This window comes from Camellia sinensis, chromosome 3, assembly GCF_055761805.1.
Source record: "Camellia sinensis isolate YWXY chromosome 3, ASM5576180v1, whole genome shotgun sequence".
In the NCBI taxonomy this organism is placed as follows: domain Eukaryota; kingdom Viridiplantae; phylum Streptophyta; class Magnoliopsida; order Ericales; family Theaceae; genus Camellia; species Camellia sinensis.
The window spans coordinates 171,228,145-171,300,233 of record NC_138963.1 but is presented as its reverse complement, the minus strand read 5'-3'; the positions used below and the strand labels follow the sequence as shown (position 1 = coordinate 171,300,233).

The window sequence follows — 72,089 nt, the reverse complement described above, 5'->3', positions numbered from 1 at the left end:
CCCACCACCACCATCCGCCACCTACTCGTCACCCACCACCACCCGCCATCGGGCACTCACCACCCACCACCCACCACCCGCCACCACCACCACCACCACCACCCACCACCCGCCACCGTCACCCACCCGCCACCACCCACTACCACCAGCTACCCACCACCCACCGTCACCACTTTCCACCACCGTCTTCCGCCGCCACTTGCCAACACTTGCCATTTCTCGCTATTTTTTATATTTTTAAATTTTTTAAACATTTTGTCAATTACCAAACGCGTTTGTAGTTTGTGTTTTTCTAAAAATAAACAAAAAATAAACAAAAACCAGTTTATAAAATTTTTATAAATATAAACTGAAAACGTAAACGTTACCAAACACACCGAACAACCAAAAAAAAGGTGTTCTTGCCCGTTTCACGGCTTACCACCCTTTCTGCACGCTAAATGTGAAAGATTGGCCCCGTCTGATTTAATTTTTGAATCATGATTTGAGTTTTGAGTTATATTTTAAATTTTAAATTTTTAAAATAAATTTTGAAAAGAAAAAATTTGTTTGAAAAGAGCTTTGAGTTTTGAACTATATTTTAGGTTTATTTTTTAAAAATATTTAAAAATGTTCTTATTGTTATTTTTTTAGGGTAAATATTTTTTATTGTAAATTTTTATTTATTTTTTTAATATGCGCTGTATTTATTACATTTGTGTGTTGTTTTTTTTAAATATTTTAAATATTTTAAATTTTAAATTTTTTATTTTAAATATATATTTTTTAATTTTTTTTAAATAAAATGTTTAGTTTAAATATTTTATTTTTTTAAAAATATTTTTTATTTTCTTTAATTATTTAATGTTTTCCATATATCTAAATCATAACAAATTATTTGATCAATACTTAAAAAAATAACAAAATATTTTTTTTAAAAAAATATAAAAATAAAAAATATTTTTATTCAAAAATAAAAAATATATATTTTTTGAAAAAAATAATTTGTCAAAAAAATTAAAAAAATAATTTTAAAAAACAAAACAAAAAACATATATTTTTAGAATTTTTTTTTAAAATAAAGTTTTCAATAGAGTTTGGTTGTGAGTTTTGAAAAGAGTTATGAAATTGAATTTTGAAATTTTTATTTGATTATAAGTTTTAAAAAGAATTTAATTTTTTTATATATTCAAATCATGATTCTAATTTTTAACCAAACACTACCTTACTAGAAAGAATATCAAACAACGATTGATGTGTGTGTGACCTAAGCAGTTCATGAAGGACGTTAGAAACTTGCAATTTTAGATTTGTAAATTTATGTACAATAATATAGTAGGTGAATTTGGTCCTATATAGTTAATGTGTGACAAATTGATAGTTAACATTAATATTATTGTGTATTAAATTAAAAATAATAATAATAATAATTTAGGGATCTCAAATTGGGGCCTATCACGGATTTCACTTTGATGATTTAAACTATTCAATTTTTATATCACATCGTGTTGATTATTTATGAAAAAAATCCGATCAATCCGATAACTATAACGATATTTGTTTATGACATTTATTTGAATAAAAATGAACAATAAATATTATCTAAAAATTAAATCATCCATTTTTTGATAAACAAATACAACAATTTAGATCGACTTTATTGTTTTTAGTGATAACAGTTTCAACAATACTACATCACCTAATTTATTACCCCTAAATAAACCCTAATGATGTGGCATTGAGGTTAGAACATACATTATGAAAAGTTTGACAAATCAAAATTTAACACATGTCAGACACATTATTACAGGTATTTTTAGGGGTGATAAATAAGATGTCTCAAGTATTTTTCTAATAGTTTTCAACAATCACCTAAAAAAAAAATGCTTGAGACACTTAATTTATAACCCTTAAAAATCACTCCTAATAATGTGTCTGATAGGTGTCAAATTTTGATTTGTTAAACATTTCATCACATGGGGTCTAACCGCAATGCCACATCATTAAAGGTTATTTAGGAGTGATAAATTAGAAGGATGTACCATTGTTGCTCCTAAAATTGTTGGAACAAATATCTTTAGGAATATGTTTGGTTTTAATTTCAGAATTTGTTTTATGAAAATACAAAAATTAGTTTGATAAAAATAAACAATAAAATGATACCTTTAAATTTTTAAAATTATTTTCATTCCAAAATAAAAGTAAACAATACATGAGAATGAGTGTTTTTGATTTATTGCTTTTTTCATCCAATTAATTAATTAATTAATTTTTTTTTTTATTTTTATTTTAAGGAGGGAGTTATTTATAAATCCTCTTTAGAGTAGTTCTAACCCAATAAGTCCACAAAGTATTCTTGTAGCCTAATTAATCCTATTTATTTAGAATTTTATTCCAAAAATCAAATTATGAAAATAAAACAATATATATATATATTTGACATTGTTTTTTTTACTTTTTTCATAACTCAATATCTAACCTAGTGAACCGACTAATTTGAGGACCAATCCTACCGTCCGCTAATTGGGAGTTTAATTGAAGACAGATAAAATTTCATATAGACTGGTCTAAAAAATTATTCACACATAAAAGATTTTGAACCGAAAACCAAACTTTAGACCTAAGTCTTGACAACCAAACTAAACCCTTCGATTTCATTCAACGTTGTTTGGGACCACCCAAACTTTAGACCTAAGTCTTGACAACCAAACTAATCCCTTCGATTTCATTCAACGTTGTTTGGGACCACCGAGCCATTTAAATCACTTCTCAACATTAATCTGCCCCGCACTAGGGGCAAGAAACTTGTAATTAGATGCTGACTTGATTTTTTTGGGTTTGGGGATCACTCTTTTGAAAAATATTAAAATATACCAAAAAAAATAATTATATAGGTAACATTTTTGTAATTTTAAAATATAGTTCTTTTCTTGTGCCAAAAGAAAAAAAAGAAAAAAATAAAAGAAAAGTGTTATGCTTTCTTGAAAAAAATTAAATGAAATGAAAAGTAATTGGATTACAAAAAGATTAGAAAATTAGTTATTTGGTAAAAAACTTAATTTTTTTCTTTGGTTATACATTGAAAAATATGTATATGTAATTTTAAAAATTTGTTTTACTTTTTGGGCCGGGATTGGCCATGATACATGATTAGGACATTCTAATTTGTTAGGTAGAGTTAGGGGTGTAAAAATGGCCCGGTAGCCTGAACCCCGCCAGAGGCTCGGCCCAATCCGAATACCTCGAGCTAAAATGTAGGACATGCTTTTTGTAGCCTGCAGCCTAGCCCGCCTAATGGCCAACGTCATTTTCATGTTATTTTAGTGAAAAAATTAAAAATAAAAAAATGTGAGGCCTGGCCCTCCGTCCCAAAGCCCGATTATCCCCTAAGCCTGGGCTTGGGCCTAGGTTTGATTTTTTGAAAACTTTGCAGGTTAGCTTGGTTCAATTTTTGGCGGGAGCTCGATAGGCCCGAGGGTGGGCTGACCCGAGCCCAAGCCTATATGGTTGGGACCGAGCTGAATTTACACCCCTAGCTAGAGTGTGTATTGAGACTTCTCATAGCTAAGAATACCATGTGACAATATTATATGATATCCCCAACATATCAATTTGCATGAAAAGTTTGTAATTTCAATTTGTATCAATTTGTAATATATGACAATATTATTTTTCTAAATCCAAAAAGAAGAAGAAGAGTTTAACTTCCAGTTCATTTTCTTTTCATGTAATTTTCTTTTTTGTTTTTTTTGTTCAGAAATCTCATATCCCAAACACAACCTAATGAAGTGTTTGGTTTTTATTAATTTTCTAAAAATTGAGCTTTTTATTTTTTATTTTTTTATTTTTTAGTTAATTTTTTTCATATTTTAAATAATTTATTTTTTTTTTACTTTCTAGTTGTACATAAATTAGATGCACCTAAAAAGTAAAATATTTGTGAAAAAATATTTTAAAAATTCAATACATATATACAAGAATACGAAAATGTACTGAATTTTTATATTTCTTTTGTATTTTTTGTATTTGAGAGTTTTTTTAAAGATTTTTTTATAAATATTATACTTTTTAAGTATATCTAGGTTAGGTGCATTTAAAAAATATTAAAAATTTTGCCTAAAAACAAAAAAAAAAATACAAAAATCACAAAACTCAATTTTTTTGAAAAGTGGATTCAGTTGTCTGAAACAAAACAAAAAATCTCACAAGTTCAATTCCTACTTCTATAAGGCACTTAGCCACTTGACTGTAACACTCCCAAAATAATACAAATAATCCAACTCATAAGAGAAGTGAGTATAATAGAATCGGAATACTTTCATTCATTAGAGTTCATATTACAAAAGATAATACATGCAACATACATTCATAAATGTTCATCCTGAATCTATAACATACAACACCAGTTAATAATAGCAAAATAAATGCCCTAAGGGTTTACATCTTTCCAAGATATTGCTTGGTTATAACAAAAGAGAGTCATAAGCTCTGTACATATAAAGCCCTTGGCTTAAATAAACATTTAAACACTTAAACAACAAAATAGAGCCATCCAGCTCCTATGTCCTCCCAAGCTACGTCCTTGGAGGAAACATGTCATCGGTACCTAAAAATGGTTTCCCAAGTAGGGTGAGCCAAAGCCCAGTAGAAACAGTCTATCACAATATATGAGATTTAACTAAGATATAAGTGTCAGAGATATATTCAATATTTATGATAAACGCACATTTTTCACATGACCACACGATATCGATATTTACATCTCAACTCATTCCCCTTTATTTATTTCAAGCTATTTCATTTTATTTCAATTCATAGGCCAAGTTTATAATTCTTCGAATAACCCAACTGAGACAACAACTCAGTGGTTCTCAATTAACATAACTATCATACAAGCACTTCACTTGCCATTTTACAGAAATTTCGTCCGCGGGGATCGGCACCCATGTATACACATGATTTCGGGACTTTCACCCTGGGCACTCCGGCCAACTTAATTTCAATGGAGTCCATCCCCTATCTCCTCCCAAAATATGGAGTACATCCCCCTTTTCCCCCCAAAACATTATACATATAAAATGTATTTAAAGGTACAGTCATATTCAATGACTATCAATTATACATATTCAATGCCTCAACATACCATCATATTCAATGACACAATTAAATGATTAGTTTCAATTCACCTAATCCTCATGCAATTTCTACAACAATCATAGCTATCCTCCACCGGTAACCCAATACAGATATTTCTAAACAGATATTCAATCTTTATAACAGATAATTCATCACATTTTCATAGATGAGTGATTAAACAAATCCAACTACACCACTCATTCATACATCCTCTAAATTTCACATTTCTCATACCAATTCCATTATGTATACAAAATAATTATTCCAAACATTTTAGGGCAAAACTCCGCATTTTCCAAAAATTGATCCAAAAGTCAAAATCAACTATTTTAACACAAGATAACCTCATAGCCAAACCCCATGATCAATTATATAACACCACATAGAAACCCCTCTTTTTAAACTTGAATCCAAACCCTAGGTTTACTCAAATACTCCCAAAATTTCACCATTTATACATAACAACAAATAATTAGGTTAAAGATCATACCAAGGTATAGAATATCCCTACCTTAGGTGTAGAAGCCCAAAGAAGTGGAGGAACTTTAAAAATGTCGGAACCAAACTCTATTCGAATGTAATAGTAGCCCTTGAGGTGCTCCACCTTTTTATCAAAGGGAGTAGGGTAGAAAGATCCTTAGATCCTAGGGGATTTGTAGAGAGAAGTCGAATTTTAGAGAGAGAATGAGCTGATTTAGGGTTTTTGAGTGAAAAGATACCAAAAAAATGAGCTGCTGCGAACTGATATACGTGAGACTCGCTCAAGCGAAAGAGTTGTCGCTCGAGCGACCAGATACAACAATTGTCCTCACTCGAGCGCAGAATACAAATTTCCATAAGTTCTGCAGACAGAAGACCGTCGCTCGAGCACAAGAGTTCTCGCTTGAGTGAACAACAGCACCCTTCCAGAATCTTTGCAGGCCTGAGAAAATACTGGAAGATCACAAAGCTCACTCGAGTGCAAGAATCTTCGCTAGCGCGAAGAAGCCAAAATCTGGGCAACATCAATCTAAACCCACTAGCAACCAACCTATCCCAAACATGCCCAAAACTTCCCAATACTCAAACTCAAAGAGTGGAAGGAAGAAAAGACATGGATAATAATATTAAATCATGAAACCCGAGTCCGAGATGCAACAATAGTCAGGTCAAAATCGAGATCGCTATAACCTTCCCCCCTTAAAGAATTGCGTCCTCGTAATTATAAATCATGTTTCGAAGTCATGTTTAGCTAATTTCTAAAATGATTACAAATCAATTCTCAACACCATGACCCACCTACCGGTCATTCAATCCCTCCACATGATAAACAAATTCACAATAAACATCTCAACATATTTTTACCAATATGCATCTCCTGTAGTTTTAACCAATTTCAATACGTATATCTCATATTTCCAAAACATATTCAATGTTTATGATAAATTCTCATTTCCAAAACTTAGACAATATATACAATGTTCATATTAAGCTTGCGTTTCTGTAACATATTCAACATCTACAATGTTCTCATAATTCAAAACATATACAATGTCTTTACAGTTCATGAACAAAACTAAAATCTCAACGTATGCTCAAACATCAAGAAATAAGTCTGGATATTTCTCACGGACTTCCAATTCACGCTCCCAAGTTGCTTTCTCAACCCCGTGATGTTTTCACAATACTTTGACCAAGGGAATTATCTTGCCTCACAAGACTTGGTCCCATCTATCCAAGACTCTCACTGGTCTCTCCTCATACGAGGCATCCTCATCTACCTCTAAGTCGGTCCAACCCAACACGTGCAATGGATCCGGCTCATACTTTCGAAGCATACTAATATGAAACACGTCATGCACTCCAAAAATTTGTGGCGGCAACACCAAACGGTAGGTAACCTCCCCAATCTGCTCAAGGATCTCAAAATGGCCAATAAATCGAGAGGATAACTTACAACTCTTCCCAAATCTCATAAGACCCCGCCTAGATGATATCTTCAAAAAGACATGATCTCCCACCTCAAAAGACAAAGGTCTCCTCCTACGGTTGACATAGCTTTTCTGACGACTCTGAGCCGTAACTAACCTCTTATGAATAAGTGCCACTTTCTCCGTTGTTTCCCGAACCAACTCTGGGCCCAACAAAGGTGCATCACCCTACTCGGCCTAACACACTGGAGATTTATATAGTTAGCCATACAAGGCCTCAAATGATGCCATGCCAATACTCCACTGGAAACTACTGTTATAGACAAACTCCACTAAGGGTAAGTGTCTCTCCCACGACCCCTTAAAATCAAGGACATAGCCTCAAAGCATATCCTCAAGGATTTGGATGGTACATTCAGACTGCCCGTCAGTCTAAGGGTGATATGCGGTGCAAAAGGTCAATCTAGTGCCCAAGGCACTCTGTAAACTCTGCCACAACCGAGCTGTGAAGTGCGGATCTCTATCCAAAACAATCGTCAACCTCACTATGTCCCTAATATAAAGATCAGCAACATAGTCTACTGAATCGTTTACCTGCATAGCTATAAAGTGCACCGACTTGGTCAACCAGTCAACTACCACCCAAATGGCACCACTATCCCGTTGAGTCCTCGAAAGGCCCACAACAAAATCCATCGTGACATGCTCTCACTTCTACTCAGCTATAGGCAAGGGTTGTAACAAACCCGCTGGCCTCTGATGCTCGGCCTTCACTTGCTGACAAGTAAGGCACTTCGATATAGACACGGTTATATCCTTCTTCATACCCCTTCACCAAAACTGATGACTCAGGTCATAATACATCTTTGTACCTCCTGGATGCACCGCAAGGCATGAATGGTGAAACTCTCGGAGTACTTCCTCTTGACAAGACTTCGACACGAACAAGCTGTCACGGTATCTCACACTTTGGTCGGGATACACAATCAAGCCCTTTTCTACCTCCCCACTAGAGATCTTCTCTCGGAGGGATTCTACCTCAAAGTCACCCTTTTGCGTTTCTAACACTCGATTCACAAGTGTAGGCTGTGCAACCATTGAAAATAAGGCTGCAAACTCAACAGACTCGCCCAGACGCAAGTCAAACTCACCAAGAGTACCCAACATTTCTCATTCCTAGATGGCGACACATGCTACACTACTAATTGACTTCCTACTCAACTCATTGGCTACAACATTGGCCTTCCCGGGATGATAATGCAACTCAAAATCATAATCCTCTATGAACTTCATCCACCTTCTCTGCCTCAAGTTCAAGTCCTTCTGTGTAAACAGATATTTCAGACTCTTGTGATCAGAAAACACCTCAAATCTCTCTCCATATAGATAATACCTCAAAATCTTTAAGGAAAAAATCATCGTTGCTAACTCTAAATCGTGCGTAGGGTAATTCCTCTCATGAGTTTTCAACTACTACGAACCATAAGCTACTACATTCCCATCTTGCATCAAGACACAACCAAAACCTTCTCGTGAAGCATCACAGTATACCGAATAGCCCAAACTCCTCTCTGGAATAATCAAGATTGGAGCAGTGGTAAGTCTAACCTTAAGTTCTTGGAATGACTTCTCACAAGTCTCACTCCACACAAATTTGATCCATTTCCTCGTCAATCTAGTCAAATGTGAGGCTAGCCTAGAGAAATCCTTCACAAATCGACGGTAACACCCGGCTAACCTCAAGAAACTATGGATCTCAAAAGCATTCTTAGGTTGTGCCCAATCTTGCACTGTCTCTATCTTGGATGAATCTACAATCACCCCTTCTCCGGATACCACATGCCCTAAGAACTTAACCTCTTTTAGCCAGAATTCATACTTCCCAAACTTAGCATATAGCTTATGGGCTCTAAGCAACTCAAGCACCACTCACAAATGTTCTTCGTGGTCCTCCTCAGAGGGTGAGTAAATCAAGATGTCGTCCACAAAGACGACCACAAAACAGTCTAAGAACTCTTGGAAGATTCAGTTCATCAAATCCATAAACACAGTCAGGGCATTGGTTAGCCCAAAAGGCACCATTAAAAACTCGTAATGGCCATACCGCGTACGGAATGCCGTCTTTGGGATATCCTCATTCCCCACTCTCAACTGGTGATAACCCTATCTTAGGTCTATTTTAGAGAAACACCAGACCCTTTCAACTGATCAAACAGGTCATCCATACGAGGAATTGGGTACTTGTTCTTACCAATTACCCGGTTCAACTTCCGGTAATCAATACAAAGTCGCAACGTTCCATCTTTCTTTTTAGCAAAGAGAGCCGGTGCTCTCCAAGGCGAAGTACTAGGGCGAATAAAACTCTTATCTCATAATTCCTGGAGTTGAATCTTCAACTCACTCAACTCAGCTGGTGCAAACCGATATGTGTAGACGTCCCCGAACGCCCCGGGAGGGTGAGTCCCGTTCTGTTCGATATTGGGGTCACTACAGCTCGGACTCTCAAATCGTCACGGTTCTAAATCTGAACCAAAGAGTCCAAATCCGGCAAATCGTTTTGAGAAAACAGATTTTGAAAGAAGTGCCAAACATGGACTGCTTTGCCAGATACAGAGTCGCCACCTAAATATTTTATTTTGGGAAAATTTAGGAAACCCTGACTCGTTGCCTAAGGCCACGTGTCCGTCATCACCAAAGTTGCCTCGGCTCGGGAACTTGGGTACGATTGGGGAAGGTCACTTCTTGAGCACCCCTGCTCACCTGATCAAATATCGGCCTCTACTAACCATGATATCAAGTTTTGAAAAAATTGTGTTCTTATTCCGATTTTTTAGCCTAGGTTTACTATGTGATGCGCACAACATACAAGTATAGACTGGATCGCCTGAATTGGAACAAAACATTTCATGTTTGTTTGTTTGAAAATGGTTTGATGGTGCTACCCGCAAGTAGGCTAAGACGTGGATTTGCCACCCTCAGGTGGGCTTAGAAAAGATGGTTTTGCCACTATCTAGTGGACTTAAAACTCACAGTTGATGATTTGTTCCAATCCAAATAACCCAACCTTCACTCACAGGCATTCAAGCAGTTATATCACATAAGCACATAGCCTCATGGTAAGCATGCTATTTATGGCAGTCACTCACACGCATGCAAGGATGCTAAAGCATAAAAACTCACCGAGTACTCCAAGCCAAAATAGAAACTAATTAGAAATCCATGCATGATCCTAATTATACAGAAATGCCCAATGCAACACATGCAAAATGCAACTATAGCAGGCTCGACTATTCTAAACATGGCATATGAGATGCAACAGCTAGCAAGTATTCAACTTTGAAATTGAAATACAAATGCAGTTAGTATGATGCGCCGAGCCCGGTGCATGCAAAACAGATGAATAAATGCAAACATGCTATCATACTGTATGCTAATTGAAACATGCCCTAATCTAACCATCATAAGTTGGTAAATAAAAGGGAGAAAGACGTGGGGTTGGAAGACATACATCACACACACGCACACTTATTACAGTTGTACCCTCGCGCAGAGGGTCCGAAAGAATAATACAGTCCAAATAATACAGTCCAAATAAAACAGTCCAAATAATACAGATTCTTAATTAATTTACAAATTAACTAAGAAAAATAAAAACTGGCATGCAAGCCAGGGACTGCCTTGACTCTTCTTCAGATGATGTATGTTTGAGCTGCCTTGCGCGGAAATCTACTAGAATGCCCCAATTAGCCTCTGTTTTGCAATTATTCTTGGGAAGCGCGCCAATCCCCGGAAGACTGCTGATTCTTGATTTGCTGCAACAGAGAGCAGGAGAGGGGCATAGCAATGTATTTTCACAGATGTATGCATGTCTCGATCCTCGTGCCACCAATCACGCATATCGATGCATGATGGCCGAGGAGTCGATTTGCATTACTCAATATAGAATGAATGCACATGAAAACTCAACTAAAACCTAACTCCATCATGGATGATCCGGAGTATCGGTGACTGGGAATTGAGACACGTTCCGTCACTCGAAGTACGAAACGTCCCTCGTTTCCCGTACTCGGGCTAACTCCTATCCCAAGCACGATGCAATATGCATGATATGCATGAAATGCAATTAATATACAACCTAGTATGCACAATGCTATGAAATGGCATACACGATGCACGAGATAACATGGCATACACAATGCGCTAACATACAACCTAGCATACGCAATGCTATGAAATGAAATGGCATACACAATGCACAATGGACTTACACCAACATGAGTGGACCTCAGCCACACTCACATAAGTAGTCATTAGATGAAAATGAGACACTCGAGATGCGTGCACACGTGCACGCAAACCGAGGACCGAACCTAAGGCACGAATGCCACTCTACCAAAGCATGGCAAGGCATGGAACATGGCATACAAGCATGCAAATTTCAGCACTAAAATATGCCCCAAAACAGTCCCGAATCATGGAAACATGGCTCCCGATGCATGAAATGAAACCGAAATACAAAACTAGGCCTATGCATTGGCCTATAGCTATACAAAAAATGCACTATTTGAACATGGAATGTAAAGACAGAGTCAAGACAGCAAAAAAATAAGCACATTTACAGTTCTAAGCAAGGTCAAACAATAAACACAAATAGGGCAAAACTAGCATGCAAAAATGGCCCTAAATGTGAGATAAAGAAGCAAGTCATGGCTGTTGGCATCAAACCCGAGAGGGCCCTTCAACAAAGTTGAAGAAGGGCCCAAAACATGATATTTTCCAGTTGGTGGCCAGACCCAAAACAGTGTACAAGAATGCTCAAAATGCCATGCAAAATAAGGCCAAAAATAGAGTTATAACACAAAGTATAAAAAGGATACCTCAAACAATGAAAGACCCTTAATGAAACATGAAGAGGGGGTCAAAATAAAGTCATTTTTAGTTTGGACCAGAACCCAAAAATAGAAGCATAAGAGGCTAACAAATCATGCAAAAATGGAGCCAAAAGAGAGATATAAAGGCAAGTGGTAAATAGAAGCCTCAAACAGTGATGATCCCTTCAACAATTTTGAAGAAGGGCTCAAAATAAGAAACTTTTCAGTTCATGACAGAGCTCAAAACAGTTTATACATAGGCCAAAAATACTACACAAGAAGATGACATACAAGGGAGATAATGAAGCAAGTGCAACAAGGAGACCTCAAACAGGTAAATACCCTTAAACAAACATGAAAAATAGCTCAAAATAAGCCTAGTTCCAGTTAGGGTCGCAGCCCAAAACAGCAAGCAAGTATGGCTAAGAAAGCATGCAAAATATGGACCAAAAAAGGAGAAATGGAGCTTACCCTTGTAGACCAATCTTTTGGAAACTCTTGGCTTGAGTTTGGTGGTTCTTTAGCTTTAGAGAACAACCTCAAGCTGCTGGAATGAAGGATGGAAGGTGGGGCTATGGGTTGGTGAAGAGAGGGGTGTAGGAACTTGAGAGGTTTAGTGCTTGGAAGTATAGAGAGAGAGAGACACAACAAGGGAGCTTGGGGGGAATTTTCGTAACCCTCAAACCAGTAGCTGGAGCTGCTGTTATATAGACAAAAGAAGGGGAAAAAAGGTGGGGGGGAAATGGAGGGAAATGAATCAAGTTTCCCCCCAAAAGGGCCAAACCCTCGGACATGGGCGAAGTGTAAAACAAAATACATGGCTAGAATGTACTTGGGACAAGGATCATGGCCGGCTAGTTTAAATGGGCAAAAAAAATCATCCACTAGAAAAATGTGGCCGACCGGCTACTTTTTCTGACTTTTCTGGCCGGCCTGCTACATTTTCTGGAATTTCTGGCCGGCCTACTACTTTTCAGGAAAAAAAATGGGCTGCTGGGAAGAAATGTGGCCTGTGGGTGATTGGGAAGTCCAATGGTGGCCATTCAAGTGTCCAAATTGAAGCCCCGGAAGTTATATTTCCAATGGCGCAAACCTTGCATTAAAATTCTTCCTGTGGAAAAAGTTATGCCCGTTTCCGTGAAGCCGCACAGATTTGGTCCCCGTCAGAATGATGCCCTACTTCAATCAACCATATCTCCCCTATCCGGAATTGGATTTAGGAGATTCTTGAGTGAAAAATGAGGCCCCGGGAGTAAGCGTTCCAACGTTGGTGGCCTCATAGCTTGATTCCAAGTATGTGAATGAATAGGCCCGATTCGGCGAGGGCTGTTCAATTCTCTCTTAACGATTCATGCCCATTTTCTCCCCCAACTGGATTTCTTCCCTCTTCTCCTCTTTTCTTCAACTTCAAACCCCTAAGCAAGGTGTTTTGAAAGATTTTTTCAAAGATTTCATCTCTCTTTCATTCTTTTCCACTTTGCCCTTGCTCGGTTTACTGAAAAGCGCAACATTTGACAAAATGCGAGCCTCGGAACATTGTAAAAACTTTATTTCAAAAACGTTTTGAAAGAGAGGGTTTTACGGCTAAAATCTTTTGATCAAGATTGTTTTGGTCCAAAAAAGGGGTATGAAGTTGAGCTTTGACTCTCTCCTTGCTGAAGAAATTGAACCTTTGCCCTGCACATCTTCCAAAACCATCAGTCGTGTCCGAGTCTTAAAGGCGGTCAAAAATGGGGTGTCTACAATATGGTACCATAGAAATCGGTGTCATGCCAGGCACTAAATCAAGAGAACTTGATCTCCCGATGAGGTGATAAACTAGTAAGGTCCTTGGGAAAGACATCGGGATATTCACAAACCACCATTGGTAACTAAACCTAAACTTCATCACACTCACTACTCAAAAAGCTAGCAAAAAGACAACCAAGTTCACTCTACCTACGTGGATCATATACCAGTGATAAGACTTTATTCACCCGATCCCCCAAGAAATAAAAGCTATCACCACTCAAGGTACATACAATCACCCTCTAACGATAGCAGTCTATAACAACCCGGTATGACGACAACCAGTCTATACCTAAATAACATCAAAACTAGACATGTCAAGTAATACAAATGCAAAAGGTAATCGACGACCGGCAACCTCAATGTCACAACCCCGACATCCGTGTTTCAAAATAACTTTACCACCAATAGGTGACTCTACACAAATAGGAGATACTAACTGTGCCAACTCCAACCCCAAAGCCGATACAAATGTAGATGAGATAAAAGAATAGGATACACCCGTATCAATCAACACATTAGCAATAGAATTGCAAAACAAAAAGGTACCTCTCACTACTAAGTGAGCAGGTACAAGATCCAGCACTGTAACAGCATACATAAGCCCCGTAGGTCTCTGCTCAACCTGCTCACCCCTCGGAGCATAAGTCTGATGCATTGATTGAGCCGAAGAGGCTCATTGATTGGCCCCGAGGGGTGTGCTGACTGTGCAAGCTGGTAGCTCTGTGTCTGTCTTGAACTAGACGTACCAGATGTGCCACCCAACTGTGGACAAAACCTCTTCAAGTGTCCTGCCTGCCCACACTGATAACAAGTGAGCGGTTGGCCTCTTCCTTAACTCTGGCCCTTAGAACGAGCCGAAGATAATGCTGCTCGCTGCACTCCTCCTCTCTGCGGGCAAGCTGGAGACCTGTGCCCCAACTGACCACATATGAAACAAGTCACATTATCCTGACCACCTCTCCTAGAACCTGAACTCGATACTGAAAAAGTGGACCTCAATTGAGCTCCCTAGGACAACTGTAGGTTAGAACCCCTTTGCCTCTTACTATCCCCCTAATTATCCTGACTCCTTCTAGAGCCCCTCATTCTCCACTCATCTACTTGCATGATAGTCTCAAGATGGGACGCCGCCTCCACAAGGCGCCCATAATCTCTAATCATGGATCCGGCCACTCTAAACATGAGCCCAGTCCTTAATCGCTTCTCAAACTCCAGACAACGGCATTCCTCAGTCGCCACTAACTCCGGTGCAAACCTTGACAAACTAGTGAATGTGGCCTTAAACTCAGCCACCAGTGTGTTCAATTACATCAACTTGGAGAATTGATCCCTCAACTTCTCCCTTACTGTAGCAGGTAAGTACTTGTCCTGGAAGTCGTCGACAAAAGCTTGCCAAGTCCCTCCAATGCGCCCTCGCGCATACTTCCACCACTAACCCACGTCTCCCTTCAACTAGAAGGATGCCAAGGTCACTCTCAAACCCCCGTCTTCGATGCTGAGCATCTCAAACGTCTTCACCATTTGTTCTAGCCACTCATCAGCCTTAAGTGGCTCCTTGGGATCACCCAAAAACTCGTTCGGATTTGACCAGAAGAACTCTCTCTTCAGAAAAGATGGCCCTGCTTCAGCCACTTGGGCCTGGACTTGATTCTCAACCCTGAGAATGTCAATGGACTCCCGGAATGCACTGGCCATTTCGCAGGCTAAGGCGCCTATGTTCTGTTGACCAACTGGTTTGGCCACATTGGCCTGACCAACTCCTTCTTCCTATGCCGGAATATCATCCGGTATCGGCATCTCTTGCCACCAAGACCTACCACGCTTACCACCACTACGTCCACGTCCTGACATCCTAATGAAAGTAACAAAAGAGATTAGCACATTCATAAATGTGCCGAAGCTAACTCATTCGCGTTCTAATGTAATAGACAACACTAATTCACTCCACAAAAGCACATAGTCACGTAAACACATATGAATTTCATTTCTAGATAATGACTGTCCCACGGCGTTGCTAGAGTTCCAGTCAGAAACAGTAGTGCTCAAATGTCTTTCCAATAGGACTTCCAGAAACCTGTGGACTCGATTAACATCTTAGAAATTAAATCTCATACCCATATAATCACATAAGCATGTTATCACATAAGCATACAATAAATACTAGCACCTCAGCTAAGTGAGACAAACCCATGTGGTAATAACCACTTCCCACATACCCAAAGTATTCAAACCCGGTACGCTTTGATACCAAGTTGTAACGCTCTCAAAATAATACAAATAATCCAACTCATAAGAGAAGTAAGCATAATAGAATCGGTATACTTTCATTCATCAGAGTTCATATTATAAAAGATAATACATGCAATATATATTCATAAATGTTCATCCTAAATCTATAGCACGTAACATCAGTTAATAACAGCAAAATAAATACCCTACGAGCTTACATCTTTCCAAGACATTGCTTGGTTACAACAAAAAAGAGTCATAAGCTCTGTACATATAAAGCCCTTGGCTTGAATAAACATTTAAACACTTAAACAACAAAATAGAGCCATCCAGCTCCTATGTCCTCCCAAGCTACGTCCTTGGAGGAAGAATGTCATCGGTACCTGAAAATGGTTTCCCAAGTAGGGTGAGCCAAAGCCCAGTAGAAACAGTCTATCACAATATATGAGGTTTAACTAAGATATAAGTGTCAGAGATATATTCAATATTTATGAAAAACGCACATTCTTCACATGACCATACAGTACCGATATTCACATCTCAATTCATACCCCTTTATTCATTTCAAGTTAATTCATTTCATTTCAATTCATAGGCCAAGTTTATAATTCTCCGAATAACCCAACTGAGACTACAACTCAGTAGTTCTCAATTAACATAACTATTATACAAGCACTTCACTTGCCATTTTACGAAAATTTCGTCCGTTGGATCGGTACCCATGTATACACATGATTTTAGGACTTTCACCCTGGACACTTCGACCAACTTAATTTCAATGGAGTACATCCCCTATCTCCTTCCGAAACATGGAGTACATCCCCTTTTTCCACCCAAAACATTATACATATACAATGTATTTAAAAATACCGTCATATTCAATGACTATCAATTATACATATTCAATGCCTTAACATACCGTCATATTCAATGACACAATTAAATGATTAGTTTCAATTCACCTAATCCTCATGCAATTTCTACAACAATCATAGTTATCCTCTACCGATAGCCCAATACAGATATTTTTAAACAGATATTCAATCTTTATAACAGATAATTCATCACATTTTCATAGGTGAATGATTAAACAAATCCAACTACACCATTCATTCATACATCCTCTGAATTTCACATTTCTCATACCAATTCCATTATTTATACAAAATAATTATTCCAGACATTTTAGGGCAAAACTCTGCATTTTCCAAAAATTGATCCAAAAGTCAAAATCAACTATTTTAACACAAGATAACCTCATAATCAAACCCCATGATCAAATATATAACACCACATAGAAACCCCTCTTTTTAAACTTGAATCCAAACCTTAGGTTTACTCAAATGCTCCCAAAATTTCACTATTTATACATAACAACAAATGACTAGGTTAAAGATTATATTAAGGTATAGAATATCCCTACCTCAAGTGTAGAAGCCCAAAGGAGAAGTGGAGGAACTTCAAAAATGTCGGAACCAAACTCTATTAAGATGTAATGGTAGCCCTTGAGGTGCTCTACCTTTTTATCAAAGGGAGTAGGGTAGAGAGACCCTTAGATCCTAGGGGATTTGTAGAGAGAAGTCAGATTTTAGAGAGAGAATGAGCTGATCTAGGGTTTTTAAGTGAAAAGATACCAAAAAAATGATGTAAAAATGAGCTGCTGCGAATTGATATATGCGAGGCTCGCTCGAGCGAAAGAGTTGTCACTCGAGTGACCAGACATAATAATTGTCCTCGCTTGAGCGCAAGAAGCGTCTCTCGAGTGCAGAATACAAATTTCTAGAAGTTTTGCAGACAGAAGGCCGTCGCTCGAGCGCAAGAGTTCTCGCTCGAGCGAACAACAACACCCTCCCAGAATCTCTGCAGGTCTGAGAAAATACTGAAAGATCACAAAGCTCGCTCCAGCGCAAGAATCTTCGCTCGAGCAAAGAAGTTAAAACCTGGGCAACATCAATCTAGACCAACTAACAATCAACCTATCCCAAACACACCTAAAACATCCTAATACTCAAACTCAAAGAGTGGAAGGAAGAAAAGACATGGATAACAATATTAAACCATGAAAACCGAGTCTGGGATGCAACAATAGTCGGGTCAAAATCGAGATTGCTATATTGACCATTTTACACCTTTTAGAAAACCGTCTTTCTGGATCCATCCCTCAAGAAGTTGGAATGCTAAAGTCTCTCATTGAACTTGATTTGTATGTAAACAATCTCACAGGTTCAATCCCTGCTTCTATACGGAACTTGACCAACTTGACCATTCTATACCTTTATAAAAACTAACTTTTTGGATACATCCCCCAAGATGATGGAATGCTAAGGTCCCCAGTTTAACTTAGTTTTTCAGAAAACAATCTCACAAGTTCAATCCCTACTTCTATAGGGAACTTGACTAACTTGATCACTTTATACCTTCATAAAAACCAACTTTCAAGATCTATCCAGTAAGATGTCGCCTATAAATGGTTGTCAACCTCTCCCTCCTCTTCCGTCTCTCTCTCTCTCTCTCTCCTAAACACCCACCGCACCATATCTCTATCTTCAGATCTAGACTCCGTCGCCTCAGATCTGGACTCCGTCACTACCTTATATCTGGTTGCTTTGCCTTATCACCGTGGTGGATTTGACGTTAGATTTTGAACCCAAGCCTACCGGTGATAGTGGTCGAAGGGCAAGTTGAGGTCGAGAGACAAGGTGGTAGATGGTGGCGAAAAGTTGGTCTTAGCTTTGGAACCTCTAAGAGAGCTAGCATCGTTGTTGTAGGCCAATACGGCTTCTTCAAGAGTGTCGCCTCTAGCTTCTTAGAGTCGTGGCTGTTCAGTTTAATTTAAATTAATTTGTTTTTTTTTTTTTTTTTTTCCAGATATGATGATTGATGAATGAAGAGCTAACGATTTTACAGCAGTGATTTATAAGGGAGGTTCGATATCGGGATGGTTCAACGGAGGATTTATCATCGCCATTGACGGTTATAGAGTTGGGGTCAAATCTGAGTGCGTTCGGTAGGACTCACAAAGCTCTGTAGATAGGATTTCGTATTTCTTGTAATTGGGAGAATATGTGCTATTTGCCATTTTCTTGATCTCTTTCTCTCTATCACTCTGTTTTGTGTCTGAGCTAGCTAACGTACATTTGCTTTGATCTCTATGTATGTTAAAAAGATAAGAAAGAGGTTTGTGCTTGATTTGTTTGATTCAGTCTAAAAACATGTCTTTATATCTATGTGCATGTTCAACAGATAAGAAAATTTCAATAGATAACAAAAATTAAGTTACAAAAATTCAATAAATAAGAGAATGTTCAATCTGTGCTTTTTGCTTTGATCTGTGCTTTGATCTGTTCGAACAAATAGAAAAAATAGTTTATAAAAATTCAATAGATAAAAAAAATATTTCAATAGTTAGTTAAAAAAATTGAATAGATTATCGCCTTGGTAAGGGGAAATTTCAATAGATAGCAAAAATTTCAACAGATAAGAGAAAACAATTGAACTGATAATCAAAAAAAGTCAACAAATAAAAGTTAACAGATAAATTACGAGGTAAAATTGAAAACAAAATGACCTCCAAAACCAATAAAATAACTTTATACTAAACTATTTTACAAAAGATGAACCTCTCACCAACAAAAAAATATCCACTGGACCTAATGCCTTATACACTCTTTAAATTGGATTTATCACCAATTTTCTCCTAAAAAATGAGAGAAAAACAATATATATATATATGTGTGTGTGTGTGTGTGTGTGTGTGTCTGCAATTTGGGTTTAACTCTCGGAATTGAGCAGACAATTTCGGGTTACAATTTGAGTCTGGGCAAGCTTGGGTGACTCTCAAAATAACTTGGGCTGCGTTTAGACAATCTCCCAATCCATCTGAACTCACCTGATTTGCACCCCTAACTAAAAGAAAAATTAGTATAATTATATTAAATTTGTGAGATTAATTGTATTTTTTAAAAATCTCATGAAAGGTGAGTGTAAATTACCTAAAAAACTATTCATAATTTCAGATTATTTTTAAAACAGTTTTAGGGTTCGAATTTCCTTGTCTGAATGTTTTTGTTTTTTTTTAACACGCAAATTTTCCGAGAACTTGGGGCAAAAAAATTGAAGTAATTACATGCTGAGGACTTGACATCATTGGGGAATCAGATCCTCTCCTTACTCTCTCTGATTGCCTTCTTATTTGTTGGGTTATTGGGCCTACTTTTGGGCTCAATTTCGATGATCCATATCGTTATATTTTAAGATTTGTTGAGTATATTATACTTATAAAAAATTAAGTTGATCGAATATCAAAAACTACGTGTTCGAATCATCGAATTAAAAATTATTTTTTTTTAAAATTTAACAAATAGTTTTCCGAACATATACTTTCTGATATCTGGTCAATTTAATTTTTTACAGGTATGATATACTTAACAAATCTTAAAATGTGAACAGTTTAAATTATCGAAATTAGACCCAAAAGTGGGCCCAATGGCCTAGTAAGTAAGAAGACAAGGAAAAAAAAGCAAAGAGATGATCCAGATTCATCATTGGGGGCTCGGGGTCATTTTTTCAAACTTTGATAAATTATGGAGCGTTCAGGGTGGAGGACCTTTTCCTTGAAATTGACAAGTTATTCACTATCCTTTTCGATATGGCGAATACTATTCGGACAGTTGGAGGGTAAATTTATAAATTAAATAGTGAATTGATAGATTGGTAAATTATGATTTGAACAATTTTAAATAAATTGATAGGTTAAAAAATATTCTAACTAATTATTAAATATTTACATAATATATAATATTAATTTGCATAATATATTTTTATATATATAACATAAACTAATTTTACATAATATATTTTATATATATAACTATTAATTTGTAAAAAATTTCACATCTTAAATTTCTCTCATACTTATTTTTATTTTCATATTTTATTAGAGGTTAAAAATATATATATATATATATATATATATATATATGTATTAATTATGGAGGAGCAGAGCGGAGCAGTTTCAAAGACGGATTATAAATTTTAAAATTTAATTCACGGTTAACGAATAGGATCGATACTCTTTTAGCGGATGGGACAGTATTTTACACAACCTTAATGGCGGGAGTGGCACTAAAATTGTAGAAGAGTGGTCAAAACTTGTCAATAGGTTTTTTTTTTTTTTTTTAAAATAATAAAAAAAAAACGCTCCGTGGGAATATTATAGCATCCGTGAGCCTTGGCCCCAAGATAATTGATTATCAGCCAAATTTAACCTAACTCAAAGAAAGGGATCCACTACTGGGGTAAGCGAAGAATGTATAAATCTCCAACACAGGAGGTAGAATCTCGAGCGGAGTACAATACGATCAGTTTAATGAAATAAATGGGACGCTAGTTGTGCCTCCCAAGAATTGAGCCCTACTCACCTATGTAGAAGGCTAGCGCATTTCCACGCCGCCGCCGCCTCCGATGGTATCAACAAGTTGTTGAATCACTTCAATGCGTCATTAGAGGTCAATTCACCAACAACCGGTAGCTAGAAAATTGTAGTGGTGGCGGCAACTAACAATGAGCGGTAACTAAACATGATTAAAGGAGAAAATAAATGACTTTTCTTTTCATTTTCAATTTTTTTTTTTTAGAAATAGAATCTAATTTTATGAAAATGAAAACATAAAAAAAAAATTATATCGAAACAATTTATTTTTAAATTGTAAAAAATAAAAACAAAAGACGAAAGTATAAGGAACGACCAAAAAAATGGTTTTCTTGCCCGTGTGTGACGATTTACTACCTGTTCTACACGCCAAATGAGAAAGACTTACTTAAATATCAAACAAATAACGATTGATGTGTGTGTGACCTAAGCAATTCATGAAAAACGTTAGAAAATTGCAATTTTAGATTTGTAAATTTATGTACGATAATATAGTAGGAGAATTTGGTCCTATATGGTTAATGTGTGAAAAATTAAATATTCATATTATTGTGTATTAAATTAATTTTTTTTTAGAGAGCTCAAATTGAGATCCATCACGAGTTTCACTTTGATGATTCTAACTATTCATTTTTTATACCGCATTGTGTTGATTATATATGAAAAAATCAAATCAATTCGATAACTATAGCAACGTTTGTTTATGGCATCTATTTGAATAAAAATAAACGATAAATATTATTTAAAAATTAAACCATCTATTTTTTGAAAAATAAATACAATAAAATAACATTACTAATTTATTACCCGTAAATGACCCATAATGATGTGGTACTGAAGTTAGACCCCATATGATGGAAAGTTTGATAAATCAAAATTTGACATTTGTGAGACACATCATTAGGGATATAGATCCGCGAGCCTATTGATTGACCATAGATGCAAACCGATCCACCGTTATCTAAGAGAAGTTAAGTAGTTCTTCTATCGTTCAAGGGGTGACAAATTAGATGTCTCAAATATTTTTCTAACACTTTTCAATAGCCTTTAAAGGGAAAATGCTTCAAACACCTAATTTATTACCCTAAAAATCACTTCTAATGATATATCTGACAAGTGTCAAATTTTGATTTTTCAAATATTTCATCACGTGAGTTCTAACCTCAATACCACATAATTAAAGGTTATTTAAGGGTGATAAATTAGAGGAATGTAATATTGTTACTCCTAAAATTGTTGGAACAATATTTATAGGAATATGTTTGGTTTTAATTTCAAAATTAGTTTTATGAAAAAATAATAATTAGGCCAAGTTTGGGAAGACTAAAAAAGTGCACTTTTTGTCTTTTTGGACTAAAAAATTGAGGTTGAAAATATGGATGTTTGGGTTAACTTTTTGACTTTTTATTGAAAAATGTGTAATAAAAAATTGTAAAAATTGATTTGTAGGGAAAAATTTGAATTGGGAGTTGTGCAGCCGTAATTGTTGACTTTTGGTGAATAATGTTAACTTTTTAGCTTTTTGAGTAACTTTTTAGCTTTTTGGCTTTTTTGGATCTTCCCAAACTTGCCCTTAGTTTGATAAAAGTAAACAATAAAATGATAACTTTAAATTTTTAAAATTATTTTCATTCCAAAATAAAGGCAACACGACATGAAAATGAGTGTTTTTTATTTTTATTTTTTCAGTAAATTAATTTTTCTTTTTCTTTTTTTTTTTAAATAAAGAGGGATGCATTTATAAATCTTGTTTAGAGTAGTTCTAACCCAATAAGTTTACAAAGTATTCTTATAGCCTAGTTAATCCTATTTATTTGGACTTTTATTCCAAAAAATAGATTATGAAAATAAAACAAAAAAAAAATATTGGACATTGTTGTGTGTGCGTGTTTTTTTTTTTTTTTTTTAACTCAATATTCGACCTAATAGACTAACTAATTTGAGAAACCAATCCTACCATCCGTTAATTGGGAGTTCAGTTAAAAACATGTAAAACTTTATATAAATTAATCTCAAAAAATTATTTGCAAATAAAGATTTTGAACCTGAAATCAACTCTAAATCTAAGTCTTAATCACCAAGTCAACCCATTCAGTTTCATTCAACGTTGTGGGGGACCACTGAACCATTTCAATCACTTTTCAACATTAATCTGCCCCGAACTTGCGGCAAGAAACTTGTAATTAGATGTTGACTGATTTTTTTGGGTCTGGGGAACCATTTCAATCACTTTTCAATAGGGGTGTTCGCGGATCGGTTTTGTGCGGTTTGCGGTTCGGTTTTGACCCGCCCGCATCTATGCGGTTTGGGAAAAAGTCAACCCGCAACCGTCCGCAGTGCGGTTTGCGGTTTGTGCGGATAGGGTTTGCAAATGTGCGGGCGGTTGCGGGCGGTTTGCGGTTTACACTTTTTTCTTTAAAAATTAATTTTTGAGTTTTTTTTCCCAGCGAATTTAGGCATCAGATTCATTTTATATATTTGTGATAACAATTTTTTGACGAGTTTACAAATAAAAATTGAATATCAATGCATTAAATGAAAGTACCCGAAACAAAGAGACCCTACACTAGTATTTTTGCCATGAAAAAAATGTATATCAATGCATTAAAGGTTGTACTCAATTAGAATTGCCAGTTCAGTAATCAATAATCAAACTATAAGTTCCATCGACCATTAGAAGGAAAATTTTATTAAGAAAAAGTGAATGGATCACCAATGAAAATCATATAAGAAACCAAGTTTAGGACTTTATAATTCTACGGCATTAAGAAAGTTGAGAAATACTTAAAAATAAGGATCCTAGTGTCATAGAGAATATAATAGTGCTCCTGTAAAAGTTACAAAGTTGGTATATAAAAAATAACAATAATAATAATAATTAAAGTGCGGGCGGTTTTTGCGGGTTGCGGGTTTAAACCGCGACCCACCCGCAACCCGCAAATTTGTCATATTTCAAACCGCATCCGCCCGCATTATGTTTGCGAAACCGCCCATTCATATACGGGTTGGGCGGATTGGGCGGTTTGAGCGGTTCGGATAAACCGTTGCCCACCCCTACTTTTCAACATTAATCTGCCCCGCACTTGGGGCAAGAAACTTGCAATTAGATGCTGACGTTATTTTTTGGGCAAAGTACATATATCCCTCGAGATTTAACAAAATTACAGATGCCTTTTTAAAATTTGAGAAATTACAGATATCCCTAAAGGTACTATTTCCATAACAAATTATGGGACAAATTGTTATGAAAATATAAATCTCAGGGGGCAATTTGTTATGAAAATATACACCTCAGGAGGTATCTATAATTTCCGAAATCTCAGGAGGATATCTGTAATTTAGTTAAATCTCGAGGGAGGTATATGTAATTTGCCCTTATTTTTTTGGGTCTGGGTATTACTATTCTTGAAAAATATTAAAATATACAAAAATAAAATAAAATTTACTTATAAATCTCATCGAAGAAATGATGATATGTTTAGTTCAATAATTTTTCTTATAGACCAATTACTTCCATTGATTTTGAAAAAGTAAAATTAATATGTTATTTGAAAATTAAATTTACGATTATATCCGTATTTATATATATTTTTTCTACCAGAAAGGTATGATACACAACCTATGAGAATCAAATTTGGAATGAATTTTTACATAAATTTTTTTTTATTTATTTGGAATGACTTGAAATGTGAGATTTTTTAAATATTTCAAAATGAGTACAAAAATGGCTTGAAATATAAGATTATTTAAAAATTTCAAAAGGAGTACAAGAACTCCTTCGTAAGATTTGGGCAAATGTATAGTTAAAAAAAAAAAAAGGATTTGGGCAAATATATAATTCAAACTGTAACACTCCAATATAATACTTAAACATAACACTCCAATATAATGCTCAAAAAAAAAAAAAAACTTCTTAATGTACTTTTTTTAAACATAACAATTCAATATAACATACAAAAAAACTCCTTAGTGTACTTGTTGCCAAACGTAACACTCTAAAAAAAAGATGTGGGATTCTTCAAACCATTCCAAAAGTAATACAAAAATTCCTTAATAAGTTTTAGGCAAATGTATAATTTCCAATTATGAGTGTTACGTTTGAAAAAGTATACTACGAAATTTTTTAGTGTTTTTTTGTGTGCATTACATTTGAGTATTACGTTTGGGATTACATTGATTAGAGTATTACTTTTGGAATTACATTAATTGGAGTGTAACGTTTGGAAAAAGTACACTAAGGAGTTTTTTTGTGTGTTACATTAAGTTTTTTTTGGATTGTTACGTTGTTATATTTAGAAAAAATATACTAAGGAATTTTTTTAGTGTGTTACATTAGAGTGTTACGTCATTAGAATGTTACATTAGAATATTACGTTCTTATCCATAATGTAGGATTTGTTCAAGGAGGGAAAATTCAAAACCTTTATAATACGGATTACCTAAATATGTAATTTTATATTTGGAGAAACTCACTTTTATCCCTAAAAAATTAAACTCAAACATATAAGTTATTACCATTTTGTGTAATTTCTACTTTAATGGGACTTTTAGGTTCATAACAAAAAAGAGAGGACTAAACAATTCACAAGATCACATTTTAGAATTTATTAGTGTTTCACCCAAAATTCTATTGGTAACATTATTGTAATTTTAAAATATAGTGATGTTCTTTTTTGTGCCAAAAGAAAAGTAATAGGCTTTCTTGAAAAAAAATGAAATGAAAGAATTTCATTTTTTGGTCAGATTACAAAAAGATAAGAAAATTAGTTGTTTGCTAAAAAATTAAATTTTTTTTTTCTTTGGTTATTCATTGAAAACTATGTATATGCAATTTTAAAATTTTGTTTTTCTTTTTGGGATGGGATTGGCCACGATACATGGTTAGGACATTCTAATTTGTTAGGTAGAGTCAGGGGGGTGTAAAAATGGTTCGCGGGCTTGAACTTCATCCAAGGCTTAGCCCAACCCAAACCCCTCGAGCTAAACCTTGGCCATGCTTTTTTTGGCCACGACTTGGCCCATCTGATGCCCAACATCATTTTTAAATTGTTTTGTTGAATTTTTTTTAAAAGAAAATGTCAGGCCCGGCCCTCCAACTCGAAGCATTGGAGATTGGGCCTGGGTCTGATTTTTTGAAAACTGGGCAAGTCAGCTCTGTCTGATTTTTGGCGAGGATTCAATAGGCCTATGGGCGGGCCGGCCCGACCCTGACCCTATATGGTCTAAGTTGGGCCGAATTTAAACCCCTAGGTGGAATGCCTATTGAGGCTTCTCATTAGTTAAAAATACCATGTGACAATGTTATATGCTATTACCAAAATATCAATTGGGAGCTTTTTTGATAAATTCATTTTCTAAGAGCTTTATTCCATCAAACCCATATTTTTTTTGACTATTCCATTAGGTCCAATTTGAGATAAGAAGACCAAAATACCATTTTCATCTACTTATGTTCCATTTAGTTCACATTATTTTCTTATATTTCAATAAGTCCTATGGGTGACATAATTACCAAAATATCCTTAATGTGAATGTTCACACCGTCAACGTAAATGTTCATATCGTCAATGTGTAGGGGCCTGGCCCATGTCGATCCTCGTGGGTGCCCGGAAAAATTCGAGTCGGGCCAGGCCGGGTCGGCCCACAGGCCAAAAAAAAGGCCCGGCTCGGCCTGTTGATAATATAAATATTCACATTGACAAGTTAACATTCACATTGATAGGAGTGTAAAATTGGCCTGCGGCCCGTGGGCGGCCCGAAACCAGCCCGCCGCCCGGGACGGGCCCGGACCGATCCGTTCACAATGTGAATATTCACATTGACATATTAACATTAACAATAACATTGACAAGAGTGTAAAATTGGCCCATGACCCGTGGGCAGCCCGAAGCCCAGGCCCGGGCCGGGCCCGGCCTGTTGACAATGTGAATATTCACATTGATATGTTAACATTCACATTGGTAGGAGCGTAAAATTAACCCGCGGCCTGTGGCCGGCCTGAAACTTGCCCGCGACTCGTGGGCTGCCCTAGGCGGGCCCGACCCGACCCGTTGATAATGTGAATATTTACATTGACATGTTAACATTCACATTGATAAGAGTATAAAATTAGCCCGCGCCAGGTGGCTGCCCGAAACTAGCCCACGGCCCGTGGGCGGCCCGGGGTGGGCCCGGCCCAGCCTGTTGACAATGTGAATATTCACATTGACATGTTAACATTCACATTGATAAGAGTGTAAAATTGACTCGCGTCCCATGGGCGGCACGAAGCCCATGGGCGGCGCGGGGCGAGCCCGGTCCGACCCGTTGACAATGTGAATATTCACATTGACATATTAACATTCACATTGATAGGAGTGTAAAATTGGCCCGTGGCCCGTGGGCGGCCCGAAACCCGCCCGCTGCCCAGGGTGGGCCTAGCCCGGCTCGTTGACAATGTGAATATTCACATTGACATATTAACATTAACATTGATAAGAGTGTAAAATTGGCCCGTGACCCGTGAGCAGCCCGAAGCCCGGCCCCGGGCCGGGGCGGGCCCGGTCCGTTGACAACATGAATATTCACATTGACATATTAACATTTACATTGATAAGAGTGTAACATTAGCCCGTGCCCCGTGGCTGCCCGAAATACGCCCACGGCCCGTGGGCGGCCCGAGGCCGGCCCGGCCCGGCCTGTTGACAATGTGAATATTCACATTGACATATTAACATTCACATTGATAAGAGTGTAAAATTGACTCGCGTCCCACGGGCGGCCCCGGTTTGGGTCCGGGCCTACCCCGGGCTGCGGGCGAGCTTCGAGCAGCGGACAAATTTTACACTCCTATCAATGTTAATGTTAACATGTCAATGTGAATATTCACATTGTCACGGGTCGGGCCAAGCCCGCCTCGGGCTGCAATCAGGCTTCGAGCCGCCCACGGGCTGCGGGCCAATTTTATACTCCTATCAATGTGAATGTTAACATGTCAATGTGAATATTCACATTGCCAACGAGCCGGGCCCGCCCCGGCCTGAGGTCAGGCTTCGGGCTGCACACGGGTCACGGGCCAATTGTACACACTTATCAATGTGAATGTTAACATGTCAATGTGAATATTCATATTGTCAACAGGCCGGGCCGGGCCCGCCCCGGGCCACCCACGGGCCGTGGGCGGGTTTCGGGCAGCCACGGGGCGCGGGCTAATTTTACACTCCTATCAATGTGCATGTTAACATGTCAATATGAATATTCACATTGTCACGAGTCGGGCCAAGCCCGCCTCGGGCTGCAGTCGGGCTTCGGGCCGCCCACGGGCTGCGGGCCAATTTTACACTCTTATCAATGTGAATGTTAACATGTCAATGTGAATATTCACATTGTCAACAGGCCGGGCCGGGCCCGCTCTGGGCAGCGGGCGGGCTTTTGGCCGTCCATGGGCCGCGGGCCAATTTTATACTCTTATCAATGTGAATGTTAACATGTCAATGTGAATATTCACATTGTCAACGGGTCGGATCGGGCCCGCCCGGGGCCGCCCATGGGCCGCGGGCGGGTTTCGCACTATCACGGGACGGGGGCCAATTTTACACTCCTATTAATGTGAATATTAACATGTTAATGTGAATATTCACATTGTCAACGGGCCGGGCCGGGTCGGCCCGCCCCGGACTGCTGTCCAGTTTTATACTCTTATCAATGTGAATGTTAACATGTCAATGTGAACATTCACATTGTCAACAGGCAGGGCTGGGCCCGCCCACGGCCCGTGGGCGGGTTTCGGGCAGCCATGAGATGCGGGCTAATTTTACACTCCTATTAATGTGAATGTTAACATGTCAATGTGAATATTCACATTGTCAACGGGCCGGGCCGGGCCGGGCCCGCCTCGGGCCGTGGGCGGGCTTTTGGCCGCCCATGGGCCGCGGCCCAATTTTATACTCTTATCAATGTGAATGTTAATGTGAATATTCACATTGTCAATGGGCCGGATCGGGCCCGCCCTAGGCCGCCCATGGGCCGTAGGCGAGTTTCGCGCCGTCACGGGACGGGGGCCAATTTTACACTCCTATTAATGTGAATGTTAACATGTTAATGTGAATATTCACATTGTCAACGGGCTGGGCCGGGTCGGGCCCGCCCTGGGCTGCTGTCCAGTTTTATACTCTTATCAATGTGAATGTTAACATGTCAATGTGAACATTCACATTGTCAATAGGCCGGGCCGGGCCCGCCCACGGGCCGTGGGCGAGTTTTGGGCTGCCACGAGGCGCGGGCTAATTTTATACTCCTATTAATGTGAATGTTAACATGTCAATGTGAATATTCACATTGTCAACGGGCCGGGCCGGGCCCGCCCCTGGCCGCCCATGGGCCGCGGCCCAATTTTATGCTCTTATCAATGTGAATTTTAACATGTCAATATGAATATTCACATTGTCGACGGGCCGGACCAGGACCGCCCCGGGCCGGTCATGGGTCGCGGGCGGGTTTCGCGCCGCCACGGGACGGGGATCAATTTTACACTTCTATTAATGTGAATGTTAATATGTCAATGTGAATATTCACATTGTCAACGGCCCGGGCCCGCCCCGGCTCGCGGCCGGGTTTCGGGCCGCCCACGGGCCAATTTTACATTCCTACCAATGTGAATTTTAAAATATGAATGTTCACATCATTAAATTGCTAATCGTTCAAAAAATATTTATAAGGGTATCAAAATTAAATATAAGGGCATAAGTGTCCAAGAAAATAGTGTAAATCAAGAAAATGGAATTTATGGAATAAAACTATACATACATGGGACTAAATGGGTTAAAAAATTCCTTCATGGACTTCTTGGGTTAAAACACTTCTAAATTGGACTTATCAATAAAAATCCCATATCAATTTGTATGTGAAGTTTGTAATTTCAAAGTTTTTTGTATAATAATAAATATTTTTATAGACAATGAAATTTTAACCTTGAAATTTGTGTTAAAATAATTAGATTTATCAAAAGGAAATAAAATTATTTATTCATATTATTTTTTATGAATAAAAAAGAAGAAGATAGTTTTGATTTTATTGACATATAAAACTTCTATAGATTGGGTTGAAAATCAGGAATTCTTTTTTTAAAAAAATTGACAATTCATTTTCTTTTTATTTTTCCAAATCCAAAAAGAAGAAGTAGAAGACGACGAAGAAGAAAAGTCTTAACTTCTAGTTCATTTTCTTTTCATGTAATTTTCTTTGTTATTTTTTTCCTTCACAAATCTCATATCCAAAACACAACTTAATGAAGTATTTGGTTTTTATTGATTTTCTGAAAATTGAGTTTTTTTATTTTTTATACATATATTTTTTATTTTTAGTTGTTTTTTTAATATTTAAATTTTTTTTTAAACTTTCTAATTGTACATAACTTAGATGTGTCTAAAAAGTAAAATATTTATGAAAAAATATTTTAAAAGTTCAATACATACACAAGAATATAAAAATGTACTGAATTTTTGTATTTCTTTTGTGTTTTTTGTATTTGATAAATTTTTAAAGAGTTTTTTTTTCATAAAAGTATATTTTTTAAGTATATCTAGGTTAGGTGCATTTAAAAAATAGAAAGAATGTTAAAATATTAAAAAAAAAAATGGAAAACACAAAACTCAATTTTTTCAAAAAGTGAACTCAGTTTTCTGAAACCAAACGAATCTAAGATCCATACATAACCTAATTAGTATACTAGAAGCAGCTCTTTAGTTAATCACTTCTGCAAATTTCAATAAGCACAAACTGTACATGGTTAAATCGCATCAGTTTATTTATTTATTTATTTTTTATCATATTGGCTATCATGAAATAATAATAACAACAATAATAAATAAATAAATAAATCTAAGGACACAAAACCAACAACAAAAACTGGTTTTGGTTACAGATAATAAGCAGTAAGACTCGTCATAAAAAAATAAATAAATAACTATAGAAGAAGAACAGTTTCATTGGGAAATCTTTTTATAGGTGAATTTGATCAAATTGTGGCAATACTTCATATGCGATTATTCAATCAAACCTAAACTTGGAACAATTTAATTTTGAAACTAAACTAATTTTTCAACCAGTGGGGCAGTCCACTTCATCTTATTGTTTTTTTCATTTAGTTATTTATCGTATTATCTATCTATAAATACTTATCCATGCTCTGAAAGAACTTCAAGCCCTTCATCCCTCCATCCAAACAATTGTTCCTCATTGCTTGTAGTTACAAACCAACAATGACATCCTTAGCGGAGAGGCTTTCCAACCAGTTTGTTCCGTTCCATGTCCTGTTTGTCTTTCTCATGTCCTTGAATTGGTCTCTTCTTTTAATTCCGCTACTTATGCTGCTTCTGCAACTACTAAAGTTGGAGAAGACGGAACTGAAGCTGCGGCTCTCTTGACATGGAAAGCTAGCCTTGACAACCAGAGCCAATCTCTCTTGTTCTCGTGGGCTGGAAGCAATCATTGCAATTGGGTTGGAATCGATTGCAATAATGCTGACAGAGTCATCCATATAGACCTTGAGAGTAATGGCTTGAGAGGTACACTTTCCAATCTTAATTTCTCTTCCTTCCCTCGTCTCCTCAGCCTTAAACTTCATAACAACTCAATCTACGGGACCATCCCCTCGAAGATTGGTAGCCTTGCAACACTCACCTACCTTGACTTGTCCAACAATTATCTTTCAGGAACAATTCCATCAGAAATAGGAGTACTCTGTTCTCTCACAATTTTGTATCTTTATGATAATCAACTTTCTGGATCCATCCCTCAAGAAGTTGGAATGCTAAGGTCTATAATTGAACTTGAATTGTCAACAAACAATCTCACAGGTTCAATCCCTGCTTCTATAGGGAACTTGACCAACTTGACCATTTTATACCTTTATAAAAACAAACTTTCTGAATCCATCCCCAAGATGTTGGAATGCTAAGGTCTCTAATTAACCTTGATTTGTCAGAAAACAATCTCACAGGTTTGGTCCCTACCTCTATAGGGAACTTGGCCACCTTAACCATTTTACACCTTTTCAAAAACCGTCTTTCTGGACCCATCCCTCAAGAAGTTAGAATGCTAAGGTCTCTAATTGAACTTGAATTGTCAACAAACAATCTCACAGGTTCAATCCCTGCTTCTATAGGGAACTTGACCAACTTGACCATTCTATACCTTTTTGAAAACCAACTTTCAGGAACCATCCCCCAAGATGTTGGCATGCTAAGATCTCTAATTAAACTTGATTTGTCAACAAACAATCTTACAGGTTCAATCCCTGCTTCTATAGGGAACTTGGCCAACTTGACCATTCTATACCTTTATAAAAACCAACTTTCTGGATCCATCCCCCAAGATGTTGGAAAGCTAAGGTCTCTAACTGAACTGAGTTTATCAACAAACAATCTCACAGGTTCAATCCCTGCTTCTATAGGGAACTTGGTTAACTTGACCATTCTATACCTTCATACAAACCAACTTTCAGGATCCATCCCCCAAGATGTTGGAATGCTAAGGTCTCTAACTAAACTGAGTTTGTCAATAAACAATCTCATAGGTTCAATCCCTACTTCTATAGAGAACTTGGCCAACTTGACCATTCTATACCTTCATACAAACCAACTTTCAGGATCCATCCCCCAAGATGTTGGAATGCTAAGGTCTCTAATTGAACTTGAATTGTCAAAAAACAATCTCACAGGTTCAATCCCTGCTTCTATAGGGAACTTGGCCAACTTGACCACTTTATACCTTTATGAAAACTGTCTTTCGGGATCTATCCCTCCAGAAGTTGGAATGCTGAGGTCTCTCATTAAACTCAGTTTGTATGCAAACAATCTCACAGGTTCAATCCCTCTTGAGTTAGGAAAACTAAACTCCCTAACTTATTTCAATTTGCGTGATAACAAACTGACAGGCTCCGTTCCTTCAGAAATGAACAATCTTACGCATTTGCAAATCTTTGATGTAAGCAATAACAAGCTCATAGGTCATATACTACCGCATATCTGCATTGGAGGATCACTTACCAAACTACTTGCATCAAACAACTACTTAATAGGTGATATCCCAAAATTCTTGGGAAATTGCAGTCAGTTACGTCGAGTTAGGCTTGATCACAACCAACTCACTGGAAATATATCTGAAATTTTCGGGGTACTCCCAAACTTGGTATATATCGATCTGAGTTATAATAACTTTTATGGTGAACTTTCTAAAAAATTAGGGCAGTGCCATAATTTGACTAGTATAAAGTTCTCCAACAATAAAATCTCGGGAAATATACCACTTGAGTTTGAAGGTGCAAGTCAGTTGCAACTACTTGACCTCTCTTCAAATCATCTAGATGGAGAGATCCCAAAGAGTTTAGGAAAGTTGGCCTTATTGTTCAGTATTTCTCTGAGTGATAACAAACTTTCAGGCAACATTCCATTAGAATTTGGCAGGCTATCTAATTTGGAATATCTAAACTTGGCGGCAAACAATCTAAGTGGATCAGTTCCAATCCAAATAGGGGAGCTTGTGAAACTATGGAACTTGAATTTGAGCAAAAATCTACTCAGGGAGGATATTCCTTCTAAAATAGGCACATTACAGTTTCTTTGGAGTCTTGACCTTGGAAACAATTTGTTTAAAGGTGAGATTCCACAACAGATTGGGGAATTGCAAAGCTTAGAGACATTAAATCTATCTCACAATAAGCTGTCTGGTTCCATTCCATCCTCTTTTAATGGGAGATCAAGTTTGTCATATGTTGATATATCTTATAATCACTTGGAGGGTCCTTTGCCCAACACCAAAGCTTTTCAAGATGCTCCATTTGAGGCATATGTAGGTAATGATGGTTTGTGTGGAAATAAGACTGGTTTGATGCCATGCTCACAAAAAATAAGCAATGGGGCTAAAGAGAAAAAACATAACAAAGTTTTGCTTATGGTCTTAGTTCCCATTTTAGGCATTTTATTACTTGTGGTTGTTGGGAGTTTTCTAGTTCTTCTAAAAAGAGTGGAAAATAAAGAAAATGAACCTAGAAGAGAAGATATTGAAAATTTGTTTGCAATATGGAGCTATGATAGAAAAATGGTGTACGAAAACATCATTGAAGCAACAGAAGACTTTAATGCCAGACATTGCATCGGTGTGGGAGGATATGGCACAGTTTATAAAGCCAATTTGCCAAGTGGTCAGGTTGTTGCTGTGAAGAAACTTCACTCTTCACAAGTTGGGGAGTTGGATAACCTAAGGAGTTTTACAAGTGAGATTCGTGCATTGGCAGAGATACGGCATCGTAATATCATAAAGCTTTATGGTTTTTGTTCGCATCGATGACACTCATTTCTAGTTTACGAGTTCATGGAAGGAGGGAGCTTAGGAAAGATATTGAGCGATGAGAAAGAAGCATTAGATTTTGAGTGGAGGAAGAGGTTGAATGTTGTTAAAGGTTTGGCAGATGCTTTGTCATACATGCACCATGATTGTTCGCCTCCGGTCATCCATCGCGATATATCAAGCAAGAATGTTCTACTAGATTCAAGATGCGTGGCTCACATCTCTGATTTTGGCACTGCTAGACTTATAAAGCCTCAATCATCTAATTGGACTTTGTTTGTAGGAACCTTTGGATACGCAGCTCCAGGTATGCCATGACTTTTCCTCAAATCAACAAGCAATTTTTTTATTTTTTATTTACCAACTTTTATGGCATAATTTTTCTCTAAATTGGCATGCAAAGCCTTTTCTACTATTCTTCTTCTTCTTAATTTTCCATGAACAAACTGTCTTTTCTTTTTCCCTTTTTTTTTCCCTCCATTATCCCTCTGTTTTCTTTGGTCTGCTTTTATGTCAGAACTTGCTTACACAATGGAAGTGAATGAGAAGTTGGATGTTTATAGCTTTGGAGTTTTAATACTAGAAGTTTTAATGGGGAAGCATCCAGGCGATCTCATCTCATCTCTTTCCTCATCACCACCCACTGTTTATGGTGTATTGTTGAAAGACATATTGGATACGCGCCCCCCATCTCCTGGGAATCATGCGGAAGAAGAAGTGGTTCTTGTTGCGAAGCTAGCATTGGCATGTTTACACACCAATCCACAGTGCCGACCAACAATGCAACAAATTTCTGTGGCTCTATCAAAACAGAGACCACCTTTGCAGAATTCATTTCACTTGATTTCATTAGGACAACTCTTTGGTGTCAAATGTTCAACCTCCTGAGCATTCTCCTCTTCCCTTTATTGTTTTGTGTTTTTGTTTTTCCATTTTTACTTTGAAATTTTGATTTCCATTCTCTTTGTTATCTATTTCTCTGCCATTTTCTGTGTTCAAAGTTGGAAACACATTGAAATACTATTGGTAAATAAAAACTTGTTCTAAAGGACAGGTGTGAATAAGATGAAGAGAAGGCTACTTGGTTACGTAGCTTTTTATCCTTATGATATGTTTGGCTGCAATGTTGTAATTTGTAGCCTCATTAAATTCTTGGCTTTTCATAAACCTAGCCTGGACCATGTGGTGACCCCTCTTTGTTTTCCTTTGCTGTAAATGTTTTGTATGCTTAAGTAATCAAAGTGATCAATTGATTCAGTAAGTAACTAAACAATTCAATTGAACAGATCTCCTTATGAGCCATGTGATTTAGAGTATTTTTTGCAGTTTTTTTCTAAGCTGTTATTAATTTATAAGCTGCATCTAAAAACACACTCACCATTTCAGAATAATAAATTTTTTTTTTCTACTTATGTAACCTAGTTCTATTGCATAAATAGAAATTATAACCTAACTAAATATTCCAAAGTAAAAAACGAAAATAAGAAGGCATAACCAACTCATTTGAACTACAACAAACCAATGAAGTAGCAGCTGTTATAATGTACATCTGCAATTGCATATGTGTCATGATAATTCAAATTAACGCACACTTGAAAGCAGAGCATAACCAGGTTTCTCGTTTATTTCTTTTTCCGTTTGTTCTCTCTTCCTTCTTTGTTTTCTTTTCTATATTTGTTTCTTTGGCAGAGCTTGCTTTCACAATAAGAGTCAATACTACTACAAAATCATAAATAGATTGCATATTTTAAATATGATGTATGGTATTTAATCACAAATTTTTATTTTGTCAAAGCATAATTTTTAGGAGGGTGATTGCTAAGGATCATTTTCGATCACACTTTTTGACTATCATTAAAAGCTAATTTCATCATGTGCTTTGATCGTGATAATAAACATTTAGATCACAAATTTTAAATGTGATCAATAACTAACAAAACCTGAGGTTGAATTTAAATAATCCATAATTAATAATTAGATAACATCACAGTTATATGCATTTCTCATCACAATTAGTACGTGTGATAAAAGAAAAAAGTTCGACAACAAAATACAACTATCAATCACAATATATCAACCATGATTAAAATCTAAACAGAACTAACGTATAAAATATAATCAATATTATTTGTACAAAAATTTCCTTTGAATCACAATATTGACCACATATGAATAGCTAATAACCTTATATATTTCATAAATAAAAGTCTACTGTTGGAAAATATATACAAAGAAAGTTAAGATTCTTGAGAAAACTTAAGGAGAACTCAAAATTCTTGAATGTTCTATTTTCTTTGACTATATTTCGTATCTCTCCAAGCAATTTCTAACCTGAATAATGAGAACACAAATTAGTTCAAAGGTTGCTAGAAGTATAGGAATAAACTTACTCATTCGCTCAAAATTAAAGAAAACAAAAAATTGGAAGTAAAAAAAAAAGAATCTAAAAAGTTCATAAGATTGATTAGAGTTTGAATTAATCAACTAGAGATGAAATTAAATGTAAGGGTAACATCATCAAAGATTCATTAACTGGATAGACAATGAAAAATAGAAAATTCTTGACAAGTGGTCTATTGACTTGGGACCAGAAGAGATAAATAGAATGTTAATACAATTTAACAAATCAGAGCTATCAACTTGCAGATGAACCAAAAAAATAAAAAATAGAAGTATGCAATTGCTTGTATATTTGCAAGAGTATCATACACATATGAATACATAATAAACAATAAATGCCATATCATAATTCAAATGTATCCGTTTTTAAATGTATGACTCTACTTTTCTAATCTAATAAATAAATCTACAATTCCTAGGCTTCCATTTACTTTGACTACGTTTCTAAGACATCATTAATTTGCTAAAATATTATACTTCACATAGTCGCATAATCTAGGGTAGTTTGAACTGGGGCAAAGGTTGGGTACATAGATGTAATATTTCATGGTTTTGGCCCCCAACAACATTTTTTTCAAGCTCAAGTGTTAGAAAATTACAAATTTTGACCTAGTATTCTCTTATTCCTTCTCTTTTATTATTATTATTAATATTTATTTCTATTGTTTTTTCCTTGAAGTGTGTTAAGCATCACTTTTAAAGTCATTCTGCATAACACTAGGAAAACAGATAACACATAAGACCCAGGGAACATACAAACTTAAAATCAAAAGTCAAAAGGTTGAAACAACCTTAAGCAATTATGTTAAACAAAATCCATACTTACAATTATGTCAAGAACTCACCTGGTATCATTATTGAAGAAATTGCAACCTACAAGTGATAGTAATGTAATAAGTATTTGAAACCACAAATACATTTGCTATGTTACTTAAGAAAATTTACATAACATCAGTTTATGCAACCCATTTATTTATGGCCAGAAAGTTAAACAATAGGGGGGGGGGGGGGGGGGAAGAAGATAAGAGAAGGAAGTTATTCACCACCAGGATGTGAATAAGATGCAAATCTACTTAGACTGACTAAAGCAATGAATCGAAGACACGATCATAAAATAAGGTCTAATGCAAAATTACAATGAATCTAGAGACATCATTGTTTTGTCCCTCATTGCTCTAATAACACACCAATAAAAAAGAAAATACCACAAGATCAAAATCCACAATAATAACCAAAACTGAAATTAGACTAGAACAAGACATTCTAATTTGTGACCTTGCAACTGTCAGGAAAAAAAAAAAAACAAAAAATATTTATACAAAGCATCAAAGCAATAACCAATAAGTGTGTGTTTAATGAAGTTCAACCCCAGTTTGATGTGTTGTGAGAGTTGATCAAAGTGCAACAGTGTGTTTCTTTCACTAAGACTTTATAAACTCAAACCCTTGGTTATTGTAGGAAATATGAAGTTAAATACAAACACATGCAAGAAAATCAAAGCCATTACATTGCAGTTCAAAGAAGTAAATAAATAAATATTTAAAGTGCAAAACTACAAAGAAGAAGACCATGTTCGAATGAGCATTCAGTATAAACACATGAATTTCATAGATATTATAAATGGCATTACATAATAAAAAATCGGGAAAAGAAAACCTTAAAATTTATTTAGACTATAGTATAAATTCTAGAGGCTAGAGAACATTTGCATATTTTAAACCCATTTCAAAATTTAAAACCCATTTAGACTATAGAAACTCATATAGTAAAGACAGTAATAACTTTAAAGTTTCTAGATTTACATCCATAAGACTCGTGGAAACATGGTAACTATTAAGAATAGGAACATATTTATATTTTAAAAAAAATGAAAAAGAAAATAGAAGAAACAGGGAAAAAAGCTCACTACCTATACAAGCAACCACAATAATTGTTACTTCATAATACACTAAAAAAAGGGAAAAGAAAAAAGAGAAGAAGCATCAATTACATGTTACCTTCCTCTTTGACAGTTGGCAATTGCTATGGCCATGCCCACGAAATTGATGGCCAAAACTGAATAACAAAAAACAGAGAAATGGTTATAAATTAGTGATAAAATTTGTGAATATAACAAATACTGAACCTAATAATAATAATAATGTTTTCTCAAAGATGAGCTAATAGTTTCTCAAATCCTCAAACATCAAAATTTTTAACTAAATCCTAATAACAATAACAAAAACTATAATAATAATCTGTAAAATCAAATTTACAAAAGGTAAAAACAACAATCAGATTAAAAGCAAAGCCTACACATGTGAATATGTTATATATAAATATCTAAATGTTCCTTCAAATCAGATAAAGAATGGGTCCTATTCTCATATGCAAACAGAGTTTCTCAACAAGTTGACATACCTAAATGACAATATGCTGCATTTTTCGAGGACAATCCACCTCAACTACCAAGTCAACACCAATAAGTATAGTTTTGGTTCAAACTTTGCATTAAATTTCATAGCAATTCAAGTTGTTTGACTTGAAGTTAAAACTACAATCAAAATTCAAAATTTTGACCTCTGACAAGAACAGTACTTCATGCAATCACTACTGCTCTAAATGCACACATATAACCTGCCATTTCAAGCCTATGAAGAAAAAAAAAAATGAAGGCAAAAGAAGAATAAATTATGGCTATGTTTCAGCATATAGAAATCAACATCAAGCAAATAAACTTAGCCTAAATCGTTAGGATTACGTAAATTTGCAACATCACTCTACAAAAATCCTTTCCAGATGTTGACGAAAACAAAACTATTTAACAAAAAAAAAAAAAAAAAAAACGAACGACTACACTCAATAAGATAAAGAAAATCACAGGGATAAATGGAAGAGTACATCAGAGATGTGTCTCAGAACAATGATAAACTAAGAGAATTCTTCAAAACAAAAATTTTGAAAAAAGTAATTGTCACTAAAAATAATTTGCTTATACAAGACTTAGAAGAAATGAAAGAACTAATATAATGCTTTCAACTCAATCAAACATAAAATCAATTCATAAATATACCATAGAGGAATCAAATATTTTCATATTTCGATTTCGATTTTGATTTTCGAATACTACAACAATTTAAGAATGGTTAGGGTTTCAAAAAAAAAAAAAAAAAACAGATTCTAGCTTCAAAACCTTACTAAATCTTCAGTTCTTCCCCAAGTCAATGAGTTCGACAATCGTGAGAAATAAGGAAAGGTTACGAAGGGTTGCAACACCGGTGGTGAAGATGGAGGGTGTCCGAGAAGAGGCGGCGGTGCAAAGGGTGTCCCCGTTGGAAAGAGGGAGGAAAGTGACGCGGGTGTGATTTATTATATAGATAGGTATAAAAACAAAAACAAAAAAAGCTTATGCAACCACGCTTTTATAGAAATTGTGATTAAAAAAAAAAGAAAAAAAAGAAAGAAGTATGTGATTGTGTGATTAAAAATAAGGGAAGTGACTGAGACTCCCTCCAATCACCATCCCCACTACCTCCACACATATGTGGCGGGTGGTGATTGGAGGAGAAGGAAAAAAAAAAAAAAATTGGCCAATCATAGAGAGAGCGGGTCAAAAAGGGTGCCTTCTTGAAGGGGTCCAACTCATTTTCTTAAAAATAAATATTATTTAATTAAATTAATTAATTGTAATTAAAATATTATTTTAATTTTTTTAATCACACTCCTGATAGAAGTAAAATATTTTAAATTTCTTATGCATGACCTTTAAATATTATTGTAATAATTGTGATGCTCATAAATTCAAAGTGCTAACATTGAAAGTGATTTTATGAAAAACCATCCAGTGATCTCATCTCTTCCCTACCATCGTTATCGTCATCGTCATCGTCATCGTCATGAAAGTCAAATATCCATGCCAAGTTTTTGAAGGATATTCTGGCACAGAAAATGGTTTTGATTGCAAAGCTAGCATTTGCATGCTAGTCCACAAACTCGCCCAACAATGGGTGCTTTTAAAACAAAATCCACCTCTTCAACATTCACTCCACATCATTCCATTGGAATAACATTAGAGATTATGAAAAAAAAAATCGTGAAATATTTCATAAATTTTTTTTTATCATTTGATTAGTGTATGATATTTTATTATATGTGTAATTTAAGGATAGAAAATTTTTCATGATCATCTTTATGATATTTTTTTTCATGATCCCCAACATTACTCTTTCATTGTTATTTAGTGACATCCATTTTCAACTTTCTAAGCTTATGCACCCTTTTTAGGACACACAAAAAAAAAATTACTTAAAAAAATTGTGTTCCAAATTCCACTATTGTATGGTGAAATCCACACTTGGAATGAATGTACATCACACACTGCTTTTTCTTCATATTTTTTTTGGTATGAATTTGATGTAGGTAGGCCAAAAGTACCACATTGAGGCCACTTAAGTTACACTTATAGCTTTGAATTATGATTATTTGGTGAAGATGATGTGTTTTGTGTACTTGTGCAGATTTGACAAGCAACACATAAATTCAAGCGAAAAGTGGCACAAAAGCAATTCTCCATGCAAGCAATGACATTTCTCAGCCTGCCATCTCACCACATGTGCGGCCAGACTTCACCACACGTGTAGCCCATCACCACTCGAGTGGAAAATGTGGGCACTCGAGTGGCCAACCTAGCAACACGTGCACGAAATTTTGACTCGTAGCTTTTTTAACTCGAGTTATTAAGCCCGTAGGAGTGTCTCTACACCTAGTGCCCTAAAACCGTTTGGTATGGGAGTCATTGGCCCAATGCTTGTTACATGGGCTAATTAGAAAACTTAATAAATCAGAACATTGCACAGTCTTAAAAAATAAAAAATAAACAAAAAAAAAAATTGAGAATCCTGATTGCAAAAGTTTAGTTTTTTCTGTATGTGTTGGATGTTATTGTGAGTTACACTGGGCTATTATAATGGACATTTAACTAGTTATGGGGATTGCACTTTACACCGAGAGCACTGATGATGTGTTTTACTAGCATTCACAATCACAAGGAACTTAACTTTTGTAATATTGAATTGTGGTTTTTTCTTAATAGATTCCTTTATGCTTGTCTACTGTACCTTCAATGACTTATCATGTCTTAATATCGCACTATAGTTGGCACATAAGTTAATTCTTAGGTGGAGAAGTGTGGTTAATTGTTGTTGGGCAGATGTAAATATGTTGATATTTGTGAGTATCATTTTTGAAAACCCTCACGAGATTATACTCATCTACTTGGGGAAACTTTATGGTTTAAAGGCTTGTTATGTATGCTAAATGCAATCGTGATTCCTACTAAAATGGCTTAGAGTTATTTCATTTTTCTTATTTCTTTTGTTTTGCTCGAGAACTAGCAAAATGTAAGTTGGGGGATGTGATGTAAGCCGAAGGTACTACATTGAAGTCACTTAAGTTACATTTATAGTCTTTGAATTATAATTATTTAGTAAAGATGATGTGTTTTGTATACTTGTGCAGATTTGGAAAGCAACATGCAAATTCAGGCGAAAAGTAACAAAAGCAAATTCTTCGTGCAAGTAATGAAATTTCTCAGACTGCCATCTCACCGCACGTGCGGCCAGACTTCACCGCATGTGCGGCCCATCACCACTCGAGTGGAAAATGTGGGCGCTCAAGCGGCCAACCTAGCGACACGTGGGCAAAATTTTGACTTCGTCTAACTTGGAATAAAAGAAGAAAAAAGAGGCTAGAATAGGGTTATGAAAATTTCCAAAAGAGAGAAGGGGCTAGGGCTTGAAGAGAAAGGTTTTCAAGCTTTAAGAACATCTTCTATGGGGGTTTCCTCTTCCTCATCCTCTTCCTCTTCCTACTCTTTCATGTGTGGCTAGTTCTTCTATTTCTAAGGTTTTGATGAATCTCTAGCCATGTAAATAGGGTTTTCTTTTTGGTTTTTAATCATGTAATTGTTTGAACAAGTTGTATGGTATTTAATAAGTTTTTAAATATATTTTCCATGATTTCTTCAAGTATTATACTTTCTATGATTGTTGAATACTTTTCATGCAATGGTTTTTTGTTCTTTCATATTCAAGATATGAGATGAGCCATACTATAACGGACGAGTCGTGTTGCTACTCTAACTTAGAGTGAACGACTACTTGAGATGGTTTGTGCCTACATATTGAACGTGACAATTCTCTTGATCAATGCTTCAAACTTGTAGTTGTGAAGTATTATTTAGTTTGAATCGTAACATAATTGATTTCCAAATTGAGACCTTATTCATGTAGCTAGTGGTGAATTAAATACCATAGGTTTTTCCCAAAATTACTATCTTCAATTTCAATTTTAATTGCTAATTTAATCTCTTAGTTTCTTTTAATTATTATTAGTCTATGAACCATCATCTTGTTGATCAAAATTAATTTAGGACTTTAACAATTAAATTAGTTTAGTTTCACATTTGTCCCTATGGATCGATACCTAGACTTACCATTTTTCTAAGGAATTTGGTATAGTTTAGTGTTTATTTTTGGTGTATAAAACGACCCAATAGAATTCTAAGTCCATAGCAGTTCTATTTCTGATACTATATTATGGCTCTTCCTGTTTTTGATACTATGGCTCTTCCTTTTGTTTTTTTAGGTAATAAAAATGGATATGTAGATAGGTTACTTCACATTTTTGCCAAGGAATATTGCCCCTTATCACCCATAGCACATCTACAATGAACCCCACTACATCTATGTCAGGGCTGAACCAAAGGTCGCGAGTACTCTGGGCGATAAGAAGTATGTTTAACCCCAACAAAGGGTTATGAAAACTCAAATTCAGGCTTTGAACGAGTAATTCAAAAGTCTTACTACTAAACTAACCCTATTGGTATGGCTTTTCCTTTTGTGCATATCCATATTTTGATCTCACCATCCTTGTAGTGTATTTCTTTTGTTAAGGCTTTTTTTTTTTTTTTAATTAAAAATTTGGGGGTTGAGGTTCACTTGTTTTAAATCCATGTAATGCATTTAATAAAAGATTATAGTTACACACTTTTTTATTATAATTTTTCATCACTTATTCACAATAAAAATGGTTTTCATACTATGTGATAATGTGAGATTCATTGTGAGTAAGGGACACAAAATATTATTAAAAAAAAGGGGCACTTACCAATAGGTCCCATATACAAAGTTCAAAACCTATTTAATCCTAAAACAAAATACTTGTGCCAATTAGTGTTATACATTTTTAATTGTTATCAAAAAATTCTATTTTTTTTTTTAAATTTAAAGATGCTGCTACATCCCACTATCATTGGATTTTCGTCAGACGGTCACTAGAGGCTCGCCGGAATGTTCAACATCATCGGGAAGTGGCTGGAGTATCGTCAGAAATTCGCCGAAGCTTTTCCAAAATGTTTTGAATGTCACCTGAAGTCATAAAATGTCTAGAACGTTCGTTGGATTAAGAACATCGTCGGAGACTCATCGGAATGTCTAGAATATTATCGGGAAAAAAATGAATAAATGAAGAAATAAGAGTGAAAAAACATAGCAAAATGTGTTAAATATGGTTAAACTGAAAGAGGAAAAAAATGTAACAACAATTAACAGCAACAATGAGGAAAAACATAAGTTATTTTTCAATTTTTGTAGGGTTTAAGCAAATAATCTCATATATTAATCAAACTGAAAAGCAAGCTTTGAAACTGTAAAATTGAGTTTCAAAGCATGATTCTATTAAGTATTTCTTCTTATTAATCAAACTAAAAAATATGTTATGAAACCGTAAAATTTTGCAATTTTAAAGTATGTCATTAAATTGTAAAATTTTGCAGTTTTAAAGTACGATTCATTTCAATACTAAAAAAAAACTGAAATTCAAAAATTTTACAGTTTTCATCACCTGTGACTAAAACTTCACTACAAAAAATTTCGGGTTTTTGCGACGGTACGGTGCCGTCGCTAATACTCTTAATGCCGTCTCAAAAAAGTTATAGCGACGGCAAATGACCTTTAGCGATGGCAAAGGGGCGGTCACAACAGAGGGCGTTGTAAAAACTTTTAGCGATGGCCGTCGCCTTTTTTTTGCGACGGCGGCAAATGTTACCTTTTGCGACAGCAATTAACTGTCGCATCTAATATGTGAAAAAGTCGGACCTTTTGTGACGGCACCGTTTTGCCATCACTAAAAGTTCTATTTGAGACGGCAAAAAATACTATCGTGAATGGTTTTTTTTTTGCAACGGCATGCCCACCGTCGCTAAAAGTTTTATTTGAGACGACAAAAAACGCCGTCACAAAAAAAAAATGCAATATAATTATTAAAAATATTAAAATTACCTGTTTTTTGCGACAGTGTGGTGTCGTCGCAAAAAAAAAAAGAAAAAATCCTACAATAAAATTATTAAAAATATTAAAATTACCTGTATTAAATGAAAAACCATTGAAAAACAAACCAATAATTGCATAATAATATAAAAATTCCTGTATAGAAAAAACAATTTCTCCATAATAAAAATATTATTGCATTCATAACTACACATCAACAAAATTACCCCACTGCATAATGTTCCATAACACATATATAATGTTTAAATACATAATGTTGTTCATAATTCAAAATAACATAAACCAAAATTACAAGTTTTGCTCATCGTTCTGCGTGGGTAACAAAAACATAAGTTAGTCGCATTCTTCACAGACATGCATTCCACAAGAAGTAAACTCCTACTCAGGAAATATCTGAAAACAAAAAATAAAAACAATTAATGACAATATAATTATGTGTTAATATGTTAATTACAAAAAAAAACATAAAAATTTAACTACTATACAATTACAAAGATAATTAAGTAAATAATTTTGCCTAGACCGAAATCCGGCTCTAACTCCCAAATTGAGAACCCGATTCAAGTTCTGTCTTCTCCCACAAGTCTCCCGTGCCTAGGCGGTCGTGTGTGCCAAGTTTCGTGCTATTTCAACGCCGTTTGGTGATTTTGGGACGTTAACACCTTGAATTCTAAGTTTCTTAAGAAACTAGTTTGTTTCTTAAGAGTGAAATCCGGCTCTAACTCCCAAACCGAGAATTCGGTTAGAGTCTCATCTTCTCCCACAAGTCTCTTGTGCCTAGGCGGTCGTGTGTGCCAAGTTTTGTGCTACTCCGACGCCAGTTAGTGATTTTAGGGCATTAACATCTCAAATTCTAAGTTTCTTAAGAAACTAGTTTGTTTCTTAAAAGTGAAATCCAGCTCTAACTCCCAAACCGGGAACCTGATTTGAGTCCCGTCTTCTCCCACAAGTCTCTCGTGCCTAGGTAGTCGTGTGTGCCAAGCTTCGTGCTACTCTAATGCCGTTTGGTGATTTTCGGGCGTCAACACCTCGAATTCAAGTTTCTTAAGGAACTAGTTTGCCTAGAGTGAAATCCGGCTCTAACTCCCAAACCGGGAACTCGATTCGAGTCCCGCCTTCTCCCACAAGTTTCTCGTGCCTAGGCGGTCGTGTGTGCCAAGTTTCGTGCTAATTTGATGTTGTTTGGTGATTTTGGAGCGTCAATACCTCAAATGCTAAGTTTCTCAAAGAACTAGTTTGCTTAGAGTGAAATCTGGCTTTAACTCCCAAACCGGGAACTCGATTCGAGTCCCATCTTTTCCCACAAGTCTCTCATGCCTAGGCGGTCGTGTGTGCCAAGTTTCGTGCTAATCCGACGCTGTTTGGTGATTTTGGGGCGTCAACACCTAGAATTCAAGTTTCTTAAGGAACTAGTTTGCCTATAGTGAAATCCGGCTTTAACTCCCAAATCAGGAACCTGATTCGAGTCTCGTCTTCTCCCATAAGTTTCTCGTGCCTAGGCAGTCGTGTGTGCCAAATTTCGTGCTAATCCGACACCGTTTGGTGATTTTGGGGTGTCAACACCTTAAATGCTAAGTTTCTTAAGGAATTAGTTTGCCTAGAGTGAAATCCGGTTCTAACTCCCAAACTGAGAACCCGATTCGAAACAAATCACCAAGTAATCAAAGCAATGTTGTCAATGGCCTAGGAAACTCTACACAATGGACCTAGCTGGTTTATACACTTTTGCACAGGTAAAAGAGTTCAAAAAGATGATCATTGAATCAGTTTTTACATGAATGATTGTTAGAATAAGGAATATCTTTGCTTTTTATGAGTTCTAGTTATTTTTTAATCTCACAATATTTGATATCTGCAGAACCATGCATTTTGTTGAGTGATTTTTATATACCAATTTCCATGTTTCTATGGTGTCAATAACCAATTAAAAATGAATTGGGGTGGTTTGTAGGATTTTTAAATATGAAAATTAAAATACTAACAGCAAATTTCTCAAAGAAAAAAATGTAAATGAAAGGGAGTAGTTACTGCAGGAAAAAAGGAAAAAGAAATTTTGTGAGAGAGAGAGAGAGAGAGAGAGAGAGAGAGAGAGTAGTCAAGCAACTAAAATGATCAAAGAAAACATTGCAGTTCTTAGTACCTTGACATATCAATTGTTTACCACCGTCCAAAATCTAAGCTAGAAAGCACAACAATGTGCTTTTTTCCACTAACAGTAGCAAAATCAGCCACATTCTTCGCAAATTCAACCATCATCCCCTGTTTAATCATCCACTTAGAACTTTAGAGTCAATTTGTGAAGAAATGAAAATGAAGACACTATCTCCTAACAAAATGGAAACAAGCATACATCAAATGAAAAATAATCCTATGGCAAATCTACGCCACATGGTACAGTTCAACTATGAACAAAAAACTATCCTTGATGGTGAATCACCATAAGTTTGAGTACACAGCTAAGCAATTGAAGAGACAAGAAAAAAATACATGACTTTGGAAAAAATCCAAATGCTAAAAATAAATTTAATTCATTCGCTAAGGATAAAAATAAAAAATAAAAAAGTATCATAAATCTTTACCAAAAGATAGAACCTCAACAAGAAAGATGGATACCTCACATTGGCATGTGGGTGATCAAATATTTCACATTGATTGATGGTAGGCATTGAACCATGAAGAGGAAGAACAAGAAACTTGCTGGGATCTCTGAGTAAACAGTTTGCTTTAATTTTTTCAAGTAGCTTAGAAATGGCATCCCAACCAGTGAGGAATATAAGAATGGCTCGTAAGTAGGGAGCTATTGGCATTCTTACCTCGACGCTTCCATGCGTCCGAGGAGCCAACCGCTGAAGGGCTGAGACTCTGCGCGGGTCGCGCGCCCTAGTATCCTCTTTCCGTCGTGCCCTTTCTTCTAGCACAGTTCGTAAGTCGGACGATCTAGGCAACTTCGTCTGCTTGGATGATGTCTGGTGCGTGCGCGAGGGCCGATAGGTGCTTCCCTCAGTGTATGACCTCTCAGTTCTCGTTCTCTCAGACCTAGAGTAACGAGTCCTGGAAGACCTGGATTGAGTATCGCCTGTTCTGAGGCTTCTACTCTCTGCTTGTGACGGTGTGGTATGCCTACCACGATCCTCCGAGTGGCGAGGGGGCGTGTTGCCTTTGCGTCCCTCTCTTGTCGCCACCTCTTTTCCCTTGATCTGGCACTTCATGGCCTCCATGTCCACCGCCATCTTCTTTATTAGTTCATCCTGCTCTTTCACGCGATCCTCCAGAACTTGAGGGTCGATTCTTCGCCTCTGCCTTTCAAGACTTTGTGAGCGAGAGCGACGGGGGCTGTTGTTCCGCCTCCCCCTTGCATCCCTCTGGGGGTTCTGTCGCTGAGGCTCTAAGTCCGCCATAGGAGGGATAGAAGGCAAACCTTCGCGCCTCCCACCCCCTTCTGGGGTTTGTCCGTCGATAGTAGACTGCGGCAAATCTTTGTTGTGCGCCATTGCTCCCAATTAGTGAGGGAAACTTGATCAAGAGGCTTTGTTCTTTGTCTGATCTTCCCACAGATGGCGCCAATTGTACGGGAAAGAAATAAACCTTCTCATATAACCCTGTTGATCAAGATTGCGCTCCTCTGTATGACGTCGCTTTACTCCCTGAAAACACAAATGTGAGCTAGCCGGCGGGTGTGTGCCGGATACCTCTCCGATGCCTATGTCAGCAAAATAGACAAATAGACAAAAGCTTTGTGTATTTGGGAGTCAAAGTTGTGTTACCTCTCCAAAGGTGATGCTGTGAGCTTTTATAGGTTCCGCGTGGCACAATCCTGGTAAGACTCTTACTTCTCCATGTAGAGTCCTCCTAGTAGCCATATTCCTGAAAGATAATGCTTATCCTTCAACACCCCCCTCACTGCTTAAACCAAGTGAGATGGTTTTACCACGGTTGGATGTCGATACGACCGAGATAACATGGCCATGCTAAAGCCGCAGACTAGACCGAGCTCCCACTAGCTCGGTTCTTCCTTTCACTGCGTGTACCTCGGTTTGACATATTCCAATCGGGTTGTCTGAAACCGCACTAACCATATCGAGCTTGGACCGAGCTAACCAATAGCAAGGTTCTGAGGAAAGCTCAACATACTTCGGCTCAATATGGTTTGATCGAGCTAACTGTTACTGCTCTGAGTGTGGTGACCGAGCTACCTGCAGAGCTCTCTTGGACCGGGCTAACTTCTAGGCCCTTTTATTGGGCCTCTCTTACTATGGCCCACAGATCGGCCCATTTACCCAGCTCGGCCCAATTTACTTATAAATTACCCTCTCAATTATAATTTTTGTGCGACTGAATTAGAATATTTTATTTTAGGATAAAACCTATCGGGTAGACTTTTAATTATAAAAGCATCATCTTTACATCACATTGACGTGTTTTTTGCATAATTTAGTTTTGTAAGATTGAACCTTTTTTTTTAATTACTTTTATAATTACAAGTTTTTAGATTTTTTTTTTTTTAATTTTTGCCAAACATAAGTTTAGAATTTGAACTGAGTTGTCCATGATATTGAAGTGTAAGTCATGCATAATGGTGAAGTATAATGATGACACATATCATTATCATGGCCCATGAGCAGTTACAAAGTGGGTAATTACATGGTAAGCAAGATTAATAGCAAGTTAAATCTGTCAAATTTTTGATTTGGACAACATTGGCAACCATGAAATCAAGAGAACAATTGGGTACAAAAAATCTACTCTAAGCACATATATGTGTTCTCATTACGATTTTATTTCATTTTTTCCACAAAATGGACCACAAGTTACTTCTGGTGATTTATGAGTCATTGAGTGCTAAAAACAGAATTCATTATACCTTTGCACTCTGTTGAGATGCCCTTCTTCCCGATGGTAGTGGAACAAATCATTTCTGTCTACATTAAAATCAAGCATTTCGTTTTATAAAAATGTCTTCTCAACCCATGGTTTGATTTGAATGGCCTCCACTCATCTCATGTAACGGTTGACATCGAGCCGAGTTAGAATTAACCTACGAAAATTGTGCTTAAGCTAAACCTGATGAGCTTTTCTTATAAAGGCCAAGTCAGGTTCGGTCACCAAAAACCTTATGTGCAAGCTCTGTCCAATGGGTTTGACCTAGAATGGGTTAACGGGCCAGTCTGTTAGTCAAGTTTAAAAATTTAGGTCTCCTTTGGGAATATTGAATTTTAGTTTAAAAGTTAAAAATTCACTATACTTCATTTGGCATGAGCTATTGTGGCTAAATTAGCCAATAAAGACAAAACGGATTAATTTAACCAATAAGATAAAATATCACATCTAAACTATAATCATTTCATTTTTTCTCTCACAATCATCAAATCTATTATAAATAAATAAAAAAATCAAAATTTTTGCCAAACACAATTTTTTTAACCAGGCTAAAATAGTAAAAAAAAGCAAGTTAAATTAGCTCATTCCAAACGAGAACTACAAAAGCCAAAAAATCAACAAACTATATATAAAAATTTTTTTTTTTAAAAAAAAGTCAGATTCTATTTTCTTTCTATTTCTTAAGTTTTTCCGTAAAAAAACTAAAAAATAATCCAAAGCATACTAATTTTTTGACCTCATATTTTAATCAAAAAATAATTAAAGTAGTTTATTTTTAAATGAGACATGAGATTTGTGCTTACTTTTGGCATTATTATGTTATGTTGTGCACCCCTTTAGGGGATACCTATGATATGCACCTATCATAAAATGTATAATCTTATCACAAAATTTCGTAATATCAATTTCAAAATACGTAATCTTCCACAAAATTGGCATAATAAAAAATATCATAACCTAGCCATAAACTTTCACAATATCAACTACAAAATTTTAAACATAAATTATGTTAATTTATAATAAGATTACGTATTTTATAATTGGTATTAAGAAATTTTATAATAAAATTATAAAATTATAAATTTTTGTTGTAAAATACATATAAAGGGGTGTAGCCATAATATTTCTCTTGATGATCACGTGATGAAAATCAAATTTGTTGCAAAAATTCAACCACCTACGACGGCTTCTTTTGGTAAATCAACTTATTAATTTATCTTTTCATTTTTTATTGTCTTTCTATAATAAGTTAAAAAAAAAAAAAAATCAACTACAAATTCACCCCCCCTCCCCCTCCCCAAAATTTTGAACCTAACATTATGCACTTGTCTTCAGCACTTCCTGCAGTAGATCATTATTTATGAATCACAGACGCTCTAAAAATATTGTTCTACTTATACCGAATATTGATATTCATACGTTGCATGTGTACTGAATATTCGAAATACGTACTAAGTACTTTTATATATTTTTTTAATAGTTAGGTACTCTGTGGGTACGAGATGGATATATCGGGGGTACACCAAGTTATGGAACATTGCTGGAGATACGTTCAATTTATTAGAAAATTGTGATTTATTTAAAATTACAAATCCTTTACTTCACATGTTATAAATGAAAGATGTATTATTCAATGAGGAAATTGATAGAAGTAAAAATTGAAGTTTTAAGTTTTTAAAAATTTTGATTACCTTACTTTTAGAATGAAACTTTGTTTTGTAATGTTTCTTATTTAATAGCATTAAATTAGTCTAAAGACATTACTTTGGTATTAGTATTGTTAAACTATGAAAACTCTCTTTTCATTTTGTAATCTCTCCTTTTAATTTTGATATTAAACTTTAATTGTAGATTGAATCTGAAATTATAAATTATAAAAAATAAAATATTTAGCCGTATTGGTATACTATTTCTTTTTAAGGAATTGCCATATCGGCATACTCATATGGTACCGTGGTTCATCGATCGTTACTTTGTTCCACCACCAACAGGTATGTCCCTCACCCCTCACCAGATCATTGCTTTGTTCCAATGTGTCCTCTATTTTGCTACCCGTAATTTCTGGTAAGACCCTCCTGTTTGGATTGGATTGGATTGGATTGAGATTAGGGAATTCGATTGGACATCAAGGTTGGAAACCTAGCTTTTGGGGGAAAAAATATTAAACAATGTAAACTCGCTAATTGTGTTTCCTCTAGTACTAAACTCGCATAATTCAATATGTCATTGTGATTGTGTATATATGTAAAACTCCTTGACTTCACAAAGTCAAATCAGGCTTCCTCTTTTATTATATATATGGAGACTAGATATCTGTTTGACAAACTATGAGAGATCTCGTTTAAATTAAGCACAAACAAACTTCTCCAGTCCAAGAAGATGGCTCCGACTATATGGTTCAACAAACAAATGTAAGTTTGAATAATTGAACCAGCAACTTCGACCCGGGGACCCCAACGTCAAAAGGCAGTGGCGGATCCAGAAATTGTAAAAAAAATACGGACTAAGGTGAAATTATAAGATTTTTTATGCACTTAAGTAAAATTCATAAAAAAAGTAAAATTCATATAGATTTTGGTGGTTTAAAATGCTAATTTCTTTTATAAATACTGAAAATTATATAGGCAAATAAGATTTTTGAGAATTTAGAATTACTGATAATCTAATTACAATAGTATGTCCTTCCCCTCTATGCATGGCAGAACAATGGTGAGAATTGAGAAGTGAGTAAAAGGTTTGGAGGCCCAACCACTGCTTATTTGGTCAACTCATATATCTATATCTATCATTATTTATTGGAAATTCCTAAGCCTTCCCCAATTAGCATGCAGTACGAGTCTATTGCAACGACATTTTTAAAAGGCTGATCACTTTGTCAAACAGATGGAAAAGGAAAAGGAAAGGAACCGTAAAAACAAAAATGAAAGAAGAAAAACAGAAGTAGTAGCAAATCAAAGGTCAGATAGATATTGAGTGAAATGATGATTAAATTTTATAATTCAATGGAAAGTACAAAACTCAAGTATGAAAGCTTACTAAAAGACTGACTTTCATTCATTAGGCCAGCGTGAAACTAAGAAAGAGAGATGTGCTTACAGGAAATCATTATTCAAAGGATCTGATGTGTGAATCATAATAGAATTTCTTCCCCATTTTCTTTATGTAGATATCAGATCTTGTATGTCTATCAAATTGAACCACTGTGAACTTCATAGCTCTGTATTTGATTATGTATTGCATTTTCTATCTATAAATACCTTTCCATGGACCAAAAGAACTCCATGCCCTTCATCATCCTTCCATCCAAACAACTGCTCCTCATTGTTTGTGGTAACAAACCAACAATGACATCCTTAGTAAAGAGGCTGTCCAACCAGTTCATTCCTTTCCAAGTTTTGTTTGTTTTTATCATCATCCTTGCGTTCCTCTCTTCTTCTGATTCTGCTGCTCATGCTTCTTTTGCAACTAGAGAATTTGGAGAAGAAGGAACTGAAGTAGTCGCTCTCTTGCCATGGAAAGCTAGGCTTAACAACAAGAGCCAATCTCTTCTATCATCTTGGGATGCAAGCAACCATTGCAGTTGGGTTGGAATTGGATGCAACAAAGCCAGTAGAGTCACCCATATAGACCTTGAGAATTACGGTTTGAGAGGTACACTTTTCAATCTTAACTTCTCTTCCTTCATTCATCTTGTCAGCCTTGAACTTTATAGCAACTCAATCCATGGGACCATCCCCTCAAACATTGGTAGCCTTGTGAGACTCACCTACCTAAGCTTGTCCTACAATCGTCTTCCAGGAACAATTCCATCCGAAATAGGAATGCTTAGCTCTCTCAGGGAACACCTTTTGTATTCTAACAATCTTTTAGGTCCAATACCTCCGTCTATTGGAAACTTGGGTAATTTAACCAAATTACACCTTACCAAAAATAAATTTGTTGGACTAATCCCTCCAGAAGTCAGGATGCTAAGATCTCTCATTGATCTCCAAATGTCAAGGAACAATCTCACTGGTTCAATCCCTACTTCTATACAGAACTTGGCCAACTTAACCATTTTAAGCCTTTATGAAAACCAACTTTCTGGATCGATCCCTGAAGAGGTCGGATTGTTAAGGTCTCTATATAAGTTGTCTCTCACTTTTAATAACCTCACAGGTTCAATCCCTGTCTCAATAGGGAACTTGACCAACTTAACCATCTTATACCTTTATGGAAACAAACTTTCTGGGTTTATCCCTCAAGAAATCGGAAGCTTATGTCTCTCAATGAACTTGATTTGTCAACAAATAATCTCACAGGTTCAATCCCGACCCCTATAGGGAACTTGGCCAACTTAACCATTCTGAACCTTTATGCCAACAAACTATCGGGAAACATTCCTTCTAGTATTGGAAACTTAAATAAGCTCAAACAATTGATTTTATTAAGTAATCAACTATCTGGCTCCATTCCTCTGTCATTTAATAATCTTACACATTTACAAAGCTTGCAGTTAGCTTTTAACAGACTCACAGGTCATTTACCACACAATGTATGCCTTGGTGGATTGCTTGAATATTTTTCTGCATCTGACAATAACCTCACAGGTTCGATCCCAAAACTAGATTGCAGACTTAGGCTTGACAGAAACGAACTTGTAGCAAATATATCAGAAGATTTCGGTGTATACCCAAACTAAAATTATATTGACTTGAGTTTTAATCATTTATATGGTGAGCTATCTCCAAAATGGGGACTTTGTCATAATCTGACAAGCCTGAAGATGTCCAACAATAATATTTCTGGGAGGATACGTCTGAGCTTGGAAATGCAACTCAACTACATGTACTTGACCTCTCTTCAAATCATCTAGTTGGGGAGATCCCACATAATATGGGAAAGTTGCACTCATTGTTCGACCTTACTCTGAGTGATAACAAAGGCAACATTCCACTAGAAATTGGTAGCTTATTTGACCTACAAAATCTGAACTTGGCGGCAAATAAGCTCAGTGGCTTGGTCCCAAAACAATTAGGGGAGTGCGTGAAGCTACTAAACTTGAATTTGAGCAAGAATAAACTTGGGGGAGATATTCCTATTGACATAAGCAAGTTGCACTCTCTTCAAAATCTTGATCTTGGCCAAAATTCACTAAAGCTGAGATACCACAAGAGATTGGAGAACTGCACAACTTAGAGTCACTGAATCTATCTCAAAATGGGTTCTCAGGTTCCATCCCACTTACTTTCAATGATATGCTAAGTTTGATATCTGTTGATATATCTTACAATCATTTGGAGGGTCCTCTTCCCAACAGCAAAGTCTTTCAGAAGGTTTCATTTGAGGCATTCAGAGATAACAACGCTTTGTGCTGCAATATCTCCGGTTTGAAGGCCTGCCATCCCAAAATGAGTGATGGGCCGAAGGGGAAAAAGCACAACAAATTTGTGATTTTGGTTATAGTTCTTGTGTTGGGTATTTCATTGTTTTTATTTGGCATGTTGGCAATCTTTTTCATTCTTCACAAAAGAGCCAGGAACAAAGTCAATGAGCCAAGCCATGCAACTAAGGAAAATTTGTTTGAAATATGGAGCTATGATGGAAAATTGGTGTATGAAAACATAATTGAAGCGACTGAGAACTTTAGCACCAATCATTGTATAAGGGTCTAGGCTGCAGGACGTTTGGTTGGAATAACCAAATACTTTACTCTAGGTTGGCTGGAAAAACCAATCTAGAGGTTGGCTAGATTAAACCAACTCTTAGTACTCTTCAGCCGAGGTAAGTATCTCGGCTAAAGAATGGTTGGCTGGATTAAACCAACTCTTGGTACTCTTCAGCTGAGGTAAGGGTCTCAGCTAAAGAGTGGTTGGTTGGATTAAACCAACTCTTGGTAATCTTCAGCTGAGGTAAGGATCTCGGCTAAAAAGTGGTTGGCTGGATTAAACCAACTCTTAGTACTCTTCAACCGAGGTAAGTATCTCGGCTAAAGAATGGTTGGTTGGATTAAACCAACTCTTGGTACTCTTCAGCCGAGGTAAGGGTCTCGGCTAAAGAGTGGTTGGCTGGATTAAACCAACTCTTGGTAATCTTCAGCCGAGGTAAGGATCTCGGCTAAAGAGTAGTTGGCTGGATTAAACCAACTCTTGGTAATCTTCAACCGAGGTAAAGATCTCGGCTAAAGAGTGGTTGGCAGGTATACTTATAGTTGCAATGTTAAGACTGGGATAAAGTATCTCGGCAAGAGAATGCTGTACCTCATCCAAGACTTCAGTTAGAAAGTAAAGTACAAGCATAGATATCAACCGAACTAAGAGTTGGAACAAAAAAGCAGACTTCATTGAAAATTCAAAGCAAGTACAAAGGGTGGGGCCTCAGCCCGGTTACAATCTGTGTCCAAAAGCAAAGAAAAGAAAATACAGAAATCTAGCAAAAAGAAGAGAAATACAAAGTCAGGCAAACAGATCATCAAGATCAGCATCAAGTTCAACTCGCAGCCCGGTTTCAGTTGGAAGCTCGGTTTCGGTCGGGAGTATGGTCTCGGTTGGAAGCACGGTTTTAGTTGGTAGTTCGACATTCAGGTCTTCCACCGTTGGCTTCGCCCGAGCTAACTGATTGGCAGGATCATTGACGACCGGGGTATCGTTGGGCACGGTTTCTTCTTCATCATCCGAATCTTCAAGAAATTATTGCTGAAAGGTCGCAACATACTCTGATAGTGAGCTCGGAATGAAATATGGAGGAGGATTGAAGACCTCAGTCTCAGGTCCATGACTGAGCTGCACCATGGTCCCCCTCCAACCGCACTTAAAGAAGAGATCCTTCGCAGCTTCACACTGCTTGACATAGAGGGCTTCGCCTTCCCTGAAGCCGCAGGTCTCCGCATCCTCCAACTGCTTCCCAAGCTTTGTTATCTCAGCGTTCTTCTTTCCTTCAAGCTTAGCCAGTTCACGAAGGTATTTGTCTTTTATCACAGCAACAGCCTTTTGTTTGTTTGCTTCAGCCGAGTTAACAAGACCGGTCAGACGACCGTTCTCAGTTTTTAGCTCGGCTATCTGCTTCCTGGCCTCTTCTAGCTCGGTTGTTTTCTCGGTTACTTCAGCCATGGCTTGCCTTGCTATTTTACGAAGCTCCAACACACGCTTATGAGCAATATGGTTCTTTTGCATGGCCTGAAAAAGAATGGGAAGAGACTTGTAGTAAAACCGAGCAAAAAGTTGTGCAAATTAGAAAAATCAACAAAGAAAGCTACTTACAAGAACCATGGATTTTGTGGCTGAGCAGATGGCTTTTAGCTCGGTCAAATGGTTGTGGTGCTCCATGTCTACTGGAAGGCAAACACTCTTGGCAAGGTTGAATGCCACTAAGTGATCTTTTTCAGCAACCACTGAATCGGTGTCCTGAATAGCTCAGTTCTGGAAAGTGATTTTGGGTGCCCACTTGGAGGAGCTAGCTCGGTCGGAACGCTCCAGTTGCGGGCTTGGTGGAGGGCTTGGTGGAAGAATGGTTTCGTCTTCATCAACAAGGCGTTGCACGGTTGAGGTAGTCCGTGCACGCTTGTTTGGACAAGATGAGGAGGGTTGTTGAGATGAAAGGGCCACCACGGTTTCCTGAGTCTGGTTAGGCGGTGGTACTTCGGCTCGGTTCGTTTCGATTAGGAGGGCCCTTAATGCTCTCTTCTTTGCCATCTCTTATTTAGCAGTTAGAGGGATGGGATTGATTTGAGGCAAGTTTGGGTCCAGTTCATGAGTGGCTTCTAGCAAAAAGTCAAACCTTCGCTTTTCATCGGCTGCTATATCTGTTTGTCGGTTCAAAGTTCAGTAGCTTGGCCCAACTTCTTTCGGGATATCGTAGTGCAGCGCGAAGTGTGTTCAGATTGGGGTAACTGTATAGCGACTTGAGGTGGGCTGAATCTGCATAAAGAAGACAACAGTTAGATCGGTTTAAGTATTGACAACCAAAGTAAAGAAAGTCATGCAATGGAGTCGAGATAAACCTACCGACTACACCCTTGTTCCAGTTTATTCTGTCACCCTTGTATTGACATCAACTGCAAACAACTTCCTAGTTCGGTTATATTGTGATTTTGGATCAAATACAGTGTTTTACAGATTACTTAGTGAAATACAAGTGATTCTTGTAAGGTTTTTCCCAGAAAGCGCAAGGAAAAGCAAAAAATGTGTTTTGCAAAAGGCACATAAACAATATGCTGTGGATTATAAACAATACAGTGTAAAAAGAGAACAGATTTGTGTTACTTACCAGGTTAAGAGGAAGGAAATGGAAGTAGAGAACAACAAGGACCACAAGCTTCACAGTTGCAAAGTTGAAGAACAATGGAGGCTCGAAGAGAGAAAGAGAAGGAGGTGAATAGTGGTATGAATGATTCAAAAAAGAACGAAGAGATTTGTTTTGATGGAAGGCCCAAAATTTGGGTGGGACTGTTCAAAAAACACGGGGTACGAAGACGGCGTGACAGCTGCCTTGGGCCAATTGGAGTATGCCACGTGTCATTGGAATGAGAAACGATTCAGTTGCTGTGATTGAAGAGACGTTTTGACCGGACAGCTAGAGCCCGGTGTGAATTTAGCTCAGCTGGAAAGGCTAAAGAGTTTTAGCTCGGCTGGGAAGGCTAAATAGTTTTAGCACGGCTGTAAAGGCTTAAAAGTTTAGCTCGGTTGTAAGACTAAAGTTTTTAGCTCGGCTAGTAAAACAAGTAAATCCCTATCATGCTATGCAGATGGAATTAATGGGCAATTAAGAGGGTAATTTATACCTAAATTGGGCCGAGATTGGTAAATGGGCCGAGCTGGGTAAATGGGCCATTCTTTGGGCCACAATAAGAAGGGCTGGATGAAAGGGGGCTTGTAGTTAGCCCGGTCCTGGTAAGCCTTATTGTTGTCTCGGTCCGAAAGAACCTTGAAGTTAGTCCGGTCTAGAGAAGCTTTGCGTTTAGCCCGGTCACCGTACTCAAAGTTAGCCCGGTCATGGCTTATCGTAGTTAGCTCGGTCAGAACCTTGCTATTTGTTAGCTCGGTCTAATCACACCATGGTTTGTACCTGAGAAACCGAGGTAAGAGCAGTGAAAGGAAGAACCAAACTAGCTATAGTTCGGTCTAGTCTGCGGCTTAGCATAGCCATGCTTACCTCGGTCGTATTGGAATCCGACCATGGTAAGACCATCTCACTTGGTTTAAGCAGTAAGGGGGGTGTTGAAGGATAAGTATTATCTTTTAGGAATATAACTTCTAGGAGGACTGTACATGGAGGAGTAAAAGTCCTACTAGGATTGTGCTAAGCGGAACCTACAAAAGCTCACAAACATCACCTATGGAGAGGTAACACAACTTTGATTCCCGAATTCATAGAGCTTTTTGTCTATTTGTCTATTTTGCTGACTTAGGCATCGGAGAGGTATCCGGCACACACCCGCCGGCTAGCTCATGTTTGTGCTTTCGAGGAGTAAAGCGACAACGTACGGAGGAGCGCAATCTTGATCAACAGGATTATACGAGAAGGTTTATTTCTTTCCCGTACAACTGCAATCTTGTTCAATGTTGTCATGGTAAATAGTTAGACCACTATATCCAATTAGTATCAAACCAATTGGTGAAACCTTCCGTCAACAATACAGTAAATACTTTCATAATTCATTCATTCAATAAAATTCCAAAACATGCTTCCACTCCAAAACCCATGAGGCAAATGTCCCACAATTACAACTCAAACCCATAAGGCAAATGTCCCTCAATTACAACTCAGGATCAGTGGCCTGTCAAATTTGTAATTTTTTCATTAGTGGTAATTGTGTTTGAGGGAAAAATCGTTTAAAAAATATTTTTGGGTGAGTGTGGAAAAAAAAAATGTTTGTGTATTTATAAGGAATTGAACATATCCTTTTGCGGGATTGGTTAGCTTGTACTCTTCATGACCTTGTTACCAGAAAGTAGATAGATGAGAGAGTTGGAATAGCTAATTTGAATATTTTCACCCAAATAAAAAAAATATTGGTCTCCCTTCTTATTTTGTGACATAGAGAGACAGATTGAGAGTATTGATTCCAAATAGTTGTTAAAAAAATCATACAAAGATGTCACATAGAATTCTGACACTGTTATATCATCCTATTATTTATCACCATTACAAGTTCATAACTAAATATTTTAAAAGACATAATCACAAGAAAGTTACATAAATATGAACCCCATATAACTTCATTCTGCAAGAGAGAAGAACAAGAAAAAGAAAAACATGTTAACCATGAAATTATACATCCCCTACTACGCTTTTTGCATTTGAAAATCATATACTCATACACACAAACTGATGAATTTTAACAGTGAAATGACTATTTTATGCTTTGTTTGTGTTGTATTTGTTGGATTTATTTTTTGATGTGGCCCAATAGCCTACATATTTTTACATGTTTCAATTTATTTGGACCCCACAATTAGATAAAGCCAATATTTGAGATAAAGTTCAATAATTAGAATTTTAATATAATTACTCTTCTAAGATAAGAAGAAAACCTTGATGGATAGGAATTCTTCTGATAGAGTTTATCTGACCCTCTTCTCTCCTCTATATAAGGATGGATGACTCCCCTTTCATGAGCTAAGTATTTTACATCACTCTAAGTTCTATAGTCATCCTAATTAAGAGAGACAGTGAGAAGAAGGTGAGCCAAGAATTCAAGATTCAACTATTAGGGGTATTTTCTCAACTTCTCTAATTCAATGGCTAACAAAGGTATGTTCGTTTTATTCTTGAGTTGTATTGAATTCAAGATCCTATAAAGTTCAATTCCGCATTATTATTATGGTTACACTACATTAATTACTTACATGTGGTATTAGAGCCTGAGTTTTATGAATCAATACACCTTAAAATAATAGTATATTTATGAATATTGTTATTATAATTATTCATAAAACGTACTTTTGTTTTTATTATCGGCATCATTTTTTAAATGATCTTTACATATCATTCACCACTCGAGGGTGCAAGGACGTGGCTTGTACTACTGACCACCTATTAGGTGCAACCATTGATGCTACTTATAAAGCCAATGCCACCGCTGAGTTCAAAGATTGCATGATAAATGTGTAATATGCATGTTTTGATTTATTATTAATTTTAGCAATAATAATTTTTATAATCATCATACTATGATTTGAATTCAGTGTATTTTTTTATATTGCTTGCCGTTATGATAAAGTGTATAGACTAAAAGCAATTTTAGAATTCTTTGAATCATTCAAACTATTAAATAAATATATTTATTTAATATCATGATATAATTTTATTTATATATATGATATTCATGTTTATCTAGAGTTATTATCATATTGGTAATTACAATCACGTAAAAGAAATTCTAGAAATCATAAAATAGTGATTTTATTAAAATAATGATTGAATTAACGATAATTAAATAACTCAAATTAATGAATAGAGAATATTGTTGGTTAGTTCTGTATTCATAGGCTTTACTAATTTAGTAGCTGTCAAAGTAGCCTAGAATTGTAAAACTTATGAATATAGAACTACATAAAAGAATTGTTAAAAGGGTAATATTAAGGTCGATAATATTCTCAATTGCAGTTATAATTAGGAGATTGAGACTAGTCCAAAGGAGAGTCACTTTCAAGTATTTATGAACTAGGTAGGGTAATGTAACTTATCTAATTTGACAGATTAGAATTGAATACCCAAAGGTGACATGACTAACTGAAAAGTTGCATAAATTATTTGACCTACATAAGTGTTTTTTGACACGAGTGGACAATAGATATACCTAAGTTTCGCCCAAAGGAAAGACTTAGGTGATATCAATAGTTCATCATTATAATTCTCAAAGCTTTAATATGTATATTGTTTATGATATATTGTTTATGTCTATTTCCGCATTACTTATGAGACCTTATGTTAACACCTATTAAGATCTATCAAAAAGATAGCTTGCTATCTAAGGTGGTTGGACTTAGAAGGGAGGCTATATTAACTCCTCCGACCTTCCTGTGATCTTATTTGGTTATTGACCAAAAGACTCTTTAGTGACGTTACCTTAACCCTTAGAGTAAATTTGGGGCGTCATATGTTCTATCTTATTTCAGTGAAAGTTCTCACCTCATTGCACTCCCTTGCATCGTGCGTCCCTCTACTTACTGGTTCAAATTTTTCGGAATGGTATGAACATGTTCAGTTTACACTGGGTGTGTTGGACCTCGATATGGCATTGCTTGAAGATAAACCTGTAGACATTAATGAATATAGTACTGCAGAACAAGTTGCCCTTTCTAAATCTTGGAAAAGGTCCAATAGACTCGGTTTGATGTTCATGAAGATGACCATTGCAAATAACATCAAGACCTTCTTACCTCAAACTGTTAATGCATTGGAATACTTAAAGGCTGTTGAAGATCGATTTAGATCTGCTGACAAGTCACTTGCTGGCACTATTATGGCTAAATTGACAACAATGAAATATGATGGCAACCAAGGAGTTCAACATGACATCCTCAGTATGGCTGACAAAGTTGCAAAGCTTAAAACTTTAGGGATGCAAGTTGATGAAACTTTTCTCGTGCAGTTTTTTCTCAACTCATTTCCATCACAGTTTGGTGCATTAAAAATTCACTATAACACCAATAAAGATAAGTGGAGTTTGAATGAGCTGACTAATATGTGTGTTCAAGAGGAAGTGAGGTTGAGGGAGGAAGGACGTCAAACTGTATTGGCTGTAACTCATGGAGCTCTACAAAAAAAAAAAAAAAAAAAAAGGGTAAGTTTATAAAATTAAAGAAAAATCAACCCAAGAAAAAGAATGGACCTGGGGAGAAAATCAGGCTCCGAATGGTTTCACTGTCAAGTGCTACTTTTGTGGCAAGAAGGGACATGTGAAGAAAGACTGCAGCAAGCGAAAGGCTTGGTTCGAAAAGAGAGGTAAGAAATTTTTTTGTTATAATCAAATCTTGCTGAAGTACCATCTAATACTTGGTGGATTGACTCTGGGGCCACGACCCACATTACAAATGGCATGCAGGGATACCCCTCAACCAGGAAACCGAAGGAAAGTGAAAGATTGTTCTATATGGGGAACTGTCTTAAAGATGAAGTCGTAGCTGTAGGAACCTACCGACTGATCTTAGAGACAAGTCATCTGATGGATCTAGAAGACATTTTTTATGTTCCTTCAATTTCTAGGAATTTAGTTTCGTTATCCAAATTAGATCGTGTTGGATATTTAGTTTTATTTAGTTGTGAAAAACTCAATTTAATGTTTAATTCAATAATGATTGGTTCTGGTAATTTATACGATGGTTTATATAAAATTACCTTAAATCATGAGTTTGTACAATCATTAGTAACTCTGCATTCGAACATTGGTTTAAAACGTGGTCTAATTAATGAAACTTCCCTAATCTTGTGGCATAGATGGTTAGGGCATATCTCTAGAAATAAAATTGAAAAATTGGTAAAGAATGAGATTTTGGAAAAACTAGACTTCACTGATTTTGAGATATGTGTGGATTGCATTAAAGGAAAACAAACCAAACACACCAAGAAAGGTGCCACAAGAAGTAATGAGCTTCTTGAGATAATTCATACAAATATTTGCGGGCCACTCAACATCCTATGTCTTAGTGGTGAAAAATATTTCATCACATTTATAGATGATTTCTCACATTATGGATATGTATATCTAATTCATGAAAAGTCTCAGGCTGTTGACATCCTTGAGGTGTACATAACTGAAGTCGAGAGACAATTAGATAAAAAGGTTAAAACAGTGAGATCTGGCAAGAGTGGTGAGTATTGTGGTAAACATAATGAGTCAGGCCAAAAGCCTAGCCCATTTGCCAAATTCTTAGAAAAGAAACGCATTCATGCTCAATATACAATTCCTAGTACGCCACAGCAGAATGGAGTTGCTGAAAGGCGTAATCGTACACTTAAAGATATGGTTAGAAGTACGTTAAGTTACTGAATTGTACCCATTTCACTGTAGGGTGAAGCTTTAAAGACTGCAATGTATATCTTAAATAAGATTCCTAGTAAGGTGGTCCCAACAACTCCTTTTGAGTTGTGGACTGGTAGGAAACCTAGTTTGAGACACTTACATATTTGGGGTTGTCAATAGAGGCAATAATCTTCAACCCACAAGAGAAAAAGTTGGACTCAATAACAATATCTAGATATTTCATTGGTTATCCAGACAAGTCTAAAGGGTACAAATTTTATTGTCCTAATCATAGTACGAGGATAGTGGAGACTGGTAATGCTAGATTCCTAGAGAATGGTAAAATTAGTGGGAGTGAGAAAACACGAGTAGTGAATTTTAAGGAAATTAGGGTGGATATGCCAACGTTTGACCCTTATCAAAAAATTGTTGTTCCTCAGACTATTCCATAGGTTGAGAAAAACGAACAACATAATGAAAATCCTTCATCACCTCATGTTTCACCACTTCATGAAGATACCACCATTGAAAATATTGTAGAACCACCACAACCGACAGTTCTGAGAAGATCTCAGAAGGAAAAAAAAAGTCTGCCATTCTAGATGATTACATGGTGTATTTACAGGAATCTGATTTTGATATTGGGATTAACAAAGATCCAGTCTCATTTTCACAAGCCATGAATAGTGATGATTCTACTAAATAGGTCAATGCTATAAATGAAGAGTTAAAATCCATAGAACAGAATGGTGTTTGGGATCTCGTCGAATTGCCTAATAATTGTACAAAGATCATGTGTAAATGGGTCTTCAAGACCAAACGCGACGCAAAAGGAAATATCGAACAATTTAAAGTCAGACTTGTTGCCAAGGGTTTTACTCAAAAAGAAAGCATAGACTATAATGAGACCTTCTCTCTGTTATCAAAGAAGGACTCACTTAGAATCATCTTAGCATTGGTAGCTCATTATGACTTAGAGTTGCATCAAATGGATGTGAAAACTGCTTTTCTAAATGGGAATTTGGATGAAGAAATTTATATGGAGCAGCCAGAAGGATTTTCAATGAAAGATAAAGAACATTTAGCTTGCAAATTAAAGAAATCCATATATGGCCTTAAATAAGCTTCCAGGCAATGGAATTTAAGGTTTACTAATACCATTACCTCCTTCGAATTTAAGGAAAATGCAGTCGATCAGTGCATATATCTGAAGGTTGGTGGGAGTAAGTTCATTATTTTGGTGCTATATGTGGATGACATTTTGTTAGCTAGTAATAACCTTGGCTTATTGCATGAAACCAAGGAATATCTCTCCATGAACTTTAAAATGGTAGATATGGGTGAGGCAAACTATGTTATTGGATGGAGATCTTTAGGAATCGATCTCGAGAATTGCTAGGACTATCTCAGAAAGGATATATTGATCGTGTTTTGGAGAGATTCAATATGTAGTTTTGTTCAGCCAGTGATGCACCCATCATAAAGGGTGATAAATTAAGTGAAAAACAATGTCCAAGGAATAACTTGGAAAGGAAACAAATGAAGGACATTCTATATGCATCAACAGTAGGGAGTTTGATGTATGCACATACATGTACCAGACCAGATATTAGTTTTGCGGTTGGAATGTTGGGAAGATTCCAAAGTAATCCTGGAATGGAACATTGGAAAGCAGTAAAGAAGGTTATGAGATATCTTCAGGGAACAAAGGACTATATGCTCACCTATAGGAGATCAGAACAGTTGGAAGTAACCGAATATTCAGACTCAGATTTTGCTGGTTGCCTTGATAGTAGAAAATCTACATCAGGTTTTGTTTTTCTACTAGCTAGTGGAGCGATTTCATGGAAGAGTGTGAAGCAGTCCACTATTGTTTCATCTACTATGGAGGCTGAATTTGTGGCATGCTTTAAGGATACAAATCATGTTTTATGGTTGCGAAACTTCATCTCAGGACTTGGTGTTGTTGACAAAATTGCCAGGCCGCTGGAGATATAGTGTGACAATACCGCAACAGTTTTCTTCTCTAAGAATGGAAAATATTCTAGTGGTTCCAAACACATGGAAGTAAAGTACTTAGTTGTTAGAGAAAGAGTCCAAAAACAACAAGTGTTAATTAAAAACTTAAGCACCTCTGTTATGATTGTTGATCCATTTACAAAAGGATTGCCACAAAAGACATACAAAGAGCATGTTATCAGGATGGGTCTTTTAAGAAACCCATGATGTACATGGATAATCTTGAGTGCTTATTTTTATTTTGACACTATTTGCGCAATAATAATTTTGTTTCTATTTTTCCTGTTTCTAAAAGTATGTGTACACATTAATTTGAATGTTGATAAACAGGAAATGTCTTGACAAGATAAATTACAGGGGCCTTTCAGGCAAATAATTACATATCCTGATAATGGACTTAGTCGGTGAAGGTTATCAATCGTGTGGTGCATAGAAGGAAATAAGACATAAACGTTATATAACCGCTATGACTCACATTGGTGATCTAAAGTAATCACAGTATTGTAATTTCTAATATATCTAAACTTATTGGCTATTTTTAAAATTCGTGATCATGTGTCAAAGTTTTTAGTGTGGAATCCAATGAGTCAAAATTTTTATAAATTGCATATTTTGAGGGGGGAAAAAAAACTGCTAGTGGCATCATAATCGGCTTAATGGGCCAAGTAGGAGAATGTTTGATTTTTTTTTTTTCTGGTGTGGCCCAATAGCTTACATATTTTTACATGTTTTATTTTATTTAGACTCCACAATTAGATAAAGCCAATATTTGAGATAAAATTCAGTAATTAAAATTTTAATATAATTACTCTTTTAAGATAAGAAGAAAACCTTGATGGATAGGAATTCTTCTGATAGAGTTTATCTGACCCTCTTCTCTCCTCTATATAAGGATGGATGACTCCCTTTTCATGAGATAAGTATTTTTCTATCACTCTATGTTCTATAGTCATCCTAATTAAGAGAGACAGAGAGAAGAAGGTGAGCCAAGAATTCAAGGTTCAACTATTAGGGGTATTTTCTTAACTTCTCTAATTCAATGGCTGACAAAGGTATGTTCATTTTATTTTTAAATTGTATTGAATTCAAAATCCTATAAAGTTCAATGTCACATTATTATTATGGTTACATTACATTAATTACTTACAGTATTTTCCCAGTGAAATGACTTCCTTTTATTGGTTGATGGTTGTTCACTGTTCTCTTCTTTTCTTACCAAATACTTCAATATAGAAACTTTTCCTTCTCCATGTGCAACTCGAATTATAGTTATTAAAAATACAAAATTCGAAATGACACTCGTAAGTTAATATGAAAACTAAGGAATGATCACTTTTATTTTGGTAAACTAAATACTATCTATAAATGTCATTCTTTAGTCTTTTGTTTTATCAAAAATTCAAAGAGTTTGACTTTTTAAACTTTTCAACATTAATAAAATTGAGCTTCAAAACAAAATTTTAAAATGTTATTATCATCAAATTACTAAACATATAGTGTAGAGTTATATATTATATCGTTATTTTTTGAAGAAAAAAAAAATTTGTTTCAATAATTTTAGAATTAAAATTCATAAAATATATTTAAAAATGACTGTCACAAGAAACATTATATTACCAAGTGAAAGAAAGTGTTGTCAAAACTTGAACATAAGATTTTAGTTGTTACTTGCATTTTGCATCTTAAAAAGAGAGGGAAAAAAAACTACTTTCGACTTTATGATTTATTTGGATTTGCTTCAGTTATTTGAAATATTTAAATTTTAATAATACCTCTCGAGTAGATCATTCATGCGATTAATTAGGTTTATTAATATCAATAATAAATCTTTTATTTTTTAAAAATAAATATGATCCAAACATTTGATTACCAATATTCGATCAATCTAAAATTTTTCAACGATTATTTGCTCAAAAAGCATTAAAATATACCCCCAAAAAAATCATAAACTAATTGAACCTTGAAGCAGTGAATTGGTGAAAAGCCACCTCCATTATTTTAACTACTCATACATACAATTTGTGGTTCATCCTTAAATGAAGTCGAATTTCATGATAAGTGCGGATCTATAAGGATCATGAAAATACTAATGAAATTTTTATATGGCTGGAAACATTAAGGTACAAATTCATATTTTTTCAAATAACTTTTACACAATTTCTACGTGAACCGTAATACTTATCAATAATGTTTTCTTCCTCATCTTTCCAGATGTTCAATGAATACAAAATCAGTGGTGCTACATATACCAATTAGTGTACTAACTAGTGTATCAACACTAGTTATGTAATGTGGCATAATTTAAGAAATTTTTTATATTTGTAATATAATTAATAAGTGGGGTCAATAATACTAATTGGTGCATATAGCATTATTCATACAAAACATGCACGATGAATTATAGTTATTTCAAATGTGAAGTTCACAGAACAAAATTTGTGTAATATTATATAGATTTAAGAACTTACATTGTATTTTTAATTTTCTTCTGGTTAGTAACATTATGTAGTTATACATAATTATTAGTTTTAAAGTGGATGCCCTTCATATCATAATCTTAGTATTAATTTTTTTTTTGTATATTATTATAAGAAATTTTTATTAATGAAACACAATTATAATAGATGAAATATCACAGGCAACACACGTGCACCACTACTAGTGATTACAAAAAGATGGGAAATACAAAAAGATAGCTTTATTCTACTAGTGGTGTTACACATACCAATTAGTATATCAATATATGTTATGATATTATCACTTTAAAACTATGGACTTGACTCATACAAATTATAAAAATTCAAAGTGTTTAAAATTATGTCACATCATTTATTAGTATACTAATTGGTATATCAATTGGTGCGTATAGCTATTGTTTTAATTGACAAAAGGAGCTAAAAAATCTTTTTATATTGTTGATAAAAAAAAATTATTTTGCCCTTAAACACTTAAAAACAGGGTTTAGCTTATCTCAAGTTGGTCATGTCAACTTGAGAGAACGTTTAGACTTAGTAGGCCAATTTTGGAACCGATTTCAGTAATCCAAACCGTTTACCTTTGAATACTCTTTGAGTAGAATATTCATACAAGAAATCAAGATAATCGGACATCAGTAGTTATATGTTTGAATCAAATTTGTACTATAAAAAATAGATGGTTATTCTTGAAATTATATTTGTCGTCCGTTTACTTAAAACAAATATGATTTAAATATATAGCTACTGATGTCAAATTATTTTATTTTTTACATGAATATTCTACTCAACGAGTCCTGAAAAGTGAACAATTCAAATCACCGAAATCGGTCCCAAAATGAGCTTACTAAGTCCAAACGTTCTCTCAAGTTGAGACCAAACGCAACCAAATGCAATTAATCTTAGAGGCGAATCAACTATATAAAAATTAGAAAAACTAAATCAACTTAAATTAGGAAATCTAATATTTTTACGCTCTTGCATACTAAAGCTGCAAAATTTCTAATAAAATAGTAAGTAAAAAATACTAAAAATACAATTATAAAAAATTTCTAAAATCTTATCCTATAGAATTCTGGATCCGAACAAGAATTGATGCTATGTTGGGCCCAAAGCTTTGTTTGAGAATGGTCATCAAAACAGGGTTTAGTGGGAGATTGTTAGTGGATAAATTTACTGCATTGAAGTTTTGATAATAATGGTTTAAGTACATCAAAAGATTATTATTTATTAATCTCATGAATTCTGGATATATCAGCCACTTTATAACATAGAGATTGAAGACAATTCATAAAATAAACTCAGGAAAAAAAAAAAAAAAAAAAGAGAAAAAAAAAAGAAGAGAAAATTCAACATTGTCCAGAATTTATAATCGAAGTCTGAAATTCATTTATTGTGTGATCCCATTAAAAGAGACTGTTGATTAGAATTTTGAATAAATTTCTATGTTCTTTTCTGAGTATCAAGACTTTCAAATTTATGAGAGATACATTTCATTAAATTCATATCAAACATTGATTAAAAAATTTCACATATATTGCGTATAACATCTACATGGAATGAGATATTTAACTATAATCCTTCACGTCTTATGTTACTTTCTACATGTTACAACGAGTCTCATTATTTTTTTATAGCACTCTTTCACTTTCTACATCAACTCATAATTTTAGTCTTCCTACTTGTTACATTGTTACTAGTTATGACTCAACAGAAACAAACCCTTCAAAATGTTCAACAAGTCATGCCTTTGGGTATTGGCATGGAAGTGCTCATGTGGAATGACGTTGGTGTATAAATAAAATGTCACGCATGCAATTGTTGGCCCAACCCAGAAGACCCAGTGCCCATGCCAAAGTTGTCATCCTCTCACCATAGCCGGCCCAAAACACCTTGCTGGTTCATCCCAGCTCCGGCCTAACCCTTCATAACCGTGATCGTGGTCGAGATAAACACCAGAAGGCTCATCAGTAATTTGAGATCGAAAATACAAAAGCATGGCCCAGTGCCTTCGCTTGGCAATCATTGAAAGCAATCCATACTCAAACAAAAAGGAGCACGAAAGTGCATATGATCTCGAGGGCTTGGCCTGTAGCAATACCTGTCGTGATGGGCCCATTGGGCCCAAGTCCAATGGCTGATCGGGTGCAATAGGGTGTTCATGGGTCAGTTTGATTCGGTTTGACACTAAATTTAAAATTAACACAATCATGATCAGTTTCAAGTTTTTAGATCCAGAATCAAACCAATCATCATGCACTAAAACCAACTCAATGTAGTTCGGGTTGGTTCGGTTTAGAATTACGGTTCTACTATATTAAAAATAGGTTAATCAATTAATAATAAATAATTAAAATAAATAAGTGTTTAATATTTAAATATAACACAAACAAAGAGCAAAATATTATTTAATACAAACCAATACAAATTAAATTCAACTCAAGCATAAACATAACCAATACCAAGAAAATCCATTAATACAACTATGGGGATGTATTTTTGGAATGCTAACATGTGGCCAAGGTGACACCGGAGTGTCAGCCGAGGTGCCACGTGTCCAGGATATGGTGCCGAGATGATCTCAGCTAGGCCGAGGTTGTCTGCGGAGATATTGGAATCCGAGATGAGCGGATAAGTTACAAGAGTCCTAGAATGGGAGAGGACTTCATCTTGGATAAGGATAAGACTCTTAGAGAGTTTATCTCTATCTAAAAGGGAGTCCAAGATTGGCATTGGGCCACAGTCCATGGAAGCTAAGCTTCTAAGGGGATTAGGTTAGTGTTGACTATTAAAGTAAGGCATTCTCGTGGGTCTAAGGTACGCTTTTTGTATTCTGAGGAGTGAGTTAAGCACTTTGACTATCTTTGAGAGATATTGTTTATTAACTTGATCGTCAGAGTGCCCCTGGGTGGAAGAACCACCGCCGGAGTCTCATCTTTCTGTTTCAGGTCGTTCGGGCGCAATCTATTATGCCGATGTTCTCCAGTTGAGTACCTGTTTGGGCAGTGTGGTCGGAAATCAGCACACACAATTTGACGCCGTCTGTGGGAACAAAAAAAGAATAGATGGCCAACGACGGACAGAAAGAGAGGGTTGGGGACGACATCCCCGCTGGGAGTGGTAAGCACTTTGATCCCAATGTGAAGGAGGACGACTGCAATGAAAAGCCTCGGGGTAACAATAATGGAGAAAAGGACATCGGCCAAGAGGGGGACGCACTGAAGAAGGCCGATTGAGGTGAGTATTACAACGAGAAGGACCTCCAAGTATGGAAAGATAGATGCCTGCGGAGGGACGGCGAAATGAAGGTGATGACAAACAAATTGGCGAACCTGCAATCGATCATCAATTTTATGATACAAAACAACGTCAT

General features: G+C 36.0%; 1 protein-coding gene and 1 pseudogene across 1 annotated transcript; both read left to right on the top strand.

Moving 5' to 3' along the window:
* The first annotated feature begins 26,422 nt into the window (after positions 1–26,422).
* Positions 26,423–35,761, top strand: LOC114256604 (uncharacterized). Its single transcript, XM_082918593.1, is given in 4 exon segments — positions 26,423–26,494; positions 31,573–32,141; positions 32,429–34,980; positions 35,191–35,761. Coding segments are annotated over 4 exon segments (3,564 nt in total). The 3' UTR covers positions 35,562–35,761.
* Positions 35,762–65,762: 30,001 nt separating this feature from the next.
* Positions 65,763–66,221, top strand: LOC145822020 (secreted RxLR effector protein 161 pseudogene; annotated as a pseudogene).
* The last annotated feature ends 5,868 nt before the right edge of the window (positions 66,222–72,089 follow it).